The sequence below is a fragment of the Pseudonaja textilis genome, chromosome 11 (genome assembly GCF_049901715.1).
Source record: "Pseudonaja textilis isolate UNSWEBS1 chromosome 11, rPseTex1.2, whole genome shotgun sequence".
Taxonomy (NCBI): Eukaryota; Metazoa; Chordata; class Lepidosauria; order Squamata; family Elapidae; genus Pseudonaja; species Pseudonaja textilis.
The window spans coordinates 3,983,232-4,035,056 of NC_142000.1; the positions used below are offsets into that span (position 1 = coordinate 3,983,232).

The window sequence follows — 51,825 nt, forward strand, 5'->3', positions numbered from 1 at the left end:
AAGAGAGAAGAGGAACCATTAAGCAAATAGAGGTTTGCATCCCTGCTGTTTCCCTGCCTCTCCCTGTGAGCCCTCGAGTTTGGTACTATAAAAAAGTTATTGTCTTCAGCCTTTATACAAACTGCAGTTGAAAGGGAACCACTGAGCAACGAAATTCTCTGTTGATAAGCGAGACAGTTGTTAAGTGAGTTTTGCCCCATTTTACAACCTTCAGAAGGTCACAAAAGGGGATCATGTGACCCCTTGGCAACCATCATAAGTACGAGTCAGTTGCCAAGCATCTGAATATTTGATTTTGCGACCATCAGGATGCAGCAACAGTTGTAAGTGTGAAAAACAGGCATCCCATTTTTTTCAGAGTTGTCGTAACTTTGAATGGTCATTAAATGAAATGTTCTAAGTCAGGGACTACCGACTTACTTATAGTAGTCCTTGACTGATGATCATTCACTTAGTGACTGTTCAGTGTTATGAGGGTGTTTAAAAAAATAGCTTACAACTGGTCTTTGTGCTTATAGCTATTCAGTTCTCTCATTTTTAGAGTCTCCAAATCTCTTTGTCGTTTCTAACTTGCATGGATGAAAGACAACATGCTGCCTGCGTTAAATCTGATTGCCTCTTTTATTATCTTCAAAGATCATCTAAAAAACTGGTTCTGGTTTATTTTATTAGTTTGGAAGAGAATGTAAAACAGCCCTGATTTATTTCATTGTTTTATTTATTTCATTGTTTGAAAAAGATAATATAAAACAAATCTGATTTATAGCAGATTTCCCAAACCCGCAGGGTTTAAAATATCAAAAGTGCATTTTGAGAAAAGTGAAATAGCTTTTTGTGTCACTCTTTTTTTTTTCCTAATGGCAATTTTGATGTAACAACTTTCACTTCCCTGACACGATCATTTCTAAGCAGAAGACGTCAGGGGTGCCTTTCTCCGAACACCCACAGGATTTACTATCAATTGATGTTTTCATGATCTGAAAGACTCTTGCTGGACAACTAAAGACCAACCCAAGACTCAGCACTTACCAAGAGGACTAAGAAAGACAGATGTTGGGGTCTGGGGCAGGGCTGGGATTCAATTTTTTTAACAACCGGTTCTGTGGGCGTGGCTAAATTGGTGGGTGTGGCTTGGTGGTCATGTGACTGGCTGGGCGTGGCCAACTCAATATCACTCACATCGAGGCATGCATCAGCTCACCTGGCCTCTCATGACTGTGGGGATGCTGCAATAGTTGTAAGCGTGAAAAACGGTCATAAGTTACTTTTTTCAGTGCCATTGTAACTTTGAATGGTCACTCCACACAAGCAAAGTACCAGCAAAGGAGGGGAAAAAAACTCCAGAGATGTTCCTGAGACAGGAAGTCTCGTCCTGCCAAGAATGGAATGAGGGTTAACGGAGAGGCAGTTTCTATAAGCAACACCAGAATGTTTCCTTCCTGCCTTCCTTACAGGATTAGGCCAGTAATTTCTTCTAACAACCGGTTCACTGAACTGCTTAGAATATTAACAACCGGTCCTAGCGAATAGGTGCGAACCTGTAGGATCCCACTCCTGGTCTGGGGGAATCCTGCAGGGCACAACCTCTGGATTTGTGCTTTTTTTTTCACCAGCAGTGGAAGAAAATGCAACCACCCGTTGGGTCAACCTCCATAGTAAACCTAGAAGAGTAGAGGAGGGTAATAGGCACCTCTTTCATCTCAAACAGGTAGATATTCTGGGCCAGCCCTGCTCATCCTTTATGGCTCAACTCAAGCATCAGTTACAATCAAACCGTACCGACAACCTATTGGGACCTAGCCAGATTCAGCCTAGGAAGGGATAGATAGTTCTCTTTTCTTCCAATGAATGTTCTTGCTTTGGTATATGGAGGCCTGCTTCCCACGTTGAAGACTCTGTCCTTGCTCCATAGCTAAAATATATCTCATAATGCTAAAACACCTCATAGGACCAATATGTTGTTATGCTTTAGTGCATCCTCTGACCAACAGCTGCAAACCATGTTGACTTTGGCAGAGAAGAAGAGGGAGAACGGACAGGACTCCCATCAGTTGTGCTACTAGCCCAGTCCATCCCTCTTGTACAATAAGATGGAAAAAGATGGAAAGGTCAAACCATTTCCAGGGGATAGGTCTCAGCCTGAGAGTCACAGGGGTAATACATCAGTCCTTGAACCTGCCTCTTAGATGACCGTTCGGTACATATGTTGCGCTTAAGGTAGACTAAGACACCAACTGCCAAGAAGACACAGAGGACACCCCCAATAGAAAGTACGGGGATGATGTAGTTTTGTACCATAGGTTGGGGATGGGGATAGAAATCTAAAGTTGTTGGTGAGGTGTTTGGGTTGGATATCGGAGCACTCCCATTAAACATTTCTTGGTGATAACCTGGAACTGGGAGAGTGAATGAAGGTTTGGAGGAAGTTCTACTTGAAGGACCAGTTCCAATAGATAGAGGTGTTTGCGTGGTGCCTCCTTCACCTTCTGCATCAATCACACCTTGAAACTGGACAGAATCGAGGCCGGTTCTATCAGAACCAAACTGTGTGCTTGAAGGGCGACTAGAGTTGATAGGAAGTTGAGTTGTGGCACCCTCAACGGACGGTGGTTTATGGTCTGTGTTGAAGCTGCTTAAAAATAGCTCGGGAGAGGTGGAGAGCTTGGTGGGTATCGTAATCAACGTCTTATCTTTTGTGACAAATTCCAGGAGAAGCTTGCTGGCAGAAGAGTTCATGGAAGGACGGGCTGAAGGACTCACAAGAGTTTCTGAAACAGACGTAGGACTCTGGGTCCTTGTTTGGTCAGTTCCTGGAAAAGGCGCAGGCGGGGACACCAACCGCTGGGTTGTTCTAGAGAAGTCCTCCAGGCCTTTCTTGGTTGGCGTGAAATGTTCCCCCAATCTTTTGTGCTCCTCAAAGTTTTCTGACCCTGCCTCGTGATGTGCAATCGGGTCAGGTGGAAGGGTGGATTTATCAGCAATGGTTTCTGGTTGAGGAGGAGTCAACGATGGAGAAGACGGGGTGGCCTCCAAGCCAGCCAGCCCTCTTTCCACAAAAGGTTGGGGATCTGCTGTGGTTCTCACAGGGGATGTTGCTGTCTTGTGGGCGGTTGTTGTGCTCACTTTGTTTGTGGGCTGAGCGTTGTCACCAACCTCCATTTCAGCTTCTCCTGAATGTCTGTTAACTGCAGGGAGGTTTTCCGTGGTGGCGTATATAGTCCTTGCATCTATGTCCTGCATAGCTTTCTTTACCCAGTCATGGTCTGGGTTGGCACAAAAAATTTTATTTTTCTTTGTTTCCAGTCTAGAGAAAGGAAGGGAGAAAAAAAAAAGACACCTAAGTAAAAATAGACAGAATCAATATTTTAGACATTCCAGGACATTTTAGCATTTTTAAATCCCACTTGAGTTTCAGTTAGAATGCCTTTAATTTTGAAGTATTGGGCAAAGATATTCCTATCACAATTGCCTGATTCAAGAATCATAAAATACAATTTCTGGATTCCAAAAGCATTAAATGCTCAAATAAAGCTCACAAATAGTAATTCTGTGACTAGGGGGAGGCTAGGATAATCGTAACAAATTTTAACAGATTAACAGAATTGGAAGGGACCTTGTAGGTCATCTAGTCCAACCCCCCCAGCCCTAGTAGGAGACCCTACACCAGTTCTGACAGATGGCAGTCCAGTCTCTTCTTGAAAGCCTCCAGTTATGAAGCTCCCACAACTTCCGAAGGCAACTTCTGTTCCATGGGTTGATTGTTCTCACTGTCAGAAAATTTCTCCTTATTTCCAGGTTGAATCTCTCCTTGTTCAGTTTCCATCCATTACTCCTTGTCTGGTTCTCAGGTGCCTTGAAAAATAGCTTGACCCCTTCTTCCTCTCTGGGGCAGCCCCTCAAATATTGGAAGACCGCTATCATGTCTCCCCTGGTCCCTAGACTAGCCAGGCCCAGTTCCTGCAACTGTTCATCCTATGTTTTAGCCTCCAGTTCCCTCATCATCCTGGTTGCTCTTCTCTGCACTCTTTCTAGAGTCTTAACATCTTTTTTATGGTGTGCTAACCAAAACTGGATGTGGTACTCTAGGTGTGGTCTTACTACGGCTTTATAGAGTGGTATTAGTACTTCACTTGATCTTGATTGTATCCCTCTTTTAATGCAGCTAAGGATTGTATTGGCTTTTTTGGCTGCCGCCACATACCATTGGCTCATGTTTAGCTGGTTGTCCACTAAGACTCCAAGCTCCCTCTCTCAGTGACTGCTATTAATTACTGCTAGTAATTGTGAGGATCAGGCACAAGTTACTTTTTCAGCCCTGTCACAACTTTGAATGGTTGTTAAATGAATGGACGTAAGTTTAGGACAACCTGTAAAATGACGTTTTCTGCTTTGGAGATTCTGTGGGACAAGATTCCAGGCAGAAAAGGGTGTTGACCTACACTGGCAATTCATCACTGAGCCTCGGTGGTCAGCAGGTCACCCAGGTGGGACCCAGAGAGGCTCTACTTGCAGGCAAGCACAGGAGATGGTCAAAGAGTCAAAACGGCCACCAAGCTCACATGCCTGTTTTCAAGTTTGCATTGCATGCACAGCACACACAAAAATGGGCAGGAATTCAATGGCATGAGCAGGGCTGCCATCTTGATTTTTTTTTTTACCCCTAGATATGTTTTAGCATCCCTGGGCCTTGATTCTTAGTTTGTCCAGGCAGCCTTGGAGTGGAGCTAAGTCCAGCTCTTGAGTAAACAAGAGCTGTGGTGGTGCAGTGGTTAGAATGCAGCATTGCAGGCTAATTTCAGCTCACTGCCAGGAGTTCGATCCTGACTGGCTCAAGGTTGACTCAGCCTTCCATCCTTCCGAGGTGAGAGAAATGAGGACCCAGATTGTTGGGGGCAAGAGGCTGACTCTGTAAATTGCTTAGAGAGGGCTGTTAAAACGTTGCAAAGCAGTATATAAGTCTAAGTGGTATAGCCCATCCATCCATCCATGATGCACGGTGGTTAAAATGCAGTTCGTTGTCAGCAGTTCGAATCTCACCAGGCTCAAGGTTGACTCAGCCTTCCATCCTTCTGAGGTGGGTAAAATGAGGACCCAGATTGTTGGGGGCAAGAGGCTGACTCTGTAAATCGCTTAGAGAGGACCATAAAGTATTAAGAAGTGACCATAAGTCTAAGTGGTATTACTATTGCCCTTCCTTCCTTCCTTCCTTCCTTCCTTCCTTCCTTCCTTCCTTCCTTCCTTCCTTCCTTCCTTCCTTCCTTCCTTCCTTTCATCCATCCATTAATGGTGCACAGTGGATAGAAAGCAGTATTGCAAACTGACTCTGCTGACTGCCAGCAGTTCGATCCTGAACAGCTGAAGGTTGACTCAGCCTTCCATCCTTCCGAGGTGGGTAAAATGAGGACCCAGATTGTTGGGGGCAAGAGGATGACTCTTTAAACCGCTTAGAGAGGGCTGTAAAAGCACTGTGAAGCGGTATATAAGTCTAAGTGCTATTGCTAAATATCCTTCTTGAGCTCTGTGCAAAGACTCTAAAAAATCAGCATAGAATTCATGTCTGAGTCTTTGAACTGGAAAGAGAAAAATATTGTGACAAAAAGGCACTTACATGATTGACGTCTTGGCTCTGCAGATGCTAATTGTGTAGCCCTCTAGTACACTCGAAGGAAGTTTGTTCTTTAAATAGTTGGGGCATTCCCTTTCACAGACTTTGGTGGTATCAGGTTCTCCTGGAGCAAGGAAACAATCCAAGAAGGAATTAAAATCACCACTGATTCCATTTTTGCAAGAATAAAATCTCACATTTGGTTAAGTTCATATAACACTACAAATCTTAAATCTGGATTAACACCAACAAACTTCACTGGTTACATGTGCTAGCCCAGTTTTTCTCAACCTTGGCAAATTTAAGTTGTTAGGGAATTCTGGGAGTTGAAGTCCATCCCCTTTTGAAGTTGCATTCTGGGAATTGAACACTGCCAATATTAGTGTTGCGTTCTGGGAGTTGAAGTCCGCCTGTCTTAAATTTGCCGAAGTTGACAAGCACTGCTCTAGGCAGAAATATAAACCAAATTGCTGTTCTGACCCAAACCTTGTTCCAAAGAAACAAAGAAGAAACAGAGGTAACAGCAAAACTTTTTAATAATTATTTGCAAATTCTGTTCCTTCCTGGTTAAAAGGCTGTTTCAAACTAATTGTCTCTGATAAGAACGAACCTTGCCAAGGTTGTGCAAGGCTGCCAAGAACACCAGATAAAGTTACTAAGAAATGTTTCAAACAGGAAGAGTCTCCAAACACCAACTCAGATACTCCAAACGTCCACAAGGCTTGAGTGCAAAAACTTCTTTGCTTCCTGCAAAGAACTCCAATTTCTCAGTTGGCTTTTCTGTCTTAAGGGAGGGGCCATTACCTTGCAGCCTTACTCCCGAGTCACCCATGCTGTTGTAGTTGCTCTTTTCTACGAGCAATCCTGTGCGCATGTGCACTTGGCACAGGCTCCTCGGGAACCTCCTCATCGCTGCTGCCAGTCTCCACACTCTCCGAAGGCAGCGCTCCACTCCCTGATGGTCCTGGCCCCATCCCTGCATCACACACAGGCCCCTCACCTGAGTCCTCACTCTCTGAGACCTCAGCCGTCCGCACCTGCTGCCGGCAAACCACAACAATTGCCTCTTAGTGTTTTAACTGCCGTTTCATCCAACAGAGTGAGAACTCTGGATTTCCCACAACCCCAAAACATCCCACTCAATCTGAGATGCCTCTGCAATTCACCGACAGCATCCACTGGACTCTGTCTCAGAAGCAGAGTTTTCTGCTTTCAGGGTTTCCGTTTGCTTGGGACACAAAACTCAAAAAAAATATTTTCCTGCAGCAGGGATGCAATCATTAGCTTTTAATCAGATGACAGCCCTGCAAAAAAGGCCACAGTTAAGTTGGCTGCAATAAAGTAAGAATCCCCGGGGGAGAAGAAACTGCCTCTCCTTCTGCTTCCATCTTTGTTAATTTTTAGCAAATTTATAAAACACTTTTAAAAATAAATTTACACACAGTACAACTTTATATAATTATGGAATCGTGCATGTGTGTGTGTGTGTGTGTGTGTGTGTAGAGAGAGAGGCAGAGACAGAGAGAGAAATGCAGAGATACAGAGACAGACAGAGACAGAGAGACATAGAGAGAGACACAGAGAAAGAGAGAGACAGAGAGAGAGAACACAGAGAGAGAGAGTCACAGAAAGACACAGACACACACACACACACACACACACACACAGACAGACAGACAGACAGAGACAGAGAGACAGAGAGATACAGAAAGCACACAGAGATACACACACACACAGAGAGAGAGATACAGAAAGACAGACACACACACACACACAGAGAGAGAGAGAGAGAGACAGAGAGAGACAGAGAGAGACAGAGTGATACAGAAAGACACAGAGAGAGACACACAGAGAGACAGAGACAGAGAGAGACAGAGATACAGAAAGACAGAGAGAGACACACTGAGAGAGACAGAGACAGAGACAGACAGAGATACAGAAAGACACAGAGAGAGACACACAGAGAGAGACAGAGAGAGAGAGACACACACACACAGAGAGACAGAGACAGAGAGAGACAGAGTGATACAGAAAGACACAGAGAGAGACACACAGAGAGAGACAGAGACAGAGACAGACAGAGATACAGAAAGACACAGAGAGAGACACACAGAGAGAGACAGAGACAGAGACAGACAGAGATACAGAAAGACACAGAGAGAGACACACAGAGAGAGACAGAGAGAGAGACACACACACACAGAGAGACAGAGACAGAGAGAGACAGAGGATACAGAAAGACACAGAGAGAGACACACAGAGAGAGACAGAGACAGAGACAGACAGAGATACAGAAAGACACAGAGAGAGACACACAGAGAGAGACAGAGACAGACAGAGATACAGAAAGACACAGAGAGAGACACACAGAGAGAGACAGAGAGAGAGAGACACACACACACAGAGAGACAGAGACAGAGAGAGACAGAGTGATACAGAAAGACACAGAGAGAGACACACAGAGAGAGACAGAGACAGAGACAGACAGAGATACAGAAAGACACAGAGAGAGACACACAGAGAGAGACAGAGAGAGAGAGACACACACACAGAGAGAGACAGAGACAGACAGAGATACAGAAAGACACAGAGAGAGACACACAGAGAGAGACAGAGACAGAGACAGACAGAGATACAGAAAGACACAGAGAGAGACAGAGAGAGAGAGAGACAGAGAGAGAAAGAGACAGAGACAGAGACAGAGAAGAGCATGTAAGTGTATGTGTATATATACACAGATATACACCCACATGCTCATGTACATAATATATATATACATACATATACACACATACATACAGTTTTTTATTCTCAATATATTTATAGATTAGTACTGTATACATATTTATGTTCTCCTATTGTAATATCTTTATAGATAATTTTTTATTATTTTTAAAATAATAAAATAACTGCTTACAGGCCATATGTTCTTTTCAATGTATTGATAGAACATTTTATTATCTTGAATATTTTTAGCGATTATCTTTATATACCATTTGTTATTTTATTTTTTTTAAACAAGTTTTATTGATTTTACAAACAAACAAACAAAACAAAACATCATTAAACATTAAAAACATAAAACCTCTTTCCATTGTAAATCTTTACAAGGCAGGTAACATATTGTTTTATATCACGTACTTATAATTTATCCATTTCCATATAAACACGTAAATTCCTTTACCAAATTCCACATTGTTTCTCTTTTAATCATTATTCAATCATTTCCTTTCTAATTTATCTGCTATTCAATCATCACATTTATATTTTCCTCTGGCTTGTTTATAATTATTCTCTTCTAGTCTTCCTCCGAGATTTTATTATTTAATTCTTAATTAAACACACACACATAAGACATAAACATAAAACATAAAACTTTCTTCTAGAAAGTAACTTGGCCCCAGATTACCTCTTTTTGTATGGACTTCAATTGAATTCATGCTCTTCTTATATACCATTACCTATCTTGTTTGCCATTCTATATCTATTATATAACTCCTCTCCACTTTTGCCTCATCTTAATTCTGTTTTATATATTTAACCTTGCTTTAAAGAAAAATATTTTTATATCTTTTGTCCATTTCTCCATTTACATCTGTCTCATTTCCAATTTAAAAGAATAGTTTCCCTGGAATCACTAATCGGAGTATGATGCCTTTCTATCATTCCCCTAAATTAAAATTTAAAATAACACCTAAATCCCAATCAGATTCTGCTTAGTACATTCTACTATTTCAGAAACCAATACTACAATAATAAATCCATAACAGTCAACACATTAATCCATTCAACTCTATATTTAAACTAATATTTTAAACATTCCCTTTAGTATTTTATTAAAACTTAATATAATTCATTATTAAACATTTTAAAGTTATACCTTAATATTTTAGTCTTTTATTAGATCTTAAAAAGTTCTGATTATCTACTTATAATTTTTTATTTTTAATGTACTAATGTACACCAATTAAAAAAAATAATATTTAACACCTCCAGAATCTTCTTAATGTATTTATACCCTGTTTGTTATTTTTAATGTATGAATAGATTATCTTTTTTTTAAAGAAATAACTTTAGTAGACAGTTGCATGAAAGAGCCTCTGATGTTACTATCTCCCTTTTCTAATCTGTCACAAGAACTCATAAAACTCAACAACACTTGCCAGCCCTTCGTTCTTTGATCAAAGAAAGTTGATGACCTCTTGAGCCAATGAAATAACTCCTTTATCTCTCTGATACACCTTTCATCAGCGCTGATTGTTTCAGTCTGCCAGACATACAATATCTTTATTCAATTTCAAAAACACAATAAAATACGAGTTAAAAAATGACCCTGGAAAACCAAAAAAGCAAATATATTCAAAAGTGACCTCTGACTTTTTCCAGTACAGAGACAATAATAAAATGCAACTTTTTTCTAAATGAAATAGTACTTAAAAACCTTTACAATGCTAATAATAAGCGATATTAAAAATAAATGATATTCTTTATGTTTTTAAATTTCATCTACCATATATTAACCTATATGTACATACATCACAACCATCTATTTAACACTGTACAATATTACTCGAATCAAATCAGATCTCACCCTCAAATTCCAAAGATAATTATTCTCCTTTTTTTTTTTTTTGCAGGAAATCTAAACCTGGTCTCCAATCCAAGCAAGGCCTTTTATACATAAGAACAATAGAGATATTTGCTCCAAGACCAACACAGTGGGCTTGAACCCACCCTCAGAGTTCCAAGTAATACACCCATAGCAAACAGAACTCCATGGCAAGCAGGTTCCTCAAAGAACAGGTTGATTGGATATATCATATTGGCACAGACTGGTGAAAACCGACTCTAAAGATTCCCACGCTTTTCACCTAATTAAAAGTAAACGTTTTTTCCCCCCTTTCCCAAATAGTCACATAGTCCAATCAAAGTGCCGTCCAGTTGCTTGGCAACTTCACTCCTCCTCTCTTCAGCCACCTGTAGAAATGACCTTGGTTCTCAGGGGAAACTATTCTGTTTTGGCTACAAAGCCTCAGCTATCTCTATTCTCCCCCCTCCCTAAATGTCAGCACCACTGTGGCCACACTGAAACCTCCAAGATGGCCTCAGTCAGGCCAGCTTCAGAGTGGACACCCACAACACATTTATCCCAGTCAGTTGCTGAACCAGTCAGTGCTTCTTACATTCACATCAGGGGTCCCCCGGGGTGGGCTGCTACAGGTTTGCCCGGGTTCGGGAAAACCCATAGCTAATATTATGGCCAGCGAACCGCCAAATCCCAACTCTGGCTGCTCCTGCCCATCCCGCCCCACCGTCCCCTCCCAGGAGTCCCCACACAGCCCATTTCCCCCCTCCCCCCAGGTGTGTCATAAATCACATTCTCCAACCAGAGCATTTTCATTGTCAGCTTTGAAATTCAGCTGCCACATAATGAAAGGGGGGTGGAGGAGTTGAAAAGTTCAAGGTTATTCTGTAAGTCGTACTAAGAAATTCCAGTTGCAGTTAACTGGTTCTCGTGATTTATGAAGTGTAGAAGTGGGAGGAGAGAAGGGAGGAGAGAAGGTGGATTCTGTGTAACGCAAGAAAATACTTTCACTTTGGGAAATTGCCTTAGACGTACCAGATCTGTTCCTAAATAAATCAATTGGAGAGAATATGTCTCGGAATGATTGATATCATGGATACTTTCTGGATGCTTTACATTCATGGCTGGTGTGTCATAAATCACATTCTCCAACCGAGGACTTTCGTGGGCTCTAGAGACCACACCCCTCCAACCGGATCAGTAACCTGGGGGATGCCTTGGTGAGGTATGTGTGGAATGTACTTCTGGTTGTTGTTGTTTTATTGTCTTGCTGCTCCTTCAGGGTTTTCCCGCACCTCCCTATGGCAACTCGAAAGGAAGCCAGGAATGCTTTATGAGTTGACATCAACATTTTGGGGACACAGGCTCTCCCCCGCCTCCCTTAATATCTGCTGAAGCCTCCATCTCAAAGAAGACTTTATGGTAACTGAGTTGAGTTTATTGGTCTAACCAGAGGCTGTAATAAAAATAAACTATTAAGATTCTAAAAGAAAGTCATGAAAAGAGAACGGTATTAGAAGAAAAAAGGTTACAGCAAGGTGAAGTCAAAGCTGCAACTAAGAACATACGTTTTTCTTTCTATGTTTAAATGACAACAGAGTAAATGTAGCGGGTTGGTTCTGATAGTTGGATACCTGCCTGCAAGAAAACAGGTCAATATTTCAAGAACTCTTTGAGTTTACTCGCCATCAAAAGTTGGGCGCTGATCTCATTGTAAATGGGGCAGTGGAGATGAAATCCATAAACTGTAAAGGTGGAGAAACATTCACCCCAAATTCAGTGGTGGGATTCAAATTTTTTTACTGCCAGTTCTGTGGGAGTGGCTTGGTGGGCGTGGCAGGGGAAGGTTACTGCAAAATCCCCCTTCCCTCCCCACCCTGCTAACCCCGCTAACCTCCTGTGCAGGGCAACCAAAGGAGACCCAGCCGATCAGCTGGGACTCAATGGGAGGCAGAGAAGAGATGGGATTGGCGGGGCCAGTCAGGGGTGGGATTGGCCGGTTCTTTCAATCTCAAAATTTCCGCTACCGGTTCTCCAGAACTGCTCAGAACCGGCTGAATACCCATCTCTGCCCAAATTCTTCAACACTCTGAAACAAAAGTCTTCTAAAAAACCTCCCAGCCAACAGCCCCACCCCTTCAATGATGTATGGGGAGTCCTCAACTTATGACCAAAATCGAGCCCCAAATTTATGACATTTGTTAAGTGAGTTTTGCCCCATTTTATGACTTGGCCTGACCCAGCTATTAAGTGAATCATTGCCATTGTTATCCCGATTGTTAAGCGAATCTGGTTTCCCCAAGGACTTTCTTGGAAGGTCACAAAAGTTGATGACGGGACCCCCTGGGACACTGCAGCCATCATAAATGTGAAACCAGTTGCCAAGCATCTGAAGTTTGATCACATGGCCAGAGGAATGTGTGAAAAATATGAAAAGTGGTCCTCCTAAGTCACTTTTTTCAGTGCCACTGTGACTTTGAGCCAGAGGTGGGTATTCAGCAGGCTCTGACCAGTTCTGGAGAACCGGTAGCGGAAATTTTGAGTAGTTGAGAGAACCAGCCAATCCCACCTCTGACTGGCCCGCCAACCCCATCTATTCTCTTCCTCCCATCGAGTCCCAGCTGATCGGCTGGGTCTCCTTTGGTTGCCCTCCACAGGAGAAAGGAGCTGGAAAGCAGGTTGGTGGGATGGGGAAGGAAGGGGGATTTTTCAGTAACCTACCCCTGCCACGCCCACCAAGCCACACCTACAGAACCAGTAGTAAACAAAAAAACCCTGAATCCCACCACTGCATTGAACGGTCGCTAAACCAATTGTAAGCAAGGGACTACCATTAAGTATTTCATTCTGGACAGCTGTCAATCCCCAACATCTGGATCTGATCAGCTGAGTAGCAAGGAGAGGTTTCCCTTGCTGCAGGAGGCCTTCCCCAAATCTCTAAAATTGCAAACATTCCAAGAGCGCCTCCATCTTATCTACATCTGGTTTCCCCTCCACAGGAGTCGCCAGAAGCTTATCGCCTCTTTTGTAACAGCTGGGTTTTTTTTACAACTCTACAGCTTCAGCATTCCAACAGGTGAAGTCCAGGGTCACGTGGCAGAGAACCAAGGAAGGCGAACACCTTTGCAGCTTTTAAAGGAATCCCAACGTTCACTTCATTCTGGTTGTTCTTTTGCATCGGTGCAAGATCCGTTCCATTCGGCGAGCAGAAGGATAACCAGGTTTGTTTTTTTCCAGGAACCTTGTGACGTCCATATTAAACTCCAGAGTAATGTTTCTCAACGGTCACTTGAGGATGTGTGGATTTCAACTCCCAGAATTCCCTAGCTTAGCAGGCTGGCTGGGGAATTCTGGGAGTTGATGTTCTTGTGTGACTAATTTAGGATCAAGTTCGTTTCCCAGAATTTTTCTTCAGGTCTCTAATGTTTCAAAGACAACTTCAGATGTGTCATTTCTGGATCTAAAGTTTGATTCAAAAATCAGTGGAGTTTTGCCAGCTGGGGGATTCTGGGAGTTGAAGTCCTCATGTCTTAAAGTTGCTGAGGATGAAAATCACTGATTGAGGATCGAATTCATTTCCCGTAATTTTTTCCTGTATCTCTAATATTTCCAAGATATGTGTGAACTGTAGGTCTAAAGTACAACCTAAATACCTGTGAAATGTTTCCCTGTTGGGGAATTCTGGGAGTAGAAAATTCACGCTTCTTCGTGTCGCCAAGATTGAGAAATACTGATAAATGGTGTCTTTTGGAAAATCTGGTAAAATCTGGTGCTTTTATGGGAACTTGGGGGGTGGCGGGAGAGTAGGCAACCAGAAACAGCTGAGGAAGGGGCTTCAACCACACGGAGCCACCTCCGTAACCATTTTTGACACTGCCTCCCTTCTGGATGCTACTTACATAAACAGAGAGAAATGAGCAATGAGACTTTCATTTAGAAATTTGGAAACAGCTCCAAGAAATTAGGAGATCAAATTCTCTGATAAAAATCAGATGGTGCAATTGATTTCCTAAATGACTCCCAAGAACAGAATGGGCCTGAGAGAAAGTGCGCTCTCTCCCCCACCTCTCTCTTTCTCTCTCTCTTTCCTGCTCTCTTTCTCACTCTCTTTCTCCCTCTCCCTCTCTTTCTCTCCCTCTTTCCTGCTCTCTTTCTCACTCTCTTTCTCCCTCTCCCTCTCTTTCTCTCTCCCCACTCTCTCTTTCTCTGTCTCTCTCTCTTTCCCGCTCTCTTTCTCACTCTCTTTCTCCCTCTCCCTCTCTTTCTCTCTCCCCACTCTCTCTTTCTCTGTCTCTCTCTCTTTCCCGCTCTCTTTCTCACTCTTTCTCCCTCTCACTCTCTTTCTCTCTCTTTCTCTTTGTCTCTTTCTCTCTCTCTTCCTCTCTCTTTCTCTTTTTCTCTCTCTCTTTCTCTGTCTCTCTTCCCCACTCTTCCTCTCTCTTTTTTTTCTCTCTCCTCTCTCTTTCTCTCTCCCTCCCTCCCTCTCTTCCTCTCTCTCTCTCTTCCACTCTCCCTTTCTTCCTCTCTTTCTCTCTGTCTCTTTTTCTCTTCCTCTCTTTCTTCCTCTTTTTCTCTCTCCTCTCTTTCTCTCTCCCTCCCTCTCTCTCTCTTCGTCTCTCTCTGTTCCACACTCTCTCCTCTTTCTCTTTCTCTCTTTCTCTCTCTCTCTCTCTTTCTCTCCCCCCACAGCGCTCTCTCTCTCTCTCACACACACACACAGACACACAATGTTTTCCTCAAGAGACTGGCAATACTGCATCTTTAAAAGGGGGACTTTGCCTTATTCGCCTGAGGAATAAATAATGGACAATCCAAAGTAAGGAATTTCAGTTCAATTCAGGAGAAAGATATTGGCTGAGCTATAAAGTGCCAGATGCAAATTGCCTGTTGCATTTCCCCCCATCTAAACCCAGAAGGAACCTTGGGATTGATCGTGTGTGTGGACAAATTCTTGAATTCTTTTCTTTCAAATTGTCCCTGGGGGGCAAATACCCCCCACGCTGCTAAATGCCCCTCCAGACAAACAGCCCTGAAAGGGTTTCCCATCTAGAGGCAAACGGAGTGACAAATGTATCCAGCTCTGCCAGGATAGGCCGCACAATTGCACAATCCTGCCTTTATTTTAATGCTCTGAATGCCTTTGTGAAGGGCTGGTGTATCTTGGAGGAGCAGCCGTGTGACGGATGAAGCAAGAGGCTGTTTGTCTAAACACATCCACATAATTAGGGCAGTGACTCCTGAGCTCTCCACACCAGCTACTCCGTGATCTCGCCTGCTTAAACTATAATAAACAGCATTATTGAAAGGCACATGCCTGGGGCTGTCAGGATTACAGCCATCTATAGGTAAAAATCATGTCATGTTTTCATTCCTATGCAGGCAATTCTAGCAGACTTTGGCAATCTTCAGATGAAAGATACTCTATTTCAGGACAAACTGGAAAAACTCCCACTTTTTGTGTGTCTCCAGGAGTGAATCACACCTTTTCCTTTTTCCGTCTTGCACACATATGCCTAGGGGTTGTCACCCACACAATCCCTGTTTCAGAGTCTTTAAAATCAGTGTGACTTGCAGATTTGCTCAAGATCCAGATGGATCTTCTTGACAGACCTGAACCCTATCTAACAAAATGAAATTCAAGGTAGAGGAAAGTGAAGTCTTACACTCAGGCAAGAAAAACCCAAAGGACACATATAGACTGGGTGAAACCAGGCTTAACAGCAGTAACTGTGAGAGGGATCTTGGTGTCTTAGTGGACAACCAGTTAAATAGGAGCCAGCAGTGTGCAGCAGCAGCCACAAAAGCCAATGCAATCTTAAATTGCATTAACAGAGGGATACAATCGAGATCAACGGAGGTGCTAATACCACTCTATAAAGCCTTAGTAAGGCCACACCTAGAGTACTGCATCCAATTTTGGTTACCACACTATAAAAAAGATGTTGAGACTCTAGAAAAAGTACAGAGAAGAGCAACCAAGACAATTAGGGGACTGGAGCCTAAAACATATGAAGAACGGTTGCAGGAACTGGGCATGGCTGGTCTTGTGAAGAGAAGGACCAGGGGAGACAGGAGAGCAGTCTTCCAGTATTTGAGAGGCTGCCCCAGAGAGGAAGAAGAGGCCAAGCTATTTTCCAAGGCGCCTGAATGCCAGACAAGGAATAATGGATGGAGACTGAACAAGGAGAAATTCAACCTTGAAATAAGGAGGAATTTTCTGATAGGGAGAACAGTCCACCCATGGAACAGAAGTTGTGGGAGCTTCATCCCTGGAGGCTTTCAAGAAGAGACTGGACTGCCATCTGTCAGAAATGGTGTAGGGTCTCCTGCTTGGGCGGGGGTTGGACTAGATGTCCTACAAGGTCCCTTCCAACTGTTACTCTGTTTAATTTATCCCTGTGTAAGGCAAAACTGCCGAAGTGGTCTGGCATCAGGCCAATCCTCTATCATATAGTGTAAAAGACTGGATTCAAGAAACTCTATCAATGGATTATCTAGAAATATGATTTTAGAGAAGGAAAAAGTGGAAGGAAGGAAGGGCGGCAATCTACAAAGTAAATGCTCCCTGCCTCTAGTCCTATATGGGCTCAACACATACAGGCTGTTCTTAACTAACAAGAAACAGTTCATTTAGTGACCATTTCAAAGCTAATAACAGCACTGAAAAAAGTGACTAATGGCCGTTTTTCACACTTATGACACCTATGATTTGCAGCCTCCCCAAATGGTCACGTGCTCAAACTTCTCCCACTTGGCAACCGGTTCATATTTACAATGGTTGCAGTGTCCCCTGGGGTCATGTTATCCCCTTTTGCAACCTTCTGGCAAGCAAAGTCGATAGGGAAGCCAGATTCACTTAACAACCACGTTACAAACGTGTCAATTACAGGGGTTCATTTAACGACAGTGGCAAGAAAAGTCGTAAAATGGGACAAAACTTAACAATTGTCTCACTTAGCAACATAAATTTTGGGCTCCATTGTGATCATAAGTTGAGAACTACCTGTATTAACTATGCAGTTATGGGTGTTTCACCACTTGAAAAATTATCTGGATTTTTTTATATTTATTTTTTTACTGCTAAAACTTTTTTTTATTCCTGAAATTTTGGAGAAGTTTCTGCTGTTGTCTTCTGGAATTGGTACAAACGAAAGAGGAAACCATTCAAATATTGCTGCCTTGATCTAGGGAGGCCAAGGTTTGTGGTAACCAACATGCCAACATCCACTATGTTGGCTTACTTCACCTTAGCATCAAGGTCTGTGCAAATGGGCAACACAAGAATTAGCTAGATTTCAGTAACCGTACCAGTGTCTTTCTTCTAGAAACATGGGTAAATACAGAATCTAAACATAAATTTTAATGTAAAAGATATTTTTCCCAAATAAATAAATAAATTATTGGGTTCATTTAGGTCAATGGTTTTTTTTTTTTAAAAAAAAACTTGGTGACTTTAAGATGGGTGGACTTCAACTCCCAGAATTCCCCAGCCACCTGAATGGGGAATTCTGGGAGTTGAAGTCCACCCATCTTAAAGTCACCAAGCTAAAAAACACACACACTGATTTCAATTGTCTTTACTATGTTGAACTGAAGTAAAATCTTTTCATCTTTTTCTTACCCCACCTTATGCTAAAACTTGGAGAGGAATTCAGACTACCGAGAACAGAGCAGGGGTCCACTACAGAAGTAACAAACAAATAGAGATAATTACAACCTGACCACAGGAAAAAATGCTACGGGGGCAGTAGAGAAAAATCCATTTTACAGCCTTTTAATCAGGGAAGGTGCCAAGAATCAAAGGATTTAGCTGTTAATCAGTAGAAGCAATATCATTTTAATCGTTCAAAGCCCAGAATGCAATAAGATCAGACAGAATAGATTTTTTAACACCAGTCTTTTCAAAGAACAGAATAGTACACCGATAAATCAAATTACAGCCTTTTACTAAGATAAAGTGGCCAAGGATCAAAAGAAGTTAATCGGTAAAACTGATATCATTTTAGTATCTCAAAGCTCAGAGTGTGATACTAGCTCAGACAGAATTGATTATTGTCAGTCTTTTCAAAGCACAGAGTAATATAAATAAAGAGGTAGAAGAATTTAATCCCTTTGTTTGGGAACGATCACTTTATATTGAGAGAAAGCCATTTTCTAAGCTATTTGGCCTCGTATCTGGAACCTTATCAAGATAGTGTTGGAAGTTAAAACCCATCCCTCTCCTAGAAAAATGAAATATCCTAGGAAATAATAAAAAGGCAAAATATTTCCCCTAAAAAGAGAAGTAGAAACTCACCTCAGAAGCAGAAGCTCAACCCCACCTTTGTTAATGGTTGGGACATTAAGGCCTGGGACAGAATATTTTACATAACAAAGATCTACTCCAGCTAGAGCTATAATGGGAATTGCCCAAAGCCCTTTCATTACATCATCATCCAGCAAGGCTCAACCAAGCCTGGGACTCAGGACAGCCTACAAGGTTGCCCCTGCATGGCCCCATGGGAGTCTGACAACCAATCAGAATACAAGCTCCAATTCAAATCCCAACAGAGGGTATAAAACCAGGCACTTTTAACCCTCCTCTTTCTTCTTAACCTCTTCCTTCACCTTGAAGCATGTGATCATCCTTCCTTCTTTGGAGCTCCAAGCCATGTGGTCTTGTCCACCATTAAACCATCTTTCCAAACAGCCTCCATGTCTTTTTCCCCACTTGGAACTGAACCCAGAAGGATAATTCTTCCAACAATAGCAATACCTGAAATTTTTTTTCAGGCATTGGAGAATGAGCAGAACAATCCTTACCCAACTCTGGAATTGCAGAGTTAGACTTGCTTTGCAGTCATGCAATGCAACATTTCTGTTTTTGCATGCCACTGAGTGCTGTTAGCTTCCTAGTGGTTGCATATAACTTGGGGGAAAGAATTGAAAAAGTCAAAATGTTGCCATGACCACATGATCAAAGATTCGCTCTGTTTTTATCATGGATCAAACAGGTGTTGATATAAAAGAAGGTAGAAAGAGCCTAATATCTTGAACTTTTCTTATTACCCGCCTTCCAAAGCCACATCTTAGTATGCACAAATGTACGTCTTTTGGACATAAAGAATAGAATTCTTCACTGGCCAAGTGTGATTGGACACACAAGGAATTTGTCTTTGGTGCATATGATCTCAGTGTACATAAAGGGAAAAAAATACATTCATCAAGAATCAATATCATCTTGATATTATCTTTATAAAACATTATCAAGATAGATTTGGTATGATCTTATGATTTATTGCAAAATAAACTAAGTAAACTATAGTTATCTCGTTAAAATATGAATCAACAAAATTATAGATAAATGATTTTTTTTTAGTGATGATATTAGGTTATACAATTATTGATTGATAATATGAGCTATTATGTAATATAATTATATTAGTGACTAGGAAATGGATGCACAAAAAAAGTGGTAAACCAATCGATGCACTGTATGTAAATTCATGAAGAAGGAGGATATTTTTATGTTTTTTGTGGTATGTTTATGTTGTCTTGTTGTTAAAATAAAAAAATAATAATCATAAGATACAACATTTAGTGATAGTCATAGGATAAATAAATAAGCAATCAAATCATACTAGGGAACAAAACATAAACTGTAAAGATATAAGCAACACCGTTATAGTCATAAGTGGGAAGAGATGGGCACTAGGAAGTGTTTATAATCTGGTAGTAGAGGAATAATAGTAATACAGTCTTAGTAAATAAGTTGAAGTTGAAACAGTTTATGTCCGGGATGTGAGGGGTCTGTAAATATTTTCATAGCCCTCCTGTAGTATACAGGTCCTCAATGGAAGGCAGGTTGGTAGTAACTGTTTATTCTGCAGTCCTAACTACTCTCTGAAGTCTGTATCTGTCCTGTTGGGTTGTAGAACCAAACCAGTCAGTTATAGAGGTGCAGATGATAGACTCCATCATTCCTCTGTAGAATTGTCAACATTTGTCATCAGCCTGCATTAAAATTGTTCCTTTTTTTTTTTTCAAAGAAGCAAGGGAAGGTATCTTACAAGATGCTATTCACCTTTTTGGAACTGTTTTGCCTGTGACTTAATTTTGAAGCTGCTACCACTACAACTATTACTACAATCACTTTACCTTCTTCCCCTTTTTGACTTTAAATACAAAGAATAACAAAGTTGGAAGGGACCTTGGAGATCTTCTAGTCCAACCCCCTGCTTAAGCAGGAAACCCTATAGCATTCCAGGCAAGTGGCTGTCCAGCATCTTCTTAAAAGCCTCCAGTGATGATGGAGCACCCACAACTTCTGATGGTGAGTTAATTGCTCTCACCGTTAGGAAATTCCTCCTTAGTTCCACGTTGCTTCTCTCCTTGGTTAGTTTCCATCCGTTGCTTCTTGTCCTGCGTTCAGCTGCTTTGGAGAATAGCTTGACCCACCGTCTTCTTTTGGTAGCCCCTCAATATGACTTTGTTAATACAATGACATATACTTTTAGAAAACTAAAGCTATTACATATCTATACATCACTAAAACTCTTCTTTTTGTCTGTTTGTAGCCTTCAATTAGCCCAAACAGTGCATCAGAGCACAAAATATTTTGAATTGAGATACCTCGGATTCACTAACTTAAAAATGCATACCAAACCAGGGCCTCGTTATTCCCGTCAAATTCCAATTTGCCTTCACATCAGTTATATTCACAGAGTTGCAGCCACTGCAACATCACGTTGGCCAGTTCTGGGCCGCTTAATCGTGGTTTTCAATGCTCCCTGCCAGTTTCCCACAAATGAAATCAATGGGGAAGCCAGCAAGAATTCAAAAGTCACTCCCTCTCCCGCTGTTCTTTCGCAAGAACCTGTATACTGCAGGAGTCAAAAAGAGGGCTGTGAAAATATCTACAGACCCCTCACATCCCGGACATAAACTGTTTCAACTCCTTCCCTCAAAACGATGCTACAGAGCCCTGCACACCAGAACAACTAGACACAAGGGGAGTTGTTCTCCCGAATGCCATCACTCTGCTAAACAAAGAATTCCCTCAACACTGTTCAACTCTTTACAAAGTCTGCACTACTATTACTATTAATCTTCTCATCACTCCTTATCCCCCATCCCCTCCCACTTGTGACTGTATGACTGTAACTTTGTCACTTGTATCCTTACGATTTATATTGACTGTGTCCTAGTATGATTTGATTGCTTATTGTACCCTATGACTATCATTAAGTGTTGAACCTTATAATTCCTGACTCTTGATGAATGTATCTTTTCTTTTATGTATAATGAGAGCATTTGCACCAAGACAAATTCCTTGTGTGTCCAATCACACTTGGCCAATAAAAGATTCCTATTCTATGCTATGCTATGCTATGCTATGCTATGCTATGCTATGCTGTTCTTCATTCCATTATTCTATTCTATTCTATTCTATTCTATTCTATTCTATTCTATTCTAATTTTCTGTTCACATAAGGAAATTTCTCAGTAGTCATGGGTTGTCATATCTATGTATCTATATTTAAATCTATATCTGCAGTACATCTACATATCTATCCATATGTATATATAAATATGTAAAATATATATATATGTAATATATATATGTAAAAAAATTTGTTCCCCAAAGTATAACAGTCTTCATTCTCTTCAATGTACCAGTCTAACAATGCCAGTTGTTGATAATCTAAATATATATATACGTGTAGAGGGGAAAAGAACATATGTTTGGTTTCTTCGCTGTTTGATTTGCCCATATTTTTTAATGATGGGTGGATTGCGGTAAACTCTTACAGATTCTCAAGGACAATTACAAAATCCAAGCGGCAGGCAGTCAAAGAGTTCAGTCACAAAACAACTCTACATCCTAGGTTTTTGACTGCTGTTTTTGGCCATTACAGGGAGAAACAAACGTAAGAATCCAGAAGAACAGCCATCCCTGCAAAAGGTTAGATACCTTGAATAGATCCAGCAGAACTGTAGATGCAGCAGAACCTGTTGGATCTGGTCAGGTGTTCTCAAGAAGCAAATGGAGACACCTCTCTCTCTCTCCCACCATTGTTCCTCTGGAAGGAGGATTTTGGAGACATGCTGCCCCCATCTCAGAGATAACATTCAGTTTTCCAGACTGATAGCCCTTCAAGGATCTGTCCTTCACGATCAATGGACCCAATCCTCTTTGAAAGTTATCAAAGCTAGCGGCTGCTATCACCAAGTCCTCTGATAATGGAATCCCACAGTGTTTGTGCTATGTTGTGTTGTGTTGTGCTATGTGGTTGTGTTAGCCCATATTTGCACTATGTGTCTGTTATATTTTGATAATTACCCTACAACAACATCTCAAGTAAGAAAGAAGAACCGTCAAAACACGTGTAGCGTAAATACTTTATGATAGCCCTTAAAATAGGGAAGACAATCTTTTGGAAATGTTTATACATCCTCAACCAACGACCACAATTGCGCCCAAAATTTCTGTTGTTAAATGAGACAGTTGTTAAGTTGCTATGAGCCACAGTAGCACAGTGGTTAGAGTGCAGTACTGCAGGCTAGTTCTGCTGCCTGCCGGCTGCCTGTGGTTCGGCAGTTCGAATCTCACCAGGCTTAAGGTTGACTTAGCCTCCCATCCTTCCAAGGTTGTCAAATAAAGACCCAGGTTGTTGGGGGCAAAAGGCTGACTCTGTAAACTGCTTAGAGAGGACTGTGAAGCACTGAGATGTGGTATATAAGTCTAAGTGCTACTGCTATTAAGCGAATTATGCCCCATTTTATGAACTTTCTTGCCACAATTGTTCACTGAATCACTGCAATTGTTAAGTTAGTAACCTGGTTGTTAAGTGAATCTTACTTTCTCATTGAGTTTGCTTGTCAGAAGGCCACAAAAGGGGATCCCATGACCCCAGGACTCTACAACTGTCATAAATATGAGTCAGTTCCCAAGCATTTGAATTCACCATGTGACCATTGGGTTGTAAGTGTGAAAAACCATCCATCATAAGTGATTTTTTTCAGTGCCATTGTTAACTTTAAAGGTTCTTAAGGTGAGAAGAAAGGCTATCTTAAAAATAGAGATAGAGAGATATAGATATAACATCAAGATGGCAGCCACAATATTATGACTGGTACAAACGGACAATGTTCTGTATTCTTGGCTGAACTCACAGACTCGTGGTAACTGTTCTATTTCTACCGCTACGAAATGAGGGAAAAAGGATAGAAGATAATCATCTTTTTACTGTTCTGTATCCTGTACAGACGCAGATAGATAAATTCACAAAACATCCATAACAAAGTACTTTTATTGGTTCATCAGGTATCCTCATAACTCACATTTGTGATGAAGTTCTTCTTTAATGACCAATCCTTTGAATATCTGTCTTCTAAGTAAAAGATGGTTATCTCCTAACCCATCTCGTAGCAATAGAAAGTAGCTGCCATGAGTTAGGGAATTCAGGCAAAAGTGAGGAAAACTCCCCCAACTCATCAAGGGTCAAATTAGTGACCAATCGGGATTACAATGTGGCCACGTGACATGAACTACATTTCCCAGGATACCTTAACTACGTTTACCATGAAGCATTCCCTTAAGGGGACAGCTCACAATTGATACCTAACTATCCAATTCCCATAGACTGTCTGGGACAGCACAGACAAAGTTGCAATCACACAGTTGTGGTTGTCACCTTTACTTTTTAAATTTATTCTGCAGATGCTCCTGGTTTAAAACATATGATTGCTAGCACAGTAATCAACAGGTTTTCCTAATCTGACGGAATCCACCACATAAAAACTATTACTCAGAAGGCAAGTATGATTTCAGAAGTTTCCACTTCTTTGTTATCTTTCTGACAAACGTTGGAATATTTGAGATCCATTTCAACAACCATCATCAGTGCCAAAATCTAATGAAAGAACATTTCATGCCCATTTTCTCTATTATGTCATCTGCACGATATTAAAATTAAACTTCCAGTGAAATTCCCATTGTTGCACAATCACTTCGTGTGCCCACTTGATCCTTCAGTCTTTCATTTGTTCGGTATGGGATTCAGAGGTTAGCAGTTAAACATTTATAGGGCTTGAGTCACTGTAGCAAATAACTAGAATACTACACAGACTGAGGCTAGAATACTGCACTACTTCGATGCAGGAGAGACAACAGGAATGGGGGAAGCCAATATAGGGGAATAGCTGTTGCTCAGGGTTTAAGTGTGGAGTCCTTGATGCTCTCTGAGTTTGGTGGTTTTCTTGCAGATATCTCATCGTCCAACTAGGTAACAGCATCAGTGCTTGAAGGGAGTGGGAGGAGGAGGAGGAGGAGGAGGAGGAGGAGGAGGAGGAGGAGGAGGAGGAGGAGGAGGAGGAGGAAGGACAATGACAATGACAACGACTGTGGGTCCTTGGTGCTCTCTGAGCTTGGTGGTTTTCTTGCAGACATCTCATTGTCCAACTAGGTAGCATCATCAATGGTGATGATGCTACCTAGTTGGCCGCTGATGATGTTACCTAGTTGGGTCATGAAACATTTGCAAGAAAACCACCAAGCTGAGAGCACCAATGTCCCCTCAGTCCAACCCTACTGAGCTACAGAGATTATCTTCTATTGGAATCACACATGGGCACCAAACACTTCAAAAAGTATAGGAATGGGAAATATTTGCATGCAGGCAAACCTCCAACCCACTATGCTTCCTGCACAAATGCCTATAAACAGAGGGCAACCCACCTAGTCCCTTCTAGCACGGCTGATATTGCCTCATCGGGTCCCAAAACATGTGCAAGCACGCAACCAAACTCAGAGAGCACCGAGAATTCTGAAGTTCAACCCTGAGCTGCAGAAATTCCCTTCTATTAGAAAACCAGTTTTCCCTTAGTTAAACATCCTTGGTTCTAAGAAACATTCCTGGGCTTTGCATTTCCCTTTCTCCCTGTTCTGGATTTCCGGCTTAAGGAAACCAACAAGCTAATAGTTCTAAGTTTACATTTTGTTATGGAGGAGAAGAGAAGCTAAACAGTCAAAGGGGAAGACAAGGGATGGACATCTTCCCTCCTTCCTTCTAAAACTGGTGCTTCCTGGAATGAATTGAGACGGAAGGGGAAGCTAAGCCAATGCAACATTTCTAGTCTGCCACTCAAATCCTTCCTCTGACTCAAGACGTCAATAGCTGAAGAAGAGACCAAAAGAAAAATCTATATATATAAAAGTGAAAGGCCCCTCATGCATCATCAGAAAATCTCTACAAAGCATAAAGCCTACAAACATGCAATTTGGCACGTATGTTCCTCTTGGCTTCTAGGGGCTCACTAAGAAAGGATTTTTCAAAATGACCGTCAGAGCATTAGTATCAGAGGTGGTATTCAGCAGGTTCTGACCAGTTCTTGAGAACCAGTAGTGGAAATTTTGAGTTCAGAGAACCGGTGGTAACCTTCCCCCAGGAGTGGGGAGGGAATGGAGATTTTACAATATCCTCCCCTGCCATGCCCACCAGGCCACACCCACCAAGACACATCCACAGAACGCTACAGGGGTGGGATTCTACCAGTTCGCACCTATTCACTAGAACTGGTTGTTAACATTCTAAGCAGTTTGGAGAACCGGTTGTTAGGAGAAATTACTGGGCTAAACCTGTAAGGAAGGCAGGAAAGAAACATTCTGGTGTTGCTTACAGAAACTGCCTCTCTGTTAACCCTGATTACATTCTTGACAGGACTAGACTTCCTGTCTCAGGAACTTCTCTGGAGTTATTTTTCCCTCCTTTGCTGGTAGTTTGCTTGTGTGGAGTGGACCATTCAAAGTTACAATGGCACTGCAAAAAGTGACTTATGACCATTTTTCACACTTACGACTGTTGCAGCATCCCCACAGTCATGAGAGGCCAGACGAGGTGATGCGTGCCTCGATGTGAATGATATTGAGTTGGCCACGCCCAGCCAATAACATGAGCACCAAGCCATGTCCACCCAGTCACATGACCACCAAGCCATGTCCACCAACTAAGCCACGCCCACAGAACCAGTTGTTAAAAAATTTGAATCCCACCCCTGGAACGCTAGTAAAAAAATTTGAATCCCACCACTGATTAGTATTTCCTATATTATTATTATTATTATTATTATTATTATTATCATCATCATCATGCTCTGATGTTAAGGAGTTCTACTCACCCTCCCCACCTGGAAAGAAATCTGTTCCAAATGCAAAACACAAGCAGAGGATTTTCCGTTTCCGTTTCCATTTCACAGCACCAAACGGCTTCAGTACAGAACACTTGAGCTCAGCTGCTGCGCATGGCTGGCTCATATTTAAGTGATTACCAAGGTTATCAATGATGATCAAATGATCCCAGGATGGTTCAACAATCATAAATACATGCCAGTTGCCAAGCATCAGAATTTTGGTCATAAGTGCAATGGTCATAAGTGTGAAAAACGATCGTGGGTCACTTTTTTCAGTGCCTTTGTAACTTTGAACGGACAAATGGTCGTATGTTGAGACTATCTGTAATTCGGTGTGAAAGATCGGAAAGGTTGCCTGAAGGTCAAATGCTCACCTGTTTGGAGCCATTGGTTAGGCAAAGGTGTGGATATGGACAGGTGCGTTTTGCCCCCAGCCCCTTTGCAGGAATCACTGCACCCTCACTGCTTCTGTTCCGGGCACTCCCACCTGGCTAACAGAAGGAAAGATTTTTCCTTCTGTCCGGCCTGCAAGGCCCGTTGCACCCCCAGAACCAAAGGGAGTTGTGCGGTTTTGCACCGAAGGCGTCCCACATCTCTGTACCCCACTGCAACCTCAAGGGCCGATGCTTGAAAAGAATCTCAGCCAGGCTCTGCATGTTTAAAAGCAGCCCAACTGCAAAATCCCCGGAGGACAGAACGATTATTTATGATTCCTCAAGAAAAGAGGCTTCTGGTAGGTCTTTCAGCCAAACCATGAAGGGATCCAGCTGTTTTGTTCAAATCGGGGCACCGCCACAGCAGGAGGAAGAATTGTTCGCTTCTCAAAGTGCTTAATATTTCAACAATTTAACAATTGCATCCCACTAATGCAGGGCCCAGTGGCTAAAACCCTGAGCTTGTCGATCGGAAAGCTCAGCAGTTCGGCGGTTCGAATCCCTAGCACCACATAACGGACTGAGCTCCCGTTACTTGTCTCACCTTCTGCCAACCTAGCAGTTCCAAAGCATGTAAAAAATGCAAGGAAAAAAAATAGGGGCTCCTTTGGTGGGCAGGCAACAGCGTTCTGCGCGCCTTCGGCATTTAGTCCTGCTGGCCACATGACTACGGAGACGTCTTCGGACAGCGCTGGCGATTCGCTTTGTAACAGAGACGAGCCGGAAACGACTAGCACATCTGTGTGTGTGCCAGGAGAACCTTTTTACCTAATGCAGGGTACCACTTGCTTAGCCATTTGGGGATCCCAATAAAAGTATATCGGGATGAAACCTAGCTGCTACATGCTACCTGGACCACTAGGAAATCACAGGATTGCAGGCTGGCAGCCCATAAGAGTGGGGAGAGGAATCCAATCAACCTTCTCAGAAAAAAATAAAAATAAATAAAAACCAAAGTTGGCAAACCACTTCCATATTTCCCAGAAGAAAGTTCTTCAGAAAGAGGGGAAGATTTGCTCCCAGATCCTACCTGATATGAAGAATCCACACAGCCGGGAGGCTGCAGGAGTGGCAAAGTTTTGTGACAAGAAGCAACAAGATTCTGCTTTGGGGAAATTTCCAGGCCGGCCGCTGGGCAGGCTGCCATTTAGTTTCCTCCAAGTATTCTGGGATGACAAATATCTCCAGAAAGGAAATTAAAGGGTGAGGGAACCAGCTGCCCAGACCTAGCAGAGTTTTCTCAGCTTTCCCCACCCAAAGCCAGGCAGCAAAGGTGTTTGCTAGGCTCCGAGGGTGCCCGGAGACATGCTGTTTTGGGTGCAGATATTGGTGTAATAGCAACTCCTTAGGGTGTTATAGGTAGTCCTCGGCTTACGGCCACAATTGAGCCCAACCTTTCCATTGCGAACTCCCTAGGGCAGGGGTCTCCAACCTCGGCAACTTTAAGACTTGTGGACCTCAACTCCCAGAAGTCCACAAGTCCTAAAGTTGCCAAGGTTGGAGACCCCTTGTTCTAGTAGATGCCTTCTCACCACTACCCAAACTTGCCTCTACGACACTAGCGTGTAGTGTAGCGTCCATCCCAACCCAACCTTAGAGAAAGCTGAGCTTTCTCCTTTTCCCCACTGCCCGCGGGCGTAATTTAGGTTGTAAGAGTGAGATCCAGGAAGATTGTGGAAAGTAAAGATACAATAGGTGGTGAAAGAAAGTGAAACTTTATTAGGGACTTTCCTGTTCTATAGGTAAACAATTTACATTTAATCTGGAATTATTCTGTTGGGGCACAACGACAAACTTTACGAAAACAGGGGGTTAATCTACTCTTGGCTGGCCAGTTCCCACTTTCACGTGTTGTATATTTTAAAGAAGTCATCAAGTTAGACTGCCACCCAGTTTGCTGGTTGCTAAACTAACCTAAGTTACCAAAATCGGGTCAGCCAAAGCTTCAAAGCTGCATTCTCACGACCCTTGGCTAGTTCGGATGGATATTTTAGCCCGTCGGAACACTTTCTGCCACGTGGGAACCCCCATTCCTAACCGGGTCCAGCGGGCTGTGCGGACGCACATTAGCTAAAACCCGGGTATGGGCTGAAGCGCGCCGCTTCCCACGGTCTCTCCCCGAAGGATGCTGGTTTGGGGACACCTCTCCCCCCAACGCCCACCCCACCCCCCAAATCCAGCCTCACCTGCCACCGCCGGGATGGGCCCCTTGCAAGCGACCGCCAGCGCCAGCAGCGCCAGCAGGATCCGTCCGACATCAGGCATGGTCCCGCCGCCGAGAGCGGGGCGTCCTCGGGGCACCCCGAGGGCACCCCGACGGGCCACGGTCGCCTTGAGCCGGTGCGGCGTCTGGGGGGCTTCTCGGTCTGAATTGCCTTCTCTCCGCTTGCTCCGCTGCTGCCGTTTGCTGGCACCGGCGCCGGTTGGAAACTCCGCGCGGATCCTGCCTGGGTTTTTTTTGGTCTGTGTGTGCTGACGTCACGGGGGGGGGGAAGGGCGCGTGGTACAGGCCCCCAAGGCTCCCTCCCTCCCCCCTCTCTAAACGGGGATCCCGTAACGGGGGCTGGAACGACTCCAGGGAGGGCGGGGTGGCCGGAGCACCGATGCGGAGCAGCTGGACTCGAGCAACGGGAAGGAAGGCGAAGAAAACTTTGCAGCCGGGGTCCCAAAGGTGATTTTTTAAAATATTTTTTTTAATTTATACGTTTTTCTTTAGTAAACTTAAAAACTCAATATCTACCTGAACAGAAGTGTTGTCTGTCTACAGTTAGTTTTGGGGGGGAAATAGAAATAATAATATACACAGCATCGATAATAGCAATTGGACTTATGTACCACTTCACAGTGCTTTCCAGTCCTTTTCTAAGCGGTTTACAGAGTCAGCCTCTTGCCCTCAACAATCTGGGTCCTCATTTTACCCATCTCGGAAGGAGGGAAGGCTGAGCCAAGGATTGAACTTCTGGCAGTGAGCAGAGATAGCCTGCAATACTGCATTCTTAACCACTATGCCATCATGGCTTTTAGATAGATAGATAGATAGATAGATAGATAGATAGATAGATAGATAGATAGATAGATAGATAGATAGATAGATAGATAGATAGATAGATAGATAGATAGATAGATAGATAGATAGATAGATAGACAGGCAAGCAGGCAGGCAGGCAGGCAGGCAGGCAGGCAGGCAGCAATAGCCCTTAGACTTATATATCGCTTCACAGTGCTTTTACAGCCTTCTCTAAGCAGTTTACAGAGTCAGCCTCTTGCCCCCAACAATCTGGGTCCTCATTTTACCCACCTCGGAAGGATGGAAGGCTGAGTCAACCTTGAGCCAGTCAGAATCAAACTCCTGGCTGTGGGCAGAATCAGACTGCAGTATTGCATTCTAACAGGAAGGAAAGAAGGAAGGAAGGAAGGAAGGAAGGAAGGAAGGAAGGAAGAGCAATAGCACTTAAACTTATATACTGCTTTACAGTATTTTTACAGCCCTCTCTAAGCAGTTTTACAGAGTCAGCCTCTTGCCCCCAACAATCTGGGTCCTCATTTTACCCACCTCAGAAGTACGGAAGGCTGAATCAACCTTGAGCCTGGTGGGATTCAAACTGCCAAATTGCAGTAGGAGAAGCTTGCAGTACTGCACTCTAACCACTGCACCATGGAGGTAATATAATAAGAAAAGATAATAAGATAATAATCACACAGTAAGAGTAATATTAGTAAACCTTCATGATAGAGTTAATCATTCTCTTAACATTTTGGGTACGGTGATTTTTTTCAGAGCTGAAAAAGCTTCTTGGATGAGTCCAGTTGCCTGCTGAAAAAAACTCCTTTGGGGCAACCAGGACTTGGAGGACTGAGAATGTCCATGGACATTTGCAGCCAGTGGTCGTGGGAAGGGGACAGGACCAGTGGTGGGATTCAAAAAAATGTACTACCGGTTCTGTGGGTGTGGCTTGGCGGGCGTGGCAGGGGAAGGATCATTTTTCCTGCTCTTTGTACTCTTTCTAGAGTCTCAATATAATTCCTTTTCCTGGTTAGTCTGTTGTTTTTGTTTTGCTCCAGAGTCCTTCAAGGGTTGGAGCAGGCAAAAAACAAGACGTTCAGATGTCAGTTCCAGGAATTATGTTCTTATGTCGGTTAAACATAATTTTAAAATACTCTTAATCTGGATGCAGGGTTTCTGAGTTGGGTGGTTTTTCAGACGCAGGCCTGATTAGTCTGTCCCCTTGCTCGATTCTGAAATGTTATTAGAGACATCCAAAATGTGTTGGTTTGCATTCGTAGCCCTCTCGTCTGTTTTTCCTACTTTTTACTCCTAAGAATAAAATGGTGTTTACAGCTACTCTAGTGCTGTCCTTAACCATCATATGACAAGGAACTGTCTGCCTGGAAGCTCTTACAGTAACCAACGTCAGATGTGCTAAAATGTTTTGCAATAACCTGTTACAAAGGATCCACCTTTTTTAACAAGTCTGCTTCTGTTCAGCAGTAGAAGCATTCAGGTTTCCTCTGGAATCTCATAAATATGAATCAAAAACAAAGAAAAACCTTTTTCACAAAATCTCCTGCAAAAATTTAGATGTCCACCACTAATCCATTCAACGAGGCGAAATGCCTGCTTTGTGGTAATTCTGTAGAGTTGTGTATGTTAGGATTTCTCCAAACACTTAAAAAAAACTTTTTTCAAACCAGTTGGGTAGAAAAGAGAATTAAAAGAAGTGTTTGTGATTAAAAACGAAAATGAGAGCCATTTACTAGCATCTGGAAGAGATGGGGATAATTTCGTGGGGAAAATATGTAGAAACATTGCACTGAGCAGGCAAGAACGAAAGGATGGTAGTTTTTTAAACACACTGATCCATCCTAATTCAGACAAACAGGAAGTAAAATTTAATCACCAATGAAGAATGTTAAAATCCAAAGGATCAAAAGAGCCGTCAATTTGAGGTCAATGTCAGCCAATCAACAAAGTGACAGGCAAGAAAACCAGACCCTGCCTTAAATCAAGCTGACAGACCCTCTACCGTGGCTCTCAGTCCTGGAGGATCATTTTTCCCAGGTGGGTAGATTTCAGTGCCCTGAAGTTCTCCTCCAGGCTCAAGGAAATCTGGGAGCTGAAGTCCACAGAATTTCAAAAAGCTGGACTCCATTGAGGTTCCTCAGGATTTCCACAGGAGAATTCAAAGGCTGAATTGGAAATTCTCTGCACAAAAAATTGTGAGGAACACAACATATGGCCAAAATAGGGACCAGAAATTTCATCGCTAAAGCAAGGTGGTTGTCGAACAAGTCATGCCCCGTTTTATGACCTCTTGTGCCATGGTTGTATAGCATACCACTGCAGTTGTTAAGTGAATCATGCTGTCGTTAAACAGATCCGACATCCCCCATTGACTGTTTGTAGTAAGCCAGCTGGAAAGGCGGCAAACGGAACCATATGACTCCAAAATGGGCAAGGGCAGGGGTGGAATTCTACCGGTTTGGACTGGTTGGAGGGAACTGGATGTTAAGTTTTCGTCTGGTTCGCCAAATGGGTATTTCAACCAACCGTCTGGCCCCGCCCACCCCTCCCAGGAGTCTCCGATGCAATGCAGGTAAGTGCAGGGTCCTCATGGAGTCTCTGGGAGGGGGGCAATGGGCCGGCTTGTTTCTGGCTTCCGGAGGGCCTCCAGAGCCTGGGGGAGGCCGTTTTCACCCCCTCAGAGGCCTTTTTTGGAAGGCGAAAAATGGCCCTCCCGGAAGGCCACACCCACCCGGCAACTGGGCATGAACCAGTTGTTGGGATTTTTTTAATCTCACCCCTTTGCAAGGGAATGAATTTTGATATGACCATGGAATGGTCATAAGTGCAAGGACCGATAGTAAGCCACTTTTTTTTTGGGGGGGTAAATTTTATTGGTTTTTAAAGACAAACATAAACATACAAAACATATAAACATCAAACTTTCTTCCATAAGTATGTAAGCAGTGTGCCGGTTGGTTTACACATTTTTTTGTGCATCCATAGTCTTCAGTTACAGTTACATTGCATAATAGCTCATATTATCAATCAAAAATTGAACACCCTAGTATCATTATTAATCAATCATTTGACAATAATTTTATTCATTCATATTTTGCAAGATAACTATAATTTACTTAGTTTATTTTATAACAATTCATATCATCCTCCCAAATCTATCCTAAAATCATTTTGTAGATATAATAAAAAAAGAAAAAAAATACACCTTTTTATATTTATTATTTTCTAAAATTCTGCATATTTCATTATTGTATTTTATTATCTAACCATTGATAGAAAAGGTCCCAAGCCACTTTTTGGTTGTTGTTAGTGCCATTGTAACTTTGAACAGTCGCTAAACACATGGTTGCAAGTCAAGGACTGCCTAGAGATGCCCGTTTTATTTCTGCCACTCCACTTTTGAGTCTTCTCTACACGACTGAAATTCATTTTGTTTGTGCCACAGGTATCTGGAAAAAAAAACCCTTGCCATTGATAATATAAAATTTGGAAGCCTTAGCACCAAGGCACCCGAGCTTCTTCTCACAACCTCATTCAATCCCCAACTTCGCCTGCTCTGGATTTTTCTTCAAAATGTGGGTTTTTAAAATTACAAGTCAAAGAACGGGAGACTAGCATCTTGCAAAGCAAGCCATACCAAATCCCTCTTGACTGTTTACATCGGAAGTGTCAAACTTAAGGCCGTGGACCATATCCAGCTTGCAGAGTGCTTAGATCTGGCCTGCAAACAGCGAAGGACCGGCCGGTGGTGCCTCTGCCAGTGAAAACGGAGCTCGGGAGAGCCATGGGCAGCCCTCCCAAGCTCCGTTTTCACTGGCAGAGGGTTGCAGGAGGTTGTTGCAGCTGAAAATGGAATTTGGGAGCCCATTTTCACTGGCAGAGTGTTTGTGCCACCACATGAGTGACGTTGAGCTCCCCCTGGCCATGCCTGGCCCCCTGGCCCCCCAAGGTCAAACACAACACTGATGCAACCCTCGATGCAATTGAGTTTGACACCCCTGGTTTACAAGAATGTTTATCTGCTGCAGACAGGTTTCTCCAGGCATTTAAAATAATGGCCGGTGTCTTGCAGTTCAAGATTCTGCTTGTTTGTTCTGTTTTTGTTTTTTTAAAAAAAGGTGCAAGGATTTATAAAGCCACCCAAAGAATGTGATTCTGGGCCAAAGATGGGTGTGCTGAAGACGTAACCCAATATATGAAAGAACACGCTGAAGGAGACAATTAAAGTGAGCAAGAGGGAAAATAGCCAAGTCTTTTATCACTTTGCTGTGAAGCACTTAAAATTGTGACCTGTTGTGTATTTAGGGGAGATGGTTCCAGAAAGAGGGGCTGCCACCCAAAAGGGACTTGTGTCCAAAAATGCCTTTGTGTACCCAGATGAAGATTATGCAGGATAACATAGTAAGCAAACTAGGAACCAGATGAGGCAGCCAAATGGTGATTGACTCACCACATTCATTCGTGCATCCATTTTGTTAATTTCACCTTCCCTTCCAGAAAAGTTCTTTCTTTCTTTCTTTCTTTCTTTCTTTCTTTCTTTCTTTCTTTCTTTCTTTCTTTCTTTCTTTCTTTCTTTCTTTCTTTCTTTCCTTCTTTCTTTCTTTCCTTTTCTTCCTTCCTTCCTTTCTCTCTCCCTCCTCTCTCCCTCCCTCTTTTTTCTTTCTTTCTCCCTCCCTCTCTTCCTTCCTTCCGCTCTCCCTCCTTCTCTCTATCTCTCCCTCCCTCTTCCTTCCTTCCTTCCTTCCTTTTTTCTTTCTTTCTTTTTTCTTTCTTTCTTTCTTTCCTTCTTTCTTTTTCTTCCTTCCTTCCTTCCTCTCTCCCTTCTTCTCTCTATCTCTCTCTCCCTCCCTCTTTCTTCCTTTCTTCCTTTTTCTTTCTTTCCTTCTTTCTTTCTGTCTGTCTTGGTTTCTTTCCTTCTTCCTTCCTTCCTTCCTTCCTTTCTCTCTCCTCCCTCTTTCTTTCTTTCTTTCTTTCTTTCTTTCTTTCTTTCTTTCTTTCTTTCTTTCTTTCTTTCTTTCTTTCTTTCTTTCTTTCTTTCTCTTCCCTCTCTTTCCTTCCTCTCCCCTCCTCTTTCTCTCTTCCTCCCTCTCTCCATCTTTCTTTCTTTCTTCTGCCTTAAATCTTCCAAATATATGCTGACTCCCCGAGTCAGATCAAGGGTTATATGTAAAACTTGAGAACAAGGAAAGGGATAAACCCATCTGCATACATTTGACAAAGTTGAGGATAAGTACTTGCTGAAATGCCATCCTTCACTGCCTGGCTCCCGGCTGTGCAGAAGGATTAGGGCATAATCTCCTTCTACAACCTTCAAAGGCTTACATTCCCAAAGCTGCAGGTAGAAATATCAACTAAAGCAGAATTCCCACCCTGGATTTCCAGCGAATACGATGAGGTCTCTTGGGCCAATCTCATCTTAATGAAAATTGGAGTGAGAAATCTAAAGTTCTTGGGAAGGCTTGATAATGCATCAAACCCATTCAGCAATTTATTGTCCAAAGACGCACCTTGCATTTCCAAGGAAGCAAGCAAAAATACTTCCGTCTAATCTGGCTATACATACTGCTAGCCCAGAACAATGCAATTTATTTTACTGACAAGGAAACAAGTTTTTTTTTCTTCATTTATTACTGTGCAATCATAACGGGAGTTCAGGTTAAGGCTGAAAAAAATCAGTCATATCAGCATTGTGTGCTAACCAACCCTGGCCTTTAGGAAAAGGTGAGATGATAAATTACTGCAAGGAAATGACGGGGTCAGTATAATATACGCCAAACCCTTCCACAGAATCTATGAAAGGGCAGAAGTTAGTGACAGAGCCTAATTAAAGATTTGAGCTCAGATTTTATTTTCTTTTTTCTTTCTTTTTTAATCTTCTTGGATCAGAGCCTGAATCTTTCAAGCCTTGGCAAAAGTTGAGAAATCCTTAGTGCTCTCCGAGTTTAGTTGTTTTCCTGTAGATATTTCATTACCCCAACTACGTCACACCAGCATGTTTGGGACATGAAACATCTACAAGAAAACCACCAAGTTCAGAGAGCACCAAGGACCCCAGAGTCCTCCTCTTCCTCCTCCAATCTACAATTCCTTATAGCATTGATGATGTTACCTAGTTGGGTAATGAAATGTCTGCAAGAAAACCACCAACCCCACTCCCTTCGGGCACTGATGGTATTACCTAGTTGGGTCATGAAGCATCTGCAAGAAAAACGCCAAGCTCAGAGAGTACCAAAGACCCCCCTTGATTCAACCCTGAGCTAGAAAAATTCTCCTTTGTTGATTAAAAAAAATAGTTAATATTTCATGTTTCCTTTCATGCAAAGGGGAGTTGGAGACGGCCAGGGAGTTCAAGAAAGGCAAGATGGTATCTTTGCCCCCTTAATCCAAGCCCTGCCCTCTTTTTACGTGGCTTGTGAGGTACATATGAAGAACGACGGCAGGAATTGGGTATGGCCCACCTAGAGAAAAGAAAGACTAGGACAGACATGGTAGCAGTGTTCAAATATTTGGGGGGCTGCCACATAGAAGAGGGGGACAACTTATTTTCCAAAGCACCAGAAGGCAGGACAATGGATGGAAACTAATCGAGGAGAGAAGCAACCTGTAATTAAGGAGAAACTTCCTAACAGGGAGGACAATTAACCAGTGGAACAACTTGTCTCCAGAAATTGTGGGTGCTGCATCACTGGAGGTTTTTATTGTCTACTATTGACCTCACCCCTTTCCTAAGAGGTCTGTAGGGGGTGTGCATAAGCGCACTAATCATGCCTACCGTCCCTGTCCTATTGTTTCTTTTATTTTTCTTATATGTATTTATTTCATGTATTCAAAACTATATTTATTCTTATACCTGTATCTTGTAAGCGATTGACAAATCAAATAAATACTAAATAGCAGGGGTTTGGGGAAGAAACCACAGAGCCAGGTAGAGTATTCCAGACATTGACCACTCTGTTGCTGAAGTCATATTTCCTGCAATCAAGTTTGGTGCGGTTAACCTTGAGTTTGTATCTGTTGTTTGCTCTTGTGTTGTTATGGTTGAAGCTGAAGTATTCATTGACTGGTAGGACTTTGCAATGTATGATTTTATATACTATATTTAGATCAGACTGAAGGCGGAGTAGTTCTAGTTTTCTAGGTCTAGAATTTCAAGTCTGGTGGCTTAAGGTATTCTGCAATGAGTAGAGGAGTGGAGAACTCTTCTTGTGAAATATTTCTGGACTTTCTCAACTGTGTTAATATCAGATATGTAATTTGGGTTCCAGACTGATGAGCTGTATTCAAGTATTGGTCTAGCAAATGTTTTGTATGCTCTAGTTAGTGTGATATTACCAGAGAAAAAGCTACGTAGGATTAGGTTAACAACTCTTAATGCCTTTTTGTCTATGTAGTTACAGTGGGCTCTAGCACTTAGATCATTAGAAATGAGTACTCCAAGGTCTTTGACAGAGTTTGGATCATCAACAAGGTCTTGACTATTCAGCTTGTATTTTATTTTCTGATTTTTTTTTTGCCAATATGTAGGACAGAGCATTTATTTGTTGAGATTTGAAGTTGCCATTTGTTTGACCATTCTGATACATAGTCGAGGTCTTTTTGAAGGGTAGCAGAATTATCTGTGGTGTTGAATAGCTTTACATCATCAGCGAAGAGAACGCAGTTGCTCTTAATATGATCACAGAGGTCATTTATGTAGAGTATGAAGAGAGTTGATCCTAGAACACTGCCTTGGGGGACACCACTGTTGAGAGGTACAGAATTTGATAGGACGCTCCCAATTTTGACCATTTGTTGTCTGTTTGACAGGAATGCATTCTATCTATCTGTAACGGTATAGGGTCTCCTGTTCAAGTAGGCAGTTGGGCTAGAAGACCTTCCTTCCAATTCTTTTAGTCTGTGTTCTACCATTGATTGAAAGTACATTGGTGGTTGCACCGAATAGTGGGGATAACCTCCACCAATTGGCCTCTGTGGTCGGAGTGGGGAAGGTAGGATGTCAGGACTCTACCTGGGCCTGGCTAGGTTGTTTTTGCCTGTTTCTCCTTCTTATCTAATATGGGTATTTCCTTTCGGTGCATGAAGATTGAGGAGTGTGATCAAAATGTCAAGCTGAAGGAGCAAGAACAAATACACCAAGAAACACCCCTTTCTACTTCTTTGCAATTTTTTGCACCAAACAGGAAATAAAATGAAATATGGGTGTGGAGAGACTAGAACAAATAGTAGATGACAGAAAAATGGAAAGGTATGTTGTAACCACAGTGGAACAGTTTAAATCGATACCTTGTAAAAGAAAGTCTGAAGTTATTTCTTTATATTTCTTCCTTCCTCCCTCCCTGCACTTTTAATTTTCTTTCTTTCTTCCTTTCTCTCTCTCTTTCTCTCTCTCTTTCTCTCTCTCTTTTTCTTTCTGTCTTTCTCTTTCTTTCTCTCTCCTCTCCTTCTTTCCTTTCTTTTCTCCTGTCTCCCTGCCTTCCTTCCCTTCATCCCTTCTTCCTCTTCCCCTTCCCCTTCCGTCCTTCTTCCTTCCTTCCTTCCCTTCCCCCTAAATATTACCTTTCTTGCTTAAAAAGCTAAACGAGCTTGCACAAACAAACACCCTTATGTTTGCTACATAAAAGCCCACCTCTGTCTTCTCCATCCTGGGAAATTGGGTGGTTTCAAGAATGAGGTGTGGTGTTACGGGGTGAGCAGTTGTGAGAAGTCTAAAAGGAATTCAGGAAATAAAATAAAACTCAAATCCAAGGGGATTTGCAAAGGCAAAGGACAAAGTCTCTTGGAACAAGAATGGCTGAGAGATCGCAGTGTATGTGTGTGGAATGTATTTCCCAACACTCCAGAATCCCCCTCTCCTCCCCCTCCTCCCCCAAGGGCTCACCTGAGGGCTGAGTCAACCTTGAGCCTGCCAGAATTGAAGTGGGGTGATAATTGGAGTGATAATAGTTAATAATAGTATCAAGTAGCTATTTCTATAAGAACAGATCTATCTAATCCATAAAACTCAAAATCAAAGTTTTTTTTTTCTACCTCAAGTGCAAAATCCAGAAACGGTTTCCAAAACAAAATAATTGTGGGATTTTTCTTCCTTTTTATCAAAGCAGTCAATTCAGTCAGCTCTGCTAAACCCCTCAACATTTGCAACCATTCACCTATTGTGGGGATCCTTCCATTCTGTGCAGAAAGTAATTTTGCTGCCGTCAACATATCTAAAAAGTGCCTTAAGAAAGTTCAGAACATTCTTAAAGATCCATCCCATCCTGGGCACCCCATTTTTTTTTTCTTTTGAACTATTACCATCTGGCAGACGGTACAGGTTAATAATAAAAACAAGGACAAATAGGCTGAAAAACAGCTTCTATCCCAGGGCAGTAACTCTATTGGATTCCACTGTATATAGTGCAATATTAATGCAATATCCGCGGTTTTCAATTCAATGTGTGGAGTGTGAAGGATGTGTGTTTGTGTTTATTTCCATGGTCATGATGTGCACTGAAGATGGTGTTTGATTTCGTTGTACGAGGTGCAGTGACAATAAACTAAACTAAACTAATATAACATGTTTTAACAACCTTTTGGGAAAGGTTCCTTTCCTTTTGGGGGAAAAAAATGGCTTACAACTGATCTTCACCCAGGATTTTTGCAGCATCTCCAGCACCTTCATGCAATCAAAATTCAGGTGTTGGCAGCTGGCATGTATTTTATAACGGTTGTGGCATCCCGAAGTCAACGTGATTGTCATTTGTGACTTTCCCAGCCAACATTCAGCAAGCAAAGTCAATGGGGGAACCTGGATTTTCTTGCAGTCTGTGTGAGTCACTTAACAACCATGGCAAAACTCCTAAAAGGGGTGTGACTCATTTAAGAACCACCTTGTTTAGCAACGGAGATTCTGGACCCAATTGTGACTGTAAGTCGAAGTGAAGGTATAACTTGCTAATAGATTATTTTTTTCCAGATGTTAAACTACAAACGGTCCTATCTCAAAATAGAATAACAGAGTTGGAAGGGACCTTGGAGGTCTTCTAGTCCAACCCCCTGCTCAGGCAGGAAACTCTTGTACCATTTCAGACCAATGGCTGTCCAGTCTCTTCTTAAAAACTTCTAGTGTTGGAGCAACCACAACTTCTGAAGTTAAATAAACAAATAAGTCTCGTTTCAGTCCCGTCTTACATGTTGCTTGTATTTCGTGAACAGCAGGCAAGCATGTTTCTTGAGTAATCAGGTGAAAGTGTCTTACTCAATTCCAGACACTGTGTACTAAATCATGGCTTGTTTTAATCATGGCTTGTGGCATAAATCCCAAGGGAATAGGGTCCACACACTGTCAGCTTTCCCAGGTAAATCAGACAGGAATCACTACCAGAGGAGCTGATTCTACTTTGCTGTAAAGCTTTATTACCAGAATGTGGCAAGTCTGAAAACAGAGTTCTCCCACAGTCCTCTGGACAGTCCAAGAATTTAAGGAGGGCCCCTTCTGTGTCCCTTGCTCTGCCCACTAGGCAGCTCTGGCCTATGCTGCCTCTTATCTGACCCTTGGCAGCATCTCTGAGCTCAGTCTCCCAAGGTCTTTTCCACACACCATTGCAGGTAATCCTCGACTTAAAACCACTACTTATCCCAAATGTTCTGTTGCAAATTGAAACAGCTGTTAAGTGAATTTTGCCCATTTCACAACATTCCTTGCCACCGTTGTTAAGTGAATCACTGCAGTTGTGAAGTTAGTTGTCAACGAACAAGGGTGCGGATTCAAATTTTATAACAACCGGTTATGTGGATGTGGCTACGTGAGCATGGCCATGTGACTGGGTAGGCGTGGCTTGTTGTTGTTTTTTTGCAGCAAACCCCCCCCCCCCAGTTTTTTGGGCCTTCTGGGCCTCAGGAATACCTCCGGGGGGGGGTGTTTTTGCTCCCAGAAGGTTTCCTTGGGGCCCAGGAAAGAAAAAATGGAGCATGGGGGGGCATGCAGCATCCCCTGCACTCTGTTTTGGGTCCTTCCTGGGCCTCAGGGAAGCCTCCTGGGCGAAGTGGTAAGTAAGCGAGGGGAATCCCGGCATAGCTGATCATAGGAACAGCTGATCGTCAGGAGTAAGGGGGAAAAAGAAATATCTTAAGGAGTGACTGGGTGGGGAGAACGCAGTCAGCGATGTCGGGCATGCGTGCAATGTTGCACAGGCGTGATAAGGACTGACTGGGTGGGGAGGGGAGGGGCGGGGCCAGCCAGAGGCACAATTTGCCGGTTCTCCGAACTGTGCAGAATCATAACAACCGGTTCTATAGAACCAGTCTGAACCGGTAGAATCCCACCCCTGCTAATGAACCCCAAATTAAGTGAACACTCTCAGGAGCTTTGAATTCCCAAAAGTAAAACTTTATTGGATACACCATTTCGATACAGAAGAACCAAAACCAGCTCTGGTTTTCGCACACAGTAGCTTCCTAGTTAAACAGTAGCTTCCTCTTCCTCCTGCCCCTCGTCATCCCATTGACCAATTATGAGACGTCCTTTTGTTATGGGAACAGTCCATCTCTTTCTCCAGCACCTGCAGTGGTGACCTTGAGGGATGCCGGGCTCTCACGCTCTCCGCAGACGTTCTCGGCGTTCTATTCCCCTCCCCGCTGTTCCTTGCCAAGTTGAAAAGCATTAAGGCTTGAAAGAAGCAAAGCGGTTCAAGCTTCACAATAGTAACATGCTTGTTAAGTGAATCTGGCTTCCCCGTGGACTTTACTTAGCAGAAGGTCACAAAAGGGAATCCCGTGACCCCCGGGACACTGCCACCGTCATAAAGATGAGTCAGTTGCCAAACGTCCAAGTTTTGATTACATGACCATGGAGATGCTGCAACGGTCATAAATGGTCATATAAGTCGCTTTTTTCAGTGCCGTTGTAAGTTTCAACGGTCACTAAAGGAATAGTTGTAAGTCCAGGGGTGGGCTTCAAAAATTTTAGCAAAGAGTTCTCTCCTCGGTTGCCAGGTGGACGTGGTCACGGTGGGCATGACCTAGTTGGCCTCCTGCACCACGGCCGGTTGTGTGTGCATTTTTTGCCCTCCTCAGGATCCAGAGGCTTTCCTTGAGCCTCCGGGAGGATGGAAAATGGCCTCCCCAGGCTCCTGAGGCTCTCGAAGCCAGAAATGGGCCCATTTCTGGCCTTCCCGGACTTTCAGGAGGCCCGTTTTTCACCTGAGCCTCCATGTGGGCCGTGCACTTACCTGCATCCAAAACAGGCCACATGGGGACTTCTAGGAGGGGAGGGGTGGGCGGGGCCAGCCAGGAGTGGGATTTGAGGGTTCTCCAAACTGCACAGAATCTTAGCTAGGGGCTCTCACGAACCCGCACGAAACCCCCGTCAGCCTGCTCCTGCCTATATACCTGCGCCTTAGATTATATCACCTAAGTTTTGTAAACCAGAATGGCTACACTCGCACAAGCCAGGACCAACCTAGCACATTGTGAAGTAACAGAACAGGGGACAAGATTAATGTCTCTGTTGATCTCTGAGGGATGCCAGAAAGTTTGTGCTTGTCCAGGCAAGTCAGCTCAATTATTCCTGGCCTTGCAGTGAACCCCAGATCTTTCTGCTTTGTTCATTTTTGTCGCATGGCCGTAAACAATGCAGTGAACCTGCCAAATTGGGTTGCCAGTTCTGAGTTTATTTGCCCTGGCGTCTTTTTTTTCCCAGCAGTCAGGAGTTTCCTGGGACAACTCTCGTCTTGTCCAGGAAAACAAATCATTTCTGCACATTTGTCAAAGTGCCGACAGAGAACAGTTTGAAAGAACTAGGTTGTGCAGTTTTGGTTCTAAAACATCCCAAAGGTGCTTTTTTTTTTCAAGAGGCAACTGGACTTTCTGATTTTTCTTGGAAGACGTTTCGTTTCTTATCCAAGAAGCTTCTTCAGCTCTGACAGGACTGTGGGGAATGGAAGGATTTATATTCCTTGCGGGCAGCTGGTTCAATAAGTTGACCGACTCTTCTTTGTGGCAGCCTCTCAAATATTGGATGGCTGCTGTCATGTCCCTTCTAGTCCTTCTTTTACTCCAGACTAACCAAACCCAAATTTCTGCAACTGTTCTTTGTATGTTTTCTCCAGGTCGTTAAATCATCGTAGTTGCTCTTTTCTGCACTTTTTCCAAAAGTCTCAACATAATCCTCAGTGATAGGATTCAGTATTTTTTTTTTTTTACTATCGGTTCTGTGGGCATGGCTTGGTGTAAAATCTCCAGTCAGAGATGGTATTTGCCGGTTCTCCAAACTACTCAAAATTTCGACTACCAGTTCTCCAGAACTGGTCAGAACCTGTTGAATAACCACCTCTGATAATCCCCAAGCTTGGACAGCCAAATGAAATAAAGGAAATGTTAACAAGTTATGATGTTTGTGTACTTATTTACCGAGCACATCCAAATTTTATTAAAGTAAGCAAAATATCTCTAGGATCCCCAAGGCTTGTCACAACTTTTGAGCATCCCTAATGTTGGGAAATTGAAAGTTGAAAAATTTAACACACCCTTGGAAAGGATTGCTAAAATTTTAGATAATCAGTCCCTATTTTGTTGTTAGTTGCGAAGTCGTGTCCGACCCATCACGACCCCACGGACAACATTCCTCCCAGCCTTCCTATCCTCTACCATCTTCTGGAGTCCATTTAAGCTCACGCCGACTGCTTCGGTGATTCTCCTTCTCTGCCATCCCCTTCTTCTTCAATTGCCCTCAATTTTTCCCAGCATTCGGCTTTTCTCCAGTCAGTCCTTCCTTCTCCTGAGGTGGCCAAAGTCTTTGGGTTTCATCTTCTGGATCTGAGAGCAGTCAGGGTTGATCTCTTCTAGGACTGACCGGTTGGATCGCCTTGCAGTCCAAGGGACTCGCAGGAGTCTTTTCCAGCCCCAGAGTTCAAAGGCCTCCATTCTTTGGTGCTCAGCCTTCCTTATGGTTCAACTTTCACAGCCGTACATTGCAATTGGGAAAACCAGTCCCTATAGCCAGGTCTTATTTCTTGAAATGTGCTGGTTCTTGACTTACAACCATTCTTTAGGGGCTGTTTGAAGTTGTTTGAAGGCTGAAAACTGTGACTTATAATTGGTGCTCGCACTTAGGACTCTTGCAACATCAACCCAGCCGTGTTATCAAAATTTGGGCCCTTGGCAACCAGTTTCTATCTACAACAATTTTGCAGCTTCATGTGATCCCGGGGTCACCATTTATGGCCTTCTTAGCTGGCTTTCAACAAGCCAAGTCAATAGGGGAAGCCAAATTAACAACCACGTGATTTTCTTAACTTCTGTGCTTTTGTTAATAAATGTGGCAAAAATATTGTAAAAATGGGGTGTGGCTCCCAACTGCCTTGTTTAGCAACGAAAATTCTGGTTCCAACTATGGTAGTAAGTTGGGAACTACCTGTATGCTTCTGAAGGTGTCAAACTGGATTAGGCTGATTTAATCAAAATGGTAGGTGGTTTTGGCTCTCTATTAAAAAAAAAAGAATATATTTGTGAGTAATTCAGTTTCCACTCTGTCAAAGTTTCTCAATTCTCTTTAAAATAGTCCATCGTTGAGACCACAGCCTTTATGAAGAGAAACATTTAATACCCTCTCCTAAGTAGAATAGAATAGAATAGAATAGAATAGAATAGAAGAGAAGAGAAGAGAAGAGAAGAGAAGAGAAGAGAAGAGAAGAGAAGAGAAGAGAAGAGAAGAGAAGAGAAACATTAGAAGAGAAGAATAGAATAGAATGGAATGGAATGGAATGGAATAGAATAGAATGGAATGGAATGGAATAGAATAGAATAGAATAGAATAGAATAGAATAGAATAGAATAGAATAGAATAGAATAGAATAGAATAGGAACATTAGAAGAGAAGAGAAGAGAGAGAGATGGGAATATTAGAATAGAATAGAATAGAATAGAAGAGAATAGGATAGGATAGGATAGAATAGAGAATTGCAGCTGGAAGGTACCTTAGAGGTCATCTAGTGCAACCCCTTGTTCAAGCAGGAGATCCTATATCATTTTAAATATAAGTGACTGTCCAGTCTCTTCTTAAAAACCTCCAGTGATGGAGCACCCACAACTTCTGGTGGCCAGCTTTTCCACTGGTTAATTGTCCTCCCTGTTAGAAAGTTTCTCCTTAATTCCAGGTTGCTTCTCTCCTGGATTAGTTTCCATCCTTGGTTTCTTGTCCTGCCCTCAGGTGCTTTGGAGCATAATTTGATTCTCTCTTCTTTGTGGCAGCCCCTCAAATACTGGAATCCTGCTATCCTGTCCCTCCTACTCCCTCTTTTCTCTAGGCTAGCCAAACCCAAATCCTACGACCATTTGTCATATGTTTTAGCCTCCAGGCCTTTGATCGTCTTAGTTCCTAGCTCTTCTATGCTCTTCTCTGAACTTTTTCCAAAGTCTTAACAAGATTCTGGATAACCAAGAACAAAATCAAACATTAACTATAACCCTAAGGTAGTTATATAATTATATTGCTTAAGCCAGGAACAGCTGATAAAGATATGTTTTCCCTGATAAAGAATGATGCATGAGTAGAGTATTTTATTGGGCTCCCTGTGATATTTTTTTTTCATGCAGAATTTGCCCTCTTGCTCAGATATGACTACTGTTATCCTGCTTGTCATTTCAAGCAAAGGATGATTTAATTGGTTTGGTTTGTATTCACGCATGAGGCAAACCCAGCCATCGTGGTTTGTTTGTGCTGAAACAAGCCATGAATTAGCCTTAGCTGAGCAAGTGAATCTTCAATTGTTGTCTCTCTCTTTTCTCAAGCAGCCCTGAAAAAAATGCATTGAGTAGTTTACTCATTCAAGCGCCACCCAAGAAGATACTATAAATGACTCTCTCTCTCTCTTTCTCTCCCTCTCTCTCTCTCTCCCTCCCTCCCTCCCTCCCTCTCCCCCTACATGTGCCAAAAACTAACTTGCATACCACTAAATCTCAAAAGACTTTGGGGATTTGACTTGATGTGTAGTGAGTTTTGGAATTCTTTCTCAAAATCTCAGAAGAGTTCAGGGTGAAGAGCTGAAGGTCTCAGAACTTCTTATGAGCTCACAAATTTCTCATTATATCCCTATTCTTTTCTCTTTTTTTAAAGTACAGAGTATACCCATGTCAGACACCATAAGCCAATACAATGTATTTGATTAATTGTATGAATTAATTCTTTTTTTTTCCGAGAAAAACTGCACTCAGGAATGTTCAAAAATCACGGGTCGAACAAATAAGGAAGGGTTGAGACGGATTCACAACTGACTGAACATCCGCACCCAGCTGGTTGTCCTCAGTGGAACTTCGTTTAGATCAATCAATCAGAACAGGAGGTTTTCTAGTCCAAATCCACTCTTCAAGCCGGAGATCCTATATACCAGTCCAGAGTCTGTTCTTAAAGACCTCCAGTGATGGAGAACCCACAACTTCTGAAAGCAAGCAGTTCCACTTGGTTAATGGTTCTCAATGTCAGGAAGTTTCTGCTTATTTCAAGCTTGCTTCTCTCCGTGAGAATCCTTTCCATCCATTGCTTCTTCTTCTTCTGCCCTCAGTTGCTTTGGAGAATAGCTTGACTCCTTCTTCTTTGGGGCAGCCCCTCAAACATTGGAAGGCTGCTCTCGTGTCCCCCCCAGTCAGTGATGGTATTCAACCAGTCCGCACCAGATCGGGTGAACCAGTAGCAAGAATTTGGCGAGGGTTGCCGAACAGGTAGTAAGTTCTGGCTGGCCACACCCCTGATCCGGTCACCCTCCTGCCCGATGCTCGCTTACCCGCCCGCCTGACATTCGCCTAAGGTATTTCATTTTTTTCCCCTCCTGACAATCAGCTGTGCCGGGATTCCCTTTGCTGAGGCCCAGGAAGGCAAAAAATGGAGGGAGGAGCTCAGGCCCCCTCTTCCATTTTTTGCCTTCCAGAGGAGCCTTAGGAGCGCAAAAACGACTCCTCTGAAGCTAGGAAGCTCCCCAAAATGGGTGGGGGCGGCAAAAAAGCAAAAAAAAAAAAAGCCACACCCACCCAGTCACATGGCCATGCCCACCAAGCCACGCCCACAGAACCGGTAGTAAAAAAATTTGAATCCCACCACTGCCCCAGTCCTTCTTTTGTCTAGATAGGCTATATCCAAATCCTGCCAATGTTCTTCATATGTTTTAGCCTCCAGGCCTTTAATCATCCTAGTTTCTCTTCTCTGCCCTTTTGTACATATAGTGGGGTACGTCAACATTCAGTCTTGGATCCAATACTATTCAGCCTCTTCATAATGACCTAGACCAGGGGTGTCCAACCTTGGCAACTTTAACTTGTGAAGTCCACAAGTCTTAAAGTTGCCAAGGTTGGACACCCCTGACCTAGACAAAGAGATAGTGTAGAAAGTTGGACCCACCCCTCTCCTAGAACAGTGAAATGTTTTGAGACTTATTAAAAAGACAGAATATTTCCCTGGCTGAAAAATGGAGGAGCATGCTCTTAGAAAGCAGCCCCCACCTTTCTTAACAGCCCTCAGCAGATGCCAGCACTTAAGAGATAAAGAGATAGCTAGCTCTATTCATAAGCAAATGCCCTGCAGCAAGGTAGGATTAGCCCTCCGCCACAATAGGAATTGCCCAACAAGGCTGTTGATGATGGAGACATAAATGCAATGAATCTGGCTAAAATAAGGAAATATAAAGATTTGCTTGATAAACAGGGAAGATTAAAAACAATACAGGAATTAAAACAGCAAAACATAGACATTGTCTGGTGGCCCTATATGCAGATACAGGCAAGGTACAGAAAGGATAAGGAAGAAGAGTATGGATTTTACATGGACCAACAACAATTAGATAAAATTATTCAAGGAACAGAGAAAAAGATGATATCTAAATTATGTAATTTTCTTTTGAGCTTCAAAATGGAAGAAGTAGTAGTCAAAGAAACAGTGATAGACTGGGCAAAAAATGTGGGACACAGTATAGAATTGGAATTTGGGAAAGAATGTGAGGGAAGAATTACAGATTAATGTTATCTACAGCATATAAAGAAAATATGTATAAAATGTTTTTGTTTTCCGATTTCAGAAAATAGTGGTCTTTATTTAATGCTCACTTTTGTGGGGGAAAGGGACTTTTTAACATCAACATAATTTTCATCGGAATTTTGAAATAGCTTATGAAAATAATGGGAGAGCGGAGTATTTCCTGTTAGTTTCACTTTATCAGTTTTTCAACAATTCCAGTGCATCCTATTAAGTCAGTTAAAACTTAGAAAAATAGTGTGTTTTTGTTAAACATCAGTACACCTCATATTTTTTGTTTAAACCAAACAGCAAATACAGCATTCATGAGTAGAAAAAATAATGAAGTAAGGAAGAGACTATGAGAAAGCAGAAAAACCAACCATAAACACTGACTTGGTCAATCAATGGTCTCCTTATTTGACGTGTGCCCATTCCTACATTTTTCATCCTTATTCCGAAATGTCTTTGTTTGGGCACTATTTGAAGAACTATTGTCCAAGGCTGCCTCCTGAAAGAAAGTACTATTCTCCATTCTTCCAGGACTCTTTTGTGCCACTCATAGCAAAGTGATTACTTCAGGGGTGAGAGGACGCAGAGAAAAGGAATCTGAAGTAAGGAAGCAAGCATTTAGGAAGGGCTTTGGTCAAGAACAGAGGAAGAATATGGATTTTACATGGACCAACAACAATTAGATAAAATGTTCTCAAGGAACAGAGAAAAAGATGATATCTAAATTATATAATTTTCTTTTGAGTTTCAAAATGGAAGAAGAGGTAGTCAGAGAAACAATGATAGCTTGGGCAAAAAATGTGGGACACAGTATAGAATTGGAATTTGGGAAAGAATGTGAGGGAAGAATTACAGATTAATGTTATCTACAGCATATAAAGAAAATATGTATAAAATGTGTTATTGGTGGCATTTACCCCCTGCCAGATTGGCAAAGATGTTTGCAACCGAAAACCCAGAATGTTGGAAATGTAAAAACAAGCAAGGTACATACTTTCACATGTGGTGGACCTTCTCAGAAGCAAAAAAGTATTGGAGTCAGATCCAAAAATGGTTAGAAGAAATAACAAAGCAAAAAAATTGAATTTCAACCAGAACTGTTCCTGTGAGAGGAATCTAGGAATCTTGTGAACTACTATATGAGTCAGCGGTTTGCTGTAGCCACCAAAAAAAACCAATGCAGTCCTAGGCTGTACCAACATAGGGACAGTATCAAAATAACGAGAAGATAGTATGGCTTTACACCACACTGGTGAGACCACACTTGCAATGCTGCATCCAATTCTGATTACCACAATACAAAAAAGATGTTTTAAGATCCTGGAAAATGTGCAGAGAAGAGCATCTGCTCTCCTGTCTCCCCTGGTCCTTCTCTTCACTAGACTAGCCATGTGTCAGGATTCCGGAGATTGCTCTAATTAAATCATGAACCTCGATCATTAAGAGTCTGGAGCTTAAATTATATGATGAACAGTTGTGAGAGCGAGGTATGTCTAGCCTTTCAAAGAGAAGGGACAATATTTGAGGGGCTGTTACAGAGGAGAAGGCACTTGAGGGCAGGACAACAAGCAATGGGTAGAAACTCCTCAGAGGGAGACCCAACTTGGAATTAAGGAGATGAACAATGAACGGTTGCAGGAACTGGGCCTGGTGTCAACTCGTAAATCATTCCTATGCCTGTTTCTGAGTTGCCATAAGAAGGAGAGGGGGGAAGCCTGAGGAAGCAGTGCGGCAGATGAAGACCAGAAGCACATTCCACGCTTTATCTTGTGGAGGTTGTAGCCTAGGCTACAGGATCTTCTGCCCTCGAAAATCTTTCATTGGAGAAGTGATTGATGACACCCAGCCCATGTTGTTTTGTTGGAGAATCTGATTTATGACACACCCAGGGGGTGGGGGTGGGGGAAAAGAGGGTCATAGGTGATAGTAAGTTAGGTGTCTCAGAGTTGGTTTCATACAGGTTAATGCCAGTCATGTTGCTCCTCATAAATCTTTTGGTTTCTTTTGAAACTTGGCTCGAGGCTCATGATTTAATTAGGGCAATCTCCGGAATCCTGACACATGGCTAGTCTAGTGAAGAGAAGGACCAGGGAAGACATGAGACCAGTCTTCCAATATTTGAGGGGCTGCCACAGAGAGGAGGAGGGGGTTGAGCAATTTTTCCAAGGCACCCGAAGGCCAGACAAGGAATAATGGATGGAAACTGATCCAGGAGAGATTCAACCTGCAAACGAGGAGAAACTTTCTGACAGTGAGAACAATCAACCTGTGGAACAGGAGTTGCCTTCGGAAGTTGTGGGAGCTTCATCCCTGGAGGCTTTCAAGAGGAGACTGGATTGCCACCTGTCAGAAATGGTGTAGGGCAGGGGTCTTCAAACTTGCTCCATCACTGGAAGTTTTCAAGAAGAGATTGGACAACCGTTTTCCAGAATGGGGTATACTAGGGGTCTCCAACTTTGGCAACTTTAAGCCTGGAGGACTTCAACTCCCGGAATTCCCCAGCCAGCAAAGCTGGCTGGGGAATTCCGAAGAGTTGAAGTCCTCCAGGCTTAAAGTTGCCAGAGTTGGAGACCCCTGGTATATAAGGTCTCCTGATGAAGTAGTGGGTTGTACTAGAAGGCCTCCAACTCTGTTCTTCTGCATTCTGTATTTTGTTTACACAATAGGCCAGGTGTGCAGGGAGGAGGTGGCCGCCCACTCTTGCCAATGGGGGAAAAGGCCTAGATTGGACTGAAGCAGAAAAGGACACTGTGCTTTTGCTTTCAGCAAACAGCACTTTCTCCCTATCAGGGAAAGTGGCACCAGCCCAGGAGATTAGTCAGCCAGACATAAAAGACAGGAAATGATGATTTAGTTGACAATTGGCTTTTTTTTTTTCCTCACAGCTACCCAAGAAAAGGCCGGTCAGTGGGAAAATCCCAGGTAAAAGGCAGAGATTAAGTCTGACAAATAAAGAGAAGTTTGCCAGCGGTTGGGTGGAGCAGCTGATTTGCCAAAGACAATAACAACGGGTTGTTGGTCTTTGTAGATGGTTCCCATTTCCTATTGCTTCCTCTGGGCTCTGCTGATACCAGCCTGCCCCAACTCAGTGCACCTCCAGGAAGGGATCAGGTCCAAAGTCAGGATTGTTGACGATTCCAGATCAGCAGAGGTTAGCCAAAGTCGCCAGGAGCAAAGGATTCAGGACCAGGCATTAAAAGTTGCAGTTCAGAATGATCTGTGGAAATTCTCAGTCCTCCAGGTCTTGTTTGTCTCAAAGGTGCATCTTCAGGAGGCAACTGGACTTTCTTGGTTTTTCTTCTGAAGATGTTTCACTTCTCATCCAAGAAGCTTCTTCGGCTCTGACTGAATGGTGGGGAAGGGAAGGATTTATATTCCTTGCAGACAGCTGGTCATTTGCATCCTTTTAGAGGGTCGTTGAGGCCACTTGGAGGTTTATCTGTGTCCTCGGGGTCACCTGAGTAGAGCAAATGGTTCCTGTTGTCTGTGATTTTTCCTCTGGAAATCCATTCTTCCTCCCACACCATTCCAAGGGTGTTCATCCCAAATTGCAGAGCTAAAAGTCTGTACAGATTCTCAGTCCTCCAGGTCATGGTTGCTCTAAAAGTGCCTTTTTTTCAGGAGGCAACTGGACTTTGTTTTTCTTTGAAGACATTTCACTTCTCATCCAAGAAGCCTCTTCAGCTCTGACTGGATGGTGAGGAGTAGAAGGATTTGTGTATCTTGCAGACAGCTGGTCGTTTGCATTCTTTTAGAGGGTCATTGAAGCACTTGGAGGTTTATCTGTGTCAGGTGACCCTGAGGACACAGATTAAACACCCTCAGTGGCCTCAACAGCTCTCAAAGAATGCAAATGACCAACTGTCTGGTCGTTTGTTGTCAGCACATTCAACTATGTAATGAACAAAGTATTTCATAAGAATATTTCATTCATTCAGATCTAGGATGTCTTATTTTTGTGTTCCCTTTATTTTTTTGAGCAGTGTATATAATAAAGCTGGAGAATGACCATGTCAGCAT

The 51,825-nt window shown here is 42.7% G+C and overlaps 1 protein-coding gene and 1 long non-coding RNA gene across 2 annotated transcripts; one reads left to right on the top strand and one right to left on the bottom strand.

The window, feature by feature from the left end:
* Positions 1-700: 700 nt before the first annotated feature.
* CX3CL1 (C-X3-C motif chemokine ligand 1) lies at positions 701-29,328 on the bottom strand. Its single transcript, XM_026714428.2, has 3 exons — positions 28,981-29,328; positions 5,609-5,729; positions 701-3,304 (listed from the first exon to the last, which is right to left on the bottom strand). The coding sequence occupies exons 1-3, from the start codon at positions 29,057-29,059 to the stop codon at positions 2,110-2,112; spliced, it is 1,395 nt and encodes a 464-aa protein (XP_026570213.2). The 5' UTR covers positions 29,060-29,328; the 3' UTR covers positions 701-2,109.
* Positions 29,329-29,387: 59 nt separating this feature from the next.
* Positions 29,388-31,136, top strand: LOC148124815 (uncharacterized). The gene is made up of 3 exons (XR_015744906.1): positions 29,388-29,465; positions 30,356-30,455; positions 30,573-31,136. It is a non-coding gene; the product is annotated as an uncharacterized LOC148124815 (long non-coding RNA).
* The last annotated feature ends 20,689 nt before the right edge of the window (positions 31,137-51,825 follow it).

Excerpts from the sequence above, each read along its gene's own strand:
- CX3CL1 (XM_026714428.2), bottom strand. The coding sequence starts at position 29,059 with ATGCCTGATGTCGGACGGATCCTGCTGGCGCTGCTGGCGCTGGCGGTC. Across the intron at positions 5,730-28,980 it reads GCCCATCCCGGCGGTGGCAG|GAGAACCTGATACCACCAAA; the intron begins GTGAGGCTGGAT and ends TCCTTGCTCCAG. Across the intron at positions 3,305-5,608 it reads AGAGCCAAGACGTCAATCAT|ACTGGAAACAAAGAAAAATA; the intron begins GTAAGTGCCTTT and ends TCCTTTCTCTAG.